This window comes from Lichenostomus cassidix, chromosome 3, assembly GCF_008360975.1.
Source record: "Lichenostomus cassidix isolate B80296 chromosome 3, HeHo_3.0, whole genome shotgun sequence".
NCBI classification, from domain to species: domain Eukaryota; kingdom Metazoa; phylum Chordata; class Aves; order Passeriformes; family Meliphagidae; genus Lichenostomus; species Lichenostomus cassidix.
In genome coordinates, this window is record NC_139483.1 from 18500423 (window position 1) to 18572511 (window position 72089).

At 38.1% G+C, this 72089-nt stretch overlaps 1 protein-coding gene across 1 annotated transcript; it reads right to left on the reverse strand.

Annotated features, from left to right (window-relative positions):
- Nucleotides 1-19204: 19204 nt before the first annotated feature.
- Nucleotides 19205-47054, reverse strand: LYPLAL1 (lysophospholipase like 1). Its single transcript, XM_085054781.1, has 5 exons — nucleotides 46778-47054; nucleotides 42528-42627; nucleotides 31447-31616; nucleotides 21101-21216; nucleotides 19205-20466 (listed from the first exon to the last, which is right to left on the reverse strand). Exons 1-5 carry the CDS (start codon nucleotides 46860-46862, stop codon nucleotides 20227-20229), a joined length of 711 nt encoding a protein of 236 aa, XP_084910907.1. The 5' UTR covers nucleotides 46863-47054; the 3' UTR covers nucleotides 19205-20226.
- Nucleotides 47055-72089: the final 25035 nt, after the last annotated feature.

The following is a 72089-nucleotide window of genomic DNA, read 5'->3' on the forward strand; positions in this document are numbered from 1 at the left end:
CCTCAGGTGCTGTAATCCTTTGCTAACATTCTTCTAATAGCTGTATGATAAAAAAATCCCTAACCCATTAGAAGAAAAAAGAAAAATATCAGACGCCCCCCTGCCCCACCCCAAGTTTTTTATTCGGCTCTCTGGTGTTCATGATCACAGATTTTATGAAAACTGCTTGGTCAGTATGTAAGTCAGGTTTGATTAAGTGTCTGAATGTATAAATGGATTATGAACACACTTTTACACAGGTAGAAATAGAAAATACTCATCGGCAAGACTTGTAATTGCAGTTGTGACTATGCAAAAGAGGTTTAAATCATCTTTATTGGGTTTGGTTTATCTTCATATTTATTCATCTCCATCTCAGAGGAGCCTTAAAAATAGACAGAGTTATATTTCTTGATTTTTATTTTCTATATAAAGACTTTTGCCCTTAGTTCCCTCCTTTCCTAATTTACTGCAACAAAGCCTCAGGAGCCATGGATCTCTACTCTGCTTATACCTCTGTTATTTTTTTGGAGAGAGGCATTTCAACACAGAAAACTTTTCATAAGTTTCAAAACGTCACATTTTCAACCAAGGTATTGAAATACCTGCTAAATATTCCTTTGTGGTCCTCAAGGAAAACACAAAGCGCAGACTTTCGATCACAAACCATAATGCAGAGCAGAATATTACAGATCAAAAATGGAAGAGCAATGAAAATCAAAACCAAATGTAGCTAAGCCCATGTCTAAATTTACCTCTTGATGAAATGCAAGAAAAGGACACATAACAAATTAAAGTTGTCCCTCACCATTTTGAAATGCAGATCCTGATCACCACTAGAATGAGGGGAAGGCAATGAGATGCAAATTCAATATGATGACCAAGACCATAATCATATAGTCTATGGTGATGCTTCTGTGGCTGTCAAGGCTTTCTTTTAAAGGTGTATGTTGCACCATAACTTAATGATAGAAGGGAGTGTGACTAGTTAACCCAAACCAAAAAAGATCCTGTTCCACAGACCTTAATGTTTTGAAGGTTTATTCTAAGAGGATGAGTGTGATTTTGATTTAAAATACTGTTCCACAGTAATCAATAGGTCAAAAATTGGTTTTGATTGAGAAATGAATCATAGAATGGTTTGGTTTTGAAGGGACCTTAAAGAAAGACCCTAAAGAAAAGTCACCCAAGTCTTAGAGTTACCTCACTACATGCTTACTGTTGGTAAAAGATTTCACCTTTGTGTATCTGGTTGGTAACACGGTTATTGCAATTAACTAAAATTCATTTTAATTTCTTTCTTTGCTAGAGAAGTCCTATACTTAAACAATGCCTTTGGCTTACATTTGTGAGACCAATGACAAAGAGAACAAACAATTGTTTCATGCTTACCAAAGCAAATTAAAAAGTGAGATTCCAGCAGGAAGCAAATGATGCAGCTAGTGAGAGCACACAAAAATTCATGTGGTTGCAGTACAGATGGATGCACAACATAGGCGAAAGGGAAATAATATAGAAAACTGGGGCATTTATACTCCCTGCTTTTCTGTAACTTTGCAAAAAATTGTAATGCGTTTTTTTCTCAACTTATCATTAAGATGCAATTTGGTAACTTGCACTGCTTGTGCATAAATCTGTTTCAAAAACAGTGTTTAGCAATCATTATTTTATTTCCTGTACTGTCTCTTTCTAATTCAGATTAATGCTGGTGGTGCCACTGTCAGGTGAAGCCACCCATAGTTTAACAGCTGTGAGCTTATTATACAGTCATTTGCTGAAGCAATGAGCTAGAACCTTTTTTTCTAAATCATACCAAGTAGTTACAGAAGTATGGTAAGCTACAGTGGCAAATCTAATTAACGATTTGGAGGGAACATGTGGATTTTGAAGATATAACCTTTTCAAGTGTTGGAAAGCAATGTGTGCAATCCTCTGGTTCCAAGGGCAACACAAATTTTAGTCAAGAGAAGATATTTCTGATATTTCAGAAAAACAGAAGGAAGGTGACTAATTTCTACCACCAGTAGAGAGATCCACATAGACTGAAAATTCTGTGAGATTCCCAGAATTTTCTTCCTTTGGAGAATTTTTTTTTTGAAGCTGCATTAAGCATACAACAACTGTCTATCACATCCAGGATGAAGTAAAATCTAGTGAATATTAACCTAAGAAGTACTCATAATTAATCAAAGAGATTAAGGAGCTGAGGGACATGCAAGCATCTTCTGAAGCATTGCATGATACCTTACACCCATCAGAGGGCTGAGTTTATCAGTGACTAATGATGAGGATCTATTTCCAGAACTTGTTTTCTGTTTCTCCTCTTGCTTTTTGCTCCCTGTTGTCAAGAATGACTGCTCAAGCTCGGCTGCCACAGTTCTTCTTCACTGGCCTTTGCAGTAAGTCATCCCGGATTTCTTATTTTTCCACTCTGTCAAAGTCCCCCAGTTTTACCTGTACTCAGCCTTTATGCTGTAACTGAGGGCTCCACTGTACCTCAGCCTTGACACCCATATTATTTCCCTTTCTCCTATGTATGTTGCACCTTTATTGCAACAAAATTTGAAATCTGTTCCTTTTTTTTAGATCATAAACTTTGTCCTTCTCTTATCAAACTGTCATTTGGCTGTATGCTACCTGAATTCATTCCTTTCTCAGTGACTGAAATACATACCACTAATTACTGGGAATAACCACAGCTGAAATAATTAAGTGATATCCCAGTCAGAGTTTGGGTCACCAGACTGTGAGATAATAAAATGACAAATCTTGTCTGGTGGAGCTTGAGACTAAGAATTTAGTGGATGACATAAGGTAATAAAAACTGCAGAGAGTAGGTAGAAACAAAAAAGTGTTTAGATTGTGATGCTACATTAGAAGCAGTAATCCCAGAATTAGCATTTCTGGCATGGAAGAACAAATCTTGCTCTTATAGTTACATCCCATCCCAAGATTGATGACCTAAAAAACTATGGAAAAAGGTACTAAAGTGACCCAGACTAAGCTGGGTATATCAGCAGAGAAGCTGCAATTGCCACCAGAGCTGACATGGGAAATTATGACCCCAAACCACATAAAATAAGGAAGATTAGACACAAACCAAGTTTCTTCTGTTTGGTCTGGAATAAATGCAACAAAGGGGATTATTCCAAAGTATCTTGATGCCACCACGTAAATTACTTCAAAGCCACAAAGTCATGCTTTGGAGAGCATAAGGGCAATAAAAAATAGAGAGAAAACTCTGCCAACCTGTCCTCCTGGTGTCTTAAGCTGACAACAGGCTTGCTACAAATCCACACAAATCATACGAATACCATATTTTATAGATCACCTTTCACTGTCTAAGGGAAAAGTGAAATCACAATGAGGATCCCCATCATGAATGAAGGGTATTGAAATAGCATACACGTGCCCTGGTATTGCCAGATGACATCATAGCATAGCTCAAGGTGGATTTCGCATTGATGTAAAGCACTGTTTAATTTCAAAAGCATAGGTATCTAACAGCTCTAAGACTTGCTTCATGGATGTTAAAAGAAATGTTTACTTTTGCTAGCAATTACTTGACTTTCCCAATTATCCAGAAAAATGACCTCATTGTAGCACATAAACGTGCATTGGAGACTCTGTATGTAAGCTATAAAAAATATGGCTTTTAAAAATAGATATACAACAGGATTGAGACATTTGAGCCCTAGACACACTCAGTAGCGAGGATAAAGCAAACTTTTCTACTGTCGTTACCAACCAAACCACAATGAATATTTACAAAAAAAATAAGAATATCTCCCCAAATGTTTATAATGGTATCTGGCTTATTTGCAGATAACCAGCCAGAAGGGAGGAAAAAGAGCAAGTTTTGCACTGTGTGAAAAACAAGTCTTTACTTCCAACTTCCTTCCACAGCCCTTAGAGAGCTCTTACTGTCTGCTTTGTGCTGGCACTTTGCTCTGCTTCACCTTGCCAGTTTATAGATAAGGTCGTGGGATGGAACTTTAATGGATAAAAAAAAATCTGAGCTACTGCCTCTCTCAGGCCCTAAACTCAACATAAAGAAATAGCCGGGGTGTGCTCTCATTAATTCCATTTACATTTAAAACTGTTTGTAGGTGACATTTAGTCACTCCTTAATGCAGCTTTAGTAGGACGACAGCAGCTGGAATATTGTCCTTTGGAAAGATATTCAGTGCCTCATACACAGTTTGAAAGGCTGACAGGGCTTATGTATATACCATCAAGACATGCACTATTTGAAAGTACCTTTCTTGGACAAGAGGCCTGGGGTAGAAACTATTATAAAGCTAAGTAAATGCCTGCCTGGAATAAAATGAATTTACCTGTGTGTGAGCTGCCATAAAATGAAGGAGTTGGCAGACATTTCCTAAAATTTATTTTGTCCTTACTTGCAACCCTCCATCCTCCTCCATTCAGCCATGGCCTGTTTTGTAAATCCTAGAGATTTAATCTGTGCAAATTGGGAAAGAATAGGCAAAGGCTGAAAGACAATCAGCGAGGCCAACTACAAATTACTTCTCACAGTGTTCAGCAGCCTAAGAGAGCCATGTAGGCAGTAGGTGCATGCATGTGCAATACGTGTGTGTGAAAAAAACGGGTCATGAATCAGCTTACTAAATATTTATAGGGTTCAGATCAGTCCTGTAGGTATTCATTCTTGCATGAGACATTGCATATATTTTCCCAAATAAAATAATACGGTGGAGACTGAAGGGATAGACTCATGGGTGGCACTGAAAAGTATGATGCAAACATAAGCTTTCACTACTGTCACCTTCTAATGCCTCTCTGTAAAATATTAAAAGGAAAAATTATCATCAAAAGACGTTTGCATCCAAGGTTTTGACAGAGCTGGTTAATAGGCACAGTTGTCCCAATAAATCATTAAATGTGTTTGCAGTGAATTCATAAATCACTATGTGAGGCATTGAAATAACTGGCACTACTGTTTTGGCTCAGTTACCAGTTTTACATCAGGGACTTATTTTCCAGTTTTTTTCCTCTAAGTCGCTGTAATCATGTGCTGCAGTTGAATCTAAACTGAATGGCATGCACAATAAATACGCTCCCTCACTGAGATCATGCAAGCACTGTAAAATGTAAAAGAAAACAGTGGAAGGCACTGAAGTGGTTCACACTGTGACCTTTTATAAACCAAGAAGAGAAAAACAGCAGAAGAGCAAAATTTGTCAGATTTATCTTCACCTTTTGGCTCAGTAACAGAGACTATGTTTGCTTGTCTTGTGAGGACATCTATGGTACTTCAGGTAAGAAGCCTTACCTGAGCAGAAAAGAAATCCCAGCTTGAAGCCTTCTTTCATTCACTCACAGATGCAACCCTGCTGTGTATTTTTTTACAGAATATTCCATCTAAAGTGATGTTCCTTTATTCAAAATGAGTCACTGGAGAGAGCAGACACTGACTTGCAAAGTAAGGAACATGTCTGGGGCCGAAAGACTCATTCTGTACCTCAGCAGGAATCCTGCCTGTCACAGGTCTGTTACTGCTTGATCTTATGCCATGTAAAACCCACAAATCTTCAGAAAACAAAATAGCCACAAATGCCAGAAGGGACATTAACATCTCTCAGTCTCTTCCAAATGTAAACAGTTACAAATCAAAAGCTGATCTTGCAAAGTGCCCTTATCAGTGTTTAAAAACAATCAGGGTCCTATACTGCAAGGTTATCTGCTTTCGGTTGATTTTGGTTCTTGTGTTAACAACAAATACACCAAGCAGGCCAGAGGAAATTGAGTTGGACCAGCCCAGTGAAGACCTGGTTTCTGATCCCAAATAGGCCTCCTGGCTTCCTGGACAAGAAAGGTTCCACAATGAGCACCATGGAGCAACAGTTATGGTCTCCCTGGTTGTTTATTCATCAGGTCAAGTCTGACTGATTTACAGGACAGGTTATCTCTTTGGAAAGCTTTAGAGTAAAACTAAAGCAAAGGGCCAAGACTGATTGCTATAGTGAAGAGGTATTACCAAAAGCCCAGTTTTTCACATTTCCTGCCCTACACAACTGTCCTTCAGCTGAAGCAAACAAAGAAAGTCAGTTTTAAGTGTAAACCACCTTAGCTTTTCATAATGCCATATAACTTTTTGACAGTGCCATTTTCCAAAACACCCTATTTAATAACTCCATGCTCAGGACTTTTAAAATGCAAAATTATGTACCTTGACTGAAAATGTTTTAATCAGTTTATATACATTTAATAACACACATACACAAAAAAGCTTGCAGAATGTAGCCTTTGTTAGTTTCAATGCTTATTAAGAAACATTCCAATCACTCTCTGCTTTACAATGGAAATATACTGTTCTTAAATAATGGTTTACTTCTGAAAAACAGGAGCTAAAAATATTAAGCTCTTTCGATTCAACTGTATTTCTCACTTTCATACTCTAAACTGTTCCTGATTTTATTTTCCAAAGGAAAACTAAACCACTAAAAGTAAATAGCTGGAAACCTGTTTTTCTCATTTGGTCATATAGATACATGCCTGTTTCTCTAATCCTCAGTTCTGCTACTTTTTCTTCCATATTGATGCCACTTTTAGTAAAATGAATTTAGATTCACAGGAAAAAAATAGGTTGGAGGAGACCTAAGGAGGTCACCTGCTCCAGCTTCCTCAGAGCAGCACCAGCTTCAAAGTGGGGTCTGGTCTGGTTGAGGTTCAAAAACCCCCAAGGAGGGATTGATTTTTCATGGTGCTTCACCAGTCTCTTGATGAAAATACATTTCTTGCATCCAAACACAATTTCCTTTTTTACAAATTGTGATCATTGCCTCTTGTCTGCTTGCCATGTTGTCCTTCAGAGAGTCTGATACCATCTCTGAAGTCTCCTTTAGATATTGGGAGATGGCAACTGGATCCCTTCAAACACCCATAACTAAGCAAACCCCATTCCATCACAAACTCCTAGAACCTCTCACACTCTACCATTCTAACCATTGTAATTGCTCTCCTTGGGACTTGCTGCAGTTTATCACTTTCCTTACTTGGGGCTTGACACTACACACATTTTCAGGTACACCTACTGGAATTCACCTACAAAGTCAGCTGGAATAGCTCAGTTTCTCAGTGAAAACTAAAGAACTTTTCCTGCAGCGGATTATGGAGCTCTCATACACTTCCATCCAGTAAAGAGCTACAGGTACTCTAACTTCTGGCAAGTAGTGGGTATCACCTTCAGCCACATCTGAGAGGGAGTGTTTATCTCCTGATCCAGGTCCTTTTAGAAGGGTCTTCATCTATGACATTAAGGCTAATTTTCAGGCGCCTGTCTCTCATATCTTGTTTTAGAATCATTCCCATTACAGTCCAAGGAAATTTACCTGCTGCCCAAGGAGGACTCCAGAAGTCCCAGTTGCCCCAAAAGCCTGGGGAGTTACAGGGCTGAAGGCAAAACTGCCTGTATAAAACAGCTAAATACAAACCAGCTAGGAATATATCACATCGCTGCGTTGTTCATGCCAGAAAGCACCACAAATCCATTGGGATGCAGTAAAAGCAATAATAATAAACAAAAAATTTCATCTTCAAGGAGGGACCCAAACCAGAAAAGCAAGGCTATGTTATTTGCTTATGCCCTGGCTCCATAATTTGTAACAGGAATACCGTGGGGCCAAACGAGTGGCGTTGCAAGTCTTGCCCTAAGGACTGAAGTAGCTAAACAGATCATTTGCAAATGGCTATAAATAACCCACATGTTGATCTTCAGCTTCCTGCAGCCTGCGCCAGTATGAGAAATGACTCCAGGAATAATTCCAGAAAAAGCCCTGTCCACTTGCTGACTTCCATTCTGCCTTTTGCTTTCATATCCACTTTCAGATAAAATTGCTCCTGTTGGAATACTCTGGCATATTGCAGCGCTATGAAAAATCACATTGCTGCTCTGTTTCTCCTGCCTTGGGAAAGAAAAACAATCCTGATATTCCCATCTTGAAGTGCTTTTGCATCCACTTGGTCAATGGGTTTGGATGGAGTCTGAAAGAACATTTCTATTCTGCAGAACAATATTGTAAGAACCCTTATCATTTCACATGTTTTGTGAGTCCCGTAACACTCATTCTAACCCCATTTGCCGTAAATTTCTTCCATAAATCTTCAGCGTAGCTTTCCTCAAGCCAGCATTGCATTCTCCAACACCCTCTGCCCCAGAAAACAACAGTTTGTTTGAGCATCTCCATTGGTAAACCTACCAATTGAATGAAACCAACTGCAGAGTCAATAGGAAAAAGTCCAATGGCAACATAGGAAGTCAGGAAACACTGGACAGATCCAGCAGAAATTACTGGGGGGAAAATCAAATGCCTGTACGGAAAGTGTTGTAATTTAGTTTTATTCCAGGTCTAAAAGTGGAAAAACTTAAAGCTTCATACTACTTTACAGCAGCGCCGTTCAGTGTCTGCCAATGTTTCCATTATGAACTGCAATTTTCAAGGGTTTATAACTCAGCCATAAAAATTTGCTTTGGTATGAAGCTAGAAATAAAAGCTCTCCACCCAAAAAAATAATTCTCCTCCCTGCCCCCCCCCTTTTTTTTTTGAAGGAGAGAGTTAAATTGAATTTGGTTATTTTTAAGCCAACTCAGTTTAAAAAAGGTAAATTTTTTTGTTACTTTTTGTACTATTACAAAATATAGATGAGCTTGGGGGATTTGCAGTTATAGCATATGAGAATCCACATAAAATTCACTATCATTATGCTGCAAAATGACAAAGTTCTTTTTGGTTTGCATTAAAAATGTGAACAACATTCCTAAGAGATGGGCAGTAGTTATTCCGTGCAACTTTGCTCTTGCAAGGTCTCATCCAGAGGACTCTAAGTTCAACATTGAGCAATAAAATTATATAGACCTACAAAACATGACATCAGGCAAGGCTGAAGAGCTTAGATTTCATCTAGGAACTGAAAATCAAGGAATACGTGACAACCACTTCCTTTAAATGAAAAAAAGAAAAAAAAAAATATAAGGAGGATGATGATCAGATGCTTTCCAGGTTCACTTCAAAAAGAATAAGTTTATCTGCAAGAATGAAGTTTTGCAAGAATGAAGTTTTAAATTACATGTCTAAATTCACATGGCAGTGAAGTCATGCAGTGGAATCACCCTCATATTGACCTGGTCATATTACTTAGCAAATATTCCTCTTGAGTCTGGATAATCACTTTGAAGTTGGTGGTGAAATGTAGCACTCAAATAAGGTTATTCACATATAGCACTCAGATATACACCCTGAGCTATTGTGACCAGCTTAAAAAATCACCACGTTATCTTTTTTACTAAAGATCATTTGTGGTTCTTTTATTTTCTTTGGATTTCTAGAGTTTTTAGAACACATTTTCAATATTCATACAATTCAGGCTATAAACTTGAAATACCGATAAGTGAAAATTCTCACAGAGTCATGACTTTAAATGAGCTACAGCTTTATGAAATACATCACAAAATCATGAAATTTTCAATAGAAAACCAAAAGTTTTTAGCTCTGCATTTAGTCCACTATACAGTTGGTTTATTTTCCACATTTTATTTGGGACAGAGAAACTAGACTGAGCAGTTTCTCCTTTTTACAGTGTGTCTTTTGTTTCACTTTGCTAAACTAACATACTTTCAAGTGTCTTTTGAGTAGCAATCTTCTAACCTTTATCCAAAGAATCATACCTTATATATCCAAAGCAGCAGTTATCTACACCAGTTCGAACTGAATTCAGGAATCAATTTTTTCAGTCTTTTGGGAAAGAACTAAGAACTTCTTCTGAGATTATTAGCTAGAAATATTTGCTGGCTTCTAGTCTTTTATCTGGTGGCTTCTCACAAAGGCTGGGAATTTATGGTCGTTTCAATACTGTGTAAAAACACTGATTTATAATTTAAAAGATTATAAAGCTTTGAAAAGCTTCTGACCATGTTTAACATTTGGCTGAGGGATCAGTTGACAATGCACTTTATTTAATGCACATCACATAAATTTAAATATTTCTGATTCTTTCCTAAAGAGAAGCTTATCTCTAAGTGCTGGCTGGGGAACAGATCATAACCTTCTGGCCCCTTCAAAGGCTTCTGATATTTTCTCTTGCCCCTTTGAGCCCTCTATGTATTACATCTTCTCTGAAATGTGATTATGGCCCCCGAGGTCTTTACTCTGAAGGTTATTCAGCACCTCTGCTATCCTCCCTCACCCTCTCCATGCATGTCTCATTGGGTTGCATCATGCCTGCTGTCTCTGGTATCTGATTCCCAAGTGTTGACTGCCAACTTCAAACTATCCTGGCTCCCCATACTATTCATTGGTTTTGATCCTAAAAAAAATTAAATAAAAAACAAACCCAACCCACAAAACAGAACAGTAGTGCAGGCCATTTTCTTCCTAGAAGGTCAAATCCTCTGGGATCCTGTTTCTCATCCATGCATACTGCTGACAGCTCATCTCTCAGTTCACCTCAGGCCTCAGGCTGAAACACCAGATCCAGTTCAACTCAGTCCAAAACACTGCTTGCACAAAGCAGGCATGCAGTGAGTTGGGCTCCAAGCTGAAAACACTTTGGGAAGGGACTGGATAACTGTCCCCAGATAAGACCAAAAGGAACCTAGAGTAAGCAGCTGCATATTTTAGTTTAAGTGATCTTTGACCATGCAGACTACACAGTCTGCAAACCCAAAGATTGGGTTTGCCTTGAAACATTTCAGGAGTCAACTGGTCTGAGACAAGAGCCAAAGTTCTCTTGCAAAAACACGGGTTTAAGCATAAGGTGGCAGACAGACTTGGTGCACTTACCTGGTAAAAACAGTGCACAAAGTTCATGTGCCAGCAAATATGTGATGACTGAGCTTGGATTTACACAGTGAAGTCCCAGAGCTTCACAGATTCCTCTGTTGTGGGTCCTGCTCTGGACAGTGCCCCACAGAGCCCAGGGCTGCAGTACAGACACTGCTCCACACTGCACACAGGGCTCAGTGCCCCCCAGCTGCTTCCACCCCACATTATCCCCTTCTCACCAAGATTTTAACAAAACAGACAGCAGGCTGTAGTAGCAGCACAAAGCTCTAATTTTCCAGTCTAACACTGGAGGTTCCCTAGACCACATCTCACCTTCAGCTACGGAATTTTCAAGAGAAGTAACAAAATGAAGCAATACTATTATAAGCAGCCTTTGGGTGGGTTAAAAGTCATGCTGCTGATGACTGAGTAACTTTAATCACCTTCAGAGCCCTGCAACTTCCCTGAAATAACGCAAAACGTTATTATGAAATGGAATTTGTACGCAGAAAGCAAGAAAAACAGACTTTTTAATTTACCAGACTTACAACTATGATTAGGACTATAATGGTGGGTCAGAATGTTCCCATTACATCAGTGGGTCTATAATTAGCTCCTAACTTTGTTTTTGAGGGAGTAAGAACATCTTTCAGCTTGCCAGTGGTGGCTGTATCAATTCCAACAGAAGTGTAACCTCTCCAGCTGTCAGCATTATGCCACCACTTCACCTACATTTTCTTGAGGCTTCTAAGAAAATAATAATTAAAAATTATAATAATAATAAAATAAAAAAAAAATACTACTGAACTGCCTCTTTGACATCCTCTCCTTGATGTACTATCCAGGAGAAGCACATCCTCAGATGGCATGGGGTCAAGCCCCCAGTAACTCAACTCATGTAAGGACGTTGTCAGATGTGTTTTGGCACAGTTCAACTGGTCCTAAATAAGCTCCACCAGTTCACAGAAGGAACTGGCACAGACAACTCTGCTCTACTCTGTATAGCATTAACAGGTCCTCCTAATTATTTACTGAAAGAACATTTTATTTTCCTGCTGCTCTCCTAAAGCCAAATCCCTCCGGGGTGGTCTCCATCCAGTGCCTGGAGCTGGATTTTAAGCTGTTTTTGAATGCCTGAAAGTTCCGTGTGCCACCATCAGGCAACCTGACCAGGTCTGGCCAGCCAGCCAGAAGCTAAATGTGTTCAAAGCTCTGGAGATGATGTTGGGCACAAATCTAAGAACACAATTTGTGCCATTTAGTTTTCTCAGTAAGCCAAAACACAGTTTTGACTACAAGAGACATCAGCACAGGCAGATGTACAAGTAAATCATAATAACACACTCACTTGTGGTTGTAGCACTGGAGGGAATTGGACAAAGTAAAATGAGGCCCATCCTTTTTAGCACCACTTCAGCATTTGATTAAGTACAAAGGGAAGGTTTTAAAGAAACTGCAGAGAGTTAAATTTAAATGACTTGAGGTAATTACAGTAAATTTTAAGGCCTACTTTAATAGTGACTGCTATAGAGGAACACTGTGTTAAGCTTTGACACTTGTGTTTCACTCCAAGAAGGGAATGACACTGATTTCAAATACTACATCCAGCAAGCAAAGCAAGTCCACACAGAAGGAACATCATAGACAAGGATCTATGCTATTCTGCTGCAAATGTAATGTAACCTGTTGTGGCAGCCCGTTAAAGTTCTGCAGTTAAAAACATGATGGCTGAAGTAGCTTTGTCAGTAATGCTTCCTCTCAAAGAACACAGACCATCACAACTACAAAAAAAGTTGGCAGTATTTTCTGAAAAAATAATTTTTCAGAAATATATATATTCCTATAGTAATAATTTTAACATTGTAAAAAGGCAAAGACAAGAATGTTTACCTGTATTATCCTGTCTTCCATTTATCTCCCTTTTTATCAATTTTCCCTGGTAAAAGGAAAGAGCTAGAAGAGAAACGGAGACAAAAATCCCCAAAGGAACTAAGAATCTTTGTGGCTTTTGAAGATAAAATAAAATTCTTTTCCAGGGTGGAAGGAAGGTTGTGGCAGGGGGAGTGAGAGAAGAAAAGCTTTAGTGAAGCAAATTAAAAAAAACCCCAAACTAACAAAACAGAAATTGTTGCACCATTAGTTGCATTTCAAACCTCATACAATAAGGGCAGCCAGCCTGCAAATCTGGAAGGCAGTTCGGCCCATGTTATTGGTGGATGATTTCAACATAGCCCCAAGGGGAATGCATTTAAAGATCCATATGTTTGCTTGGCACCAAACCAAGTTCCATTAAATAACACTGTATTCAGCTACACAACAAATTTACTTACCATACATTTCATAGGAGAACTAATTTGTTTGATAGCAATATTGCTGATGTTTATATTGGTTTACTGTAATGAAAACAGTATTTTCCAAACTATGAACAAATGCATACCAGTAGTTTTACAGTGGCTTAACCAAAGTGCTGGTAGTACTTCAAGAAGGGAATTTATACAATACATACATTTCTCAGGGCTGCTCATGCCAAACATAGTAAGGGGGTTCCACTGAGAAGATGGAACTTGCTTTTACCATTGGGAGAGCTGACCTAAGTCCTTTCATGGGCCATGGGAAGAGATGCCAGGGCCAGCAGGACTACAGGCAATTCCAGGCTTGACAGCTTGCTGAGTCCAAAAATGCCTTCAGGAAAACCAAATACTCAGGGCTGGTGGAATGGAGAATGACACAAGGCTCTCCCTTTTCATGACATTACAGAAATTATGAAGGCAATCTTTTAACCACTGTTTCAACTGAATGTTAAGCCCCTAATTGCAGACATGAAACCAAGGGCCTTTATATAAAATGTGAAATTGACATGCCATCGCCTATCTGGTCAACAAAGCTGCCAAATATTTTCATATACACAAAAACACTGACGCCCGAGTTGTGCTATAAAAACACTAAAACATCTTGAGGATTTCACTCAGTAATTCCATGAGGTCTGGCATTAATCAATTGGACATCTTCAGAAAAAATATATTTCCTTAGTGAGGAAAAAATCCAGCTCTTCCAAGAAAGTCACCTTCAGTGTTTTACATATTTATATTTTTGCTTAGAGAAGCATCATTTGAAAAAAAAAAAAAACAACTGAGAAGGAGCCAAGGATGATTTAATGATGCGCTTACTGAAACCTCTGCAAATTGTCTTTTTTGTCAGCTTTTGATATACAAAATCTGCCCTGGCATTTTTAATATTAATATCCATTCTTTTTACCAGCACAATTTCTGATTTCTGGTTATACATCATGCTAAATTATAAAGACAAACAGAAGCAGGGGCCACATTGTTTCCAAAAAAAGGTATCAACATATTATTATAGATACTGGCAGCACCATCCTGCATTTGCAATCCAGTTAATTTCTTAGGAAATTATTTTAAATTAGCACATGGTACTCCACATCACCTCTGTACATGCTGCAGGTGGCCATAGCAGAAAAATCTGTGTGGTTCCAAGTGTAAATCTGATGTGATGTGTCACAGGATGAAATGTTTCTCCACAGGCTGAATGTCCAAAAGAAGAGGGAACCTACTTCTAAACAAGCTTCCTCTCCCTTCCCAAAACAGTGGGGAGGGTGGCAGTCAGACAGGCACCTGTAAGCCCTAACTGAAAAATACTCTGTTGCAAACTAAAGAAAGGGTTAATTTCATTTCTGAACCCCAAGCTCCTCACTGGGCATTTATTTAGCCAATTCAGAGTGTAATCTGTTCAGTAGAAACAATGAAAAACATTAATTTCTCTGAAAGGTGCAGAATCAAGGTTTAAGTCAAAATGGGTCTATGGGTAAACCTGATTTAATTATCATGTGTTTGGAAAAATCCTAGTAATGAAAATGCCATAGTTCTTGCCCAGAAGGTCATCAGTCAGCCATTACTATTTCTGCAGCAAAGAGAAGGAAGGGAAGCTTCATTTTTAAGTATAGATTAAGTTTGTTGCCTGAATCATGCACCGCATTAACCTGCAAATTATTCCAACTTCCACTTCATAAAAAAGTAAACACAAAAGAGAGACTCTCCTCTGATATATAAGCATACTTTAAGTGGGCTAGAGATTAGCAATGGAAGCTATGGAAGGGGAGCATTGTTGAGCACTCAACCATTCTTACTGCTCTGGAAGTATTAAATCACTGCCTTTGCAATTTTGGCATAGTAGTGTGACTAAGATTCATAATTATTTTGGCTGCCCCTCACAAGACCTTGGCTACATTAAGAACTTCACCCCAAACCCTCCAAACTTAAACAAAACAAACTCCATCTTTGAAGCCAGCGTTTTTACATAGATACATCAGTGGGAACCATAGGCTCTAAGGCAGCAGAGGTTGTTCACATGCTTGAATATCAGTATTTGACTGAAATGTGCCCCAGAAAGCATTTTTTCCACTAAGGTCAACTATGACAGCAGGTAATGCTTGCAGTCTCATTCATTTCTGCATGTTTTAAAGGTCAAGAAGCAGCAAAGCCATATTGTTACAAATTTTCTACTGTGTACATCATATAACATCTTGATAGCTTCTTTGATTCAAACTATGATGTGATGTACTTGATGTCTACCACTGCACATTCTTTGTGGTGACAAATACTTCTAGCTACACCAAGAGAGCACCAGCAAACAATTCATTCTTCTATGCTTTTATATGGAGTTGCAGACTATTAGATTATTGCTCCTTCATGTTGGATTTAATTTAAAATAGTAACTATTTTTAAGAAGCCAAGGTAAAATATTCACCAAGCACAAAGTACTGGCTCTATGAAGTGGTGGAAAAGTTGTAAGTACACCCTCTGGTCTATTTTGACAATTTTCACTGTGTATTAAGGCACAGGTTACAAAGTCTCATTGGCTTTGTTCTCAGAAATCATGACAAATTACAATTTCCTTGTCACTACCAATTAATGATCCAAGAATAACGTTTAACACTCACTACACAACTGTTTTTAAGCACTTAATAAAAATAAACCAACCATTCCTTGCATTTTTAAATGATCCTACAGATTCACACACTGAATCCACAGCTTTTAGGTGCCTCCTTACCAAAGCAGTGCCTACAGCCCTCACATGCTTAACACAAGAGTGGAATTTCTGTACTTCTGACTCACAACTTATCTTGGTGACAGCAGGTCAGCTCAGATAGTGAGGCTCAACGCTGTGCCATGAGGAATAAGAGGCCTTTCTGGATCCACACCACTGGCTCTCCTAAATTGTTTTGTTAATCTAACTATTCAGCAAGCACAGAATGCACCCAAGGCACAACCAGGTGCTAAGTCCCAGCGCAGTTTACAGAGAAACATTTGAACAGACAACCTGAAACTGAAAATAGAGTTGCTAGTTGCTTTCTTGTGAGTAGTGATATTGGGTTCCCGCAGTGGAAGAGGATTTGGAAAGGAAACAGAAGTAGGAAACTGAATTGGTAATTGTTATTTCCTTTCTCTAGTGCACCCTTAACTGGCTGCATCACAAATGAATTTTGAGTCAAGGTGGAAAACTTAAAGGTTTCTAAGATCTCCCATATAATCTTCTCAGCTGTCCTAGAACATGTGTCGACTGCAAAGGAAACTCACATCCACTTTCCTCCATCCATGTCTTAAGAAATTTTGATCTAACATTGTCCACTAGGTTCCCATTTCTGTGTTTTGCCATCTGGATCTCATCTTTATAAATACAAGTTACTTTCACCCACTTGGCTCGCTTCATCTGTAGAGACTTGTTAAATGGCTTTAAAGATGATTTACTAAAAAAGCAGTGAAAGATCTAACATGAGAAGAGATTAATTTAAGTAGAGAAGTTCTTGCTTTAATGTCAAAATTATGTTACCAATGACTTCTGGCTTCCCACATTGCTCAGCCAACTTCTGCCTTATTCATATTTGTTCTCTGGCTTTATATATCTGTACAAGCACATTAATTACTCAGAAGGCACTCACGTTCACAACAATGATCTAGCCACAAATTTCAAACATCTGAAATACAAGTGTGTAGCGTCAGAAAAGTAGAAAGAAAAAAGGAAGTCCAAACACTTGTGCTTTGTTTCTGAAGCAGTATGGAACACACTAACTGAGCCCAAGAGTTAAAGATTTTATTAAACTAATTCTCTTTTGGTTACTGAATTGTGTTTTGCCAAAAGAATACCAAGCTCTAAGAAAATAGTATCAACCTGAATGGATTTACTCAGTCAGTGATTTCAGTTATATTTTTTAATGGTATTAAAAGTTTGTACTTTAAAGCCAAACTCTTATCTAACTTTGAAAGGAAAGACAAAAATACCTCTAAACAGTTGCAGTAAAAACATAAACCAGCATTGCCAACTAATTGCTTCTGCCTCTTTCGGAGCAGGACGGAGCTGCCCTCCTTTTACTTTATGGTCTCATATCTTCAAAAGCTCAAGTGGTACAGACCCAGGCTTGGCACTTAAACTTTGCACTCCCTTCCTCAAAATGCTGTTCAGGACAGTATCCTTAAACATGAACAGAAACAGCACAAAACTCATGTACAAAAGGAAAAATAAAAACCAAAAAAAAAAAACGGAAAGCAGCTCAAATTTGTTCCTCCTAAGACTGAAGGGGATCTTTCTCCTTAATGTTTTTGTATGATCAGGATTGAAACATTAGGGATGAGTGAGAAAAGTTGCATTCTTCATTCTCTTTATCCAAATCTAAACTCAGTTGATAAGACATACCAGTTCAGGGTTCTGTATGCCCTAGCACCTGCTGCAGGAACTCTGTCCCAACAACATGCAACCATTTCATCAAAAGGGAAGACTCCATTCTTTAAGATTCTAAGAAGAATTTTACTCGGAAATCAACAGGAAGATCCTGGAGCTGCAGAGACATAAGCATTGCAGAGATGCCCTTTTGGTAACTAAACCCTTACCCTATTTCCAGTATCAAATTAAAAAACGAATTTTTTAAAGTGTGGTAAAAAAGGGCCAGGTCAGAAAAAGAAGCTAATCAGTCAAAAGCAGTCTGAATTACTTCTGAAACATGCTGTCAAGCATCTGAGCTAATTTTGACTGTTAAGGTTTTCATTTGACTAAAGATCTAACAGCAGGCCCACTGTCTTCAAGGACTAATATTGCCTCTGGCTGCATCTCAATACCAACCAGCAACCCAAATTTTTCTGGGCTAAACTTCAATCTGTTTGTCCAGTAAGAGCTTGGCACCATCTGGGACACAGAGCCACAACATCCTCAGCTAAAGGGACAGGCAAGTCACACTGTCCTCACTACCTGCAGAGTGAAGGAAAACTATTGAGTTCTGCAACATTCCAAAAGTGACCTCAAAACCTCTGAGATTTAGGACTCCATTGCTGCACATACCTAATGGATTTCCAGTCTTATGTCCCAATGCATCTCCAGATTAGCTGGCATTTCACTTACAAGCCAAGAAGATGGAAGAAAATAAGTACAAACTGGGGACTTACTGTTTTCTAAGGATGTCATGACATTTGTTATTGCTTCTCAACCTATATCAAGGGAACTAAGCCAAACTCTGTATCCACTGTATTTGCAATTACTGACACTGCAAAAACAACCAAAATAACTGGGTTTGGCTTGGTAATATTTTCTATTCCCTCGATGATATTCCTTCAACTGTTTTATGCTATTCTCTGACCTTGTTAAAAGCCACCTTGCCAAAAGCCTGCCACTTTCCCATCTCAGTGCACTTGTCACCAAAATGAATTGCCACCTTGCGTTAGTGGTTCAAAGAGCCTCCTGATAGGAGCTCAGGAAGAGCAGAAAATGGGGCAAAACTCGAAGCGATGCATTATCTCTAAAATGCTGCTACTTCACTTGTCCAGGACTGCAATTAGAGTTGGGCCAAGGCAATGTTAGCTCAGCTGCCTCTGAACACACCTGTTTCAATTTAATTTGCAGTAATTAGGAAGCCTAGGGCACCAGGAAAAACTGCTGTTCACTCACTGTTTCAAATAGCTGAGTTTTCATGTGCCATTTAAAATGCTGTTTTTCAGAACAGACTGCTGACTTGCTAATGCTAGGAAAATGAAATAAAGCAAAATATTTTTAGCAGCAGGAAGTTGTTACTTGCTACTGCCAATTACATGCCTTGTACTTGAACAGTGACATTTTTTTCCCTTTGCTTACTCTTCAAGATAGGTAAAAGCTGGCTGAGGTCTCAGGGCATGAGGATTCAAATAAAACTTAGTCCCTGGGAGCTGGCTGATACTTCTGGAGTCATAGTCAGTACTGGCAGCAATCTGCTGTGACAGAGCAAACAACAGTGTCCCAGATCCACTCCTCAAAAACGGGAAAAGGAGAGGATTAAGCAAGAGACTTGGAGCTATTGGCTTTGGCAAAAGGCTGAATACCTTGTCATGCTAAAAAAATTACTGAAATTGGGGAGTAGAAAATGGGGCAGAGGGGGGAGAAATAAAAAAAGCATTACAATTACATAATAATAGATATTTATACTCTGAGTTAATTTATCAAACTGACAGAGAGATGAATCATCCACCACTAAAATAATGGGATACAAGTTTTCTTTATATCACAATCATTATTTACAACTTTTAAATATTCACGGAGGAGTCAAGTGTCCTCATCTTTAATTTAAAATGTGATCTTGCAGGCCAAAAGAAAACTCTTGGCAAAAATAAGTTTCTACAGGAACAGGGCCCAAAGAATGATTTCTTCAAAAACAGGATAGATCTTAGCAATCATGATGGCACTTTTTAAAAAAAAAATCTACACTGTAAACCACAGAGGGCTCAATAAACTCACACAAAGCTAGATTTCTGAGTAACAAAACAATGAGAAAGGGCAATAACAAGAGCCTGTGGTATAGCTAGACACAGCTACTTAGGACTTTTTAAAATATAACACAAACCTGACTTAATTTGAGGTGACATATAACTCTGCTTTGAGGCAGGTTCATTCTCACATGCTGAGAATCCAACTGAAGCCAACACAGTTCCTCTCACTGAACTAACTGGAAGATACATGCATGCATTTCTGCAAGTAAGACTGCATTATTTTAAGAACTGTCCTTTTTGCTGCTGTAATGCCATTAGAAATAACCATGCCACTGTGTATTTTTTCATCTTAGAACATTTCCTTGCCCACCCTCCCTCACCCCCCAAAAAAATCTGTGAGATTCAGAGCAATGTCTCCTGAATGCTGCTTTGATTATTTTGGAATAGTTTTAATATTATGATATTATCAGTCACTATTTTTGTAGACTAATGTGGATGTGTGGTTAAAATCTGAACAAGAAAAAAGAGAAAGAAACCTATACAATAAAGTGAGATTTAGTGGTTAGCACCATCTTTTCACCACTTAGGTGAACTTTATGGAATATAAGAGCATCGACCTGAAGCTGTGCTTATATAAGGGATGTGGGATACCCATATATACGTCACACGTGATTTTAAAACTACAAAAATCAGAAAGTATGAGGCTGGACTTCTTTCTTCTTTTATTCGTTTGCTTTTGATGCTTCAACAGGCAATTTCTTTACAATCCAGGATTTTAGTTTTTCTATTTCAGTTCTGTTCAGCTCATGATTGAGGTTTGGAAAAGTATGAAGTGATGCTGATACTCCCAGTGACTTTAACATCTTGTTGGTCTCTTCACCCCATGAGTAGAGAACTAGTTCATCAGCAGTTCCATGGCACTGAAATAATTCTGGAAGAGCACTTTCATTTCTTTTCAAAGCCTAGATGAAAAGAAGACACTGTCAGACACACTGCCAAAAATTTTTAATGACTATTTACAATTGCATGGTGACAACTTATATAGCATTACACTTACTAATCTACATTTTGTGTGTCATATTGTACTATGTCTATAGAAGTAAACAACAAAATACTGGAAAGAAGTAAATAATAAAATACTGGAAAAAACTGCCCCTCAAATTCCAAAATGGTAACTCTTGACAAATCATAGGGTTTACTTTAAGGTCTATAACCCTCTCCAAATAAGAGAAATGGAAAAACACCATGTCAGCAAATAGAGTTCATGAGTATTATGATGCATCACAAATTTTCAAAGAATAGTTATGCTTATACAGACTCTTTAACAACTAAGGACAACTAGTAAGGCAATTCATTTGCTAATCTTCTACACTTTAGAAATTGTACTGTCTGCGGAAAAAAGTACAACAAAACATCATTTAAGGACAGCTTTAAAGCCTCACTTCTCTAGTATTCTGACCACCTATTACCAGGAAATGGCATAAGTTTAGAATATTATTCAATTGCCTCAGATGAAAAGACATGCATACTGGATTTTCATTACCACATTTTCTATGTAGCTAAGCAGGTTTTCTACAACATCTACTACACACTCACCTGGTAAACAGCAGAGTCTTTATTGAGAAAACTAGACAAGGCAAAGACTCCTGCTAGATCCTGATGAAACCTGTATGCCAAATGCATTGCCATTCCACCTCCCATCGAAAAGCCTCCTAGGATGCAACAAAGGAAACAAAGATTGGAATTTTCTGTAAGTCTTTGTAACCCAGTGTTTAATTTTAATCTTCAGACTTGTTTCTTCTGTACGTAATACAATTAAAAAACCCATCTTGAGTAACATAAAGGTTACAATGATCTTAGAATCACAGAATCATTCAGGCTGGAAAAGACCTCTAAGATCATCAAGCCCAATCTATGACCCAATGCCACCTTGTCAATTAGAACACAGCATTGAGTTCCACATTCAGTTGTTTCTTGAACACCACCAGGGACAGAGACTCCACCACCTCCCTGGACAGCCCATTCCAAACTTTAGCAACCTTTCTGTGAAGAAATTCCTTCTGATGTCCAAACCAAACTTTGTGTGGCATGGCTTGAGGTTTAAATCAAAGCATGATGCAATTAAGACATTGGATAGCTAAAGTAGTGCTGAAGATTCATTATTGAGAGGGAGAAAAAGAAACACCCAAAATGCCATTACTTCAGAAGCCATTTGTGCATGGTGCCTACCAGGTAGCCAAATACTGTGGCCATATATATTCTGACATTAACGAAGTAAAACTCTATGAACAGGTATTTCTCACTGATTTTTGTATTCAAGTTATTTCTCCCCTAGGCTAGCAGCATTCACACATGAGAGATCTCGATCACTACTGTACATTTTAAACTAGCATTGAGGAGATTTCTGATGTTACACCTTTCGATATATAATAAATAGGGAACAAATGCAATGTACTCCCCCTGAGCTCTAACAGGATCTCTGAATTAATGGCCTTCTGTGATCCATATGTCTCTTCAACTGCACTAATTCCTTACATAAGATAATTCCTCAGGGATGATTTTTATATGACAAATGTTTATTCATTAGGAAAGAAATCCAGACTACCATATTACTTCACAAGGACACAGTACACAGGCCATTATACTGATTGTATCCAGATAATGACTAGAGTGAAGTTTCCTTTATTTTCTTATGTGGAATCTGATCATTTTTTCATTTCCTTTTGATCATTCTGAAGAATGCTGTAATTCCCAAACTCCAAAAGAAGCGCTTGCAGTCTAAAAGACCATTTTGCATTTACTTACAAATAAATACAGACAACACTTTGTCAACATATAAAATGAAGTCCATTTTAAGTGCTTTAGATTACAGGAAGAAAAGTTGCATTGAAAAGTCATTACTAGTTTGTAAATGATTTAATCTTAAAATTTTGTACCCAGTTAGTCACAGTCTGGCACACTGTCTGCAATTACTCACCAGCAGTCTTTGACAATGCAGTCACCTTCTGTTTGGAAGAATATTAGGTAATGGTTCTTTTATGTGGCTCATACTACTACAAGGAAATACAAAGGGCTAGCTCTTTGAATTTGATTTGTGTGGGTATACCTGAAGTTTATCACCTGACAACAATCTCAAGTAAATGCTGTATGGTAAATGCTTCAAAAACAACAATTTGAATAAGCATTTATAGCTGCAGACTATTTTTTTTCAATTACAAGAAGCATTTCAATATAAGTGTATGTTTGACATAACACACAAAAGATAAGATCTGTCAACAACTTCTACAAGAATTCAAATATTGGATGAAGGAAAAATAAGAGGCAGGTACAGATATTACATAAAACAAATGCATGAACTGACAGAACGTAAGCAAAACACAAAAGAAAAGTACATGTATACAGATGAGCTTAGCATGAAGAATACAGAAACTGTACAGCATTGGCAAGCAGATTGTGTCAGGAGTGTTAGACAAAATCAAAATGACACAGCAACATTTCGTCCTTAGATGGGCAGAACACTGCAAGCTCTTCACCAATCTACTCCTCTACTTGCGACCAATCTACTTCCAAGACACACAAAGACTGCACAGAAATTCAGAGTGTGCCAGTAGGTTTTAAATAAAAAAGTGTGTTCACTTTCAGTTTTGCCCTCATACCTATTTTAATGAGAACTGTGATTAATGCTTCAAAACAGTTAAACAGTGTCAGCACTGCAATGTTCAGGACGCCAGTTCAGGAAAGCACCTAACTCTTTGTGTTAACTTTTCTGACTCACAAAGGAGGTTTATGTGTAGGCTATAAGGGAGTACATAAAAAACACAGTCAATTATGTAAAACACTTTCAGTTGCAGAGAAAATTCACTCAAGGATGCATTTATGACCTCAGATCTGCTTCAGTGATGTGCTGATTTTTAGGTGAGGCCCCTTTGCAATAAGAAGAAAGCTGCATGCAACTTGCTTTGATAGTTGAGAAAGATCTGCTGAAATTCCACAATTGTCACACTCCCAAATTAAAGGATTTGAATCAGAAGGAAACTCCCATGCAGTATTTTACTAAAACCAAAACATTCTTTGCTAGAATATAATCTGTAACTATATTAAGGTAATCTCTGCTGCGCGATGACGTAACACAGAGTGACCAGAGACTGAATTTCTCATATGTAATTTATTGTTGATTGAATAAAACAGAAACCCTCATCACAGTTGACATTTTTCAGTGATACAAAAGTCCTTTCAGAGCTTGTAAATGTCCTTAGGAGCCTTTTAAACAAAACTCCAGCTCACTTTTGCTAAAGGTCTTAATTTGTATTAATTTGCTTCATATTTGTATTTGTCTGAAATGATAATCTGGTACATGATGACACTTGAACATTAGATGGGGTTCAGGAAACCAAATATTCACCTAATGTCAAACCTCAGCTCTATTAATTTCTTCGTATTTCATCTAACAATGTCTGCATTTGCATCTCAGAAAATAACTAACTATATTATCCAGCACCAAGGTTTCTTTATTTAGTCTCTACCATCCTGTATACATAACAGAATGCTAAAAACTGCCTTCTCCCCCATGTTTCACTTTAGTGGCTGCAATGAGCTACTCCTGAATTCAGAAAGTTCTTTAGCTTTGCAGTCTTCTTAACACAAAAAACAGCTCTCTAACACACACAGATTTGACATTGCTAATTGCTTCCGGAACCATACAGATCTGACTGTAAAATGCTTCAGTTGATTTGGTATAATGATTATGGAATTAGGAAACAACAAATATCATTTTCTTGTTCTTTCCAGTAAAATTTTAAAATGTACTCAGAGCTGTTTGTCACACTAGAAATCACAGCCATGAGGGCAAAAAGTAGTTATGAATCATATCTAGTGCACAAGTTTTGAAGAAAAAAAGAAGAGAAGAAATTAAAGCCCAGACTTTCATGAGATTAGGATTTGGTCTTGGGTGTAGGGGTGTAGTTTGGGGTGTTTAAGCAATATTTCTTCCCTTGTTTCTCTCTTGTAGCTCTTCATCTTCCCTGATTTTTTTCAAATATGTCAGTACAGCTTTGGTAACTAAGTGGCAAAAAATGAATCCTGCAGCATACAGTGCCTGTGCCAGCACAGCAGAAGACAAACACTATTCTGTTGTATAAGGCTACACCAGCACAGTTACAAACTGTCTTGGCCTGTTCTGTTATTATCACAATACATTACATACTCTTGCCTCCTTTTCATTCCATTCTCACAGCATTTTTCATTCTCAATTTCTCCTTTTTTAGTATTTCAACCTAGAGTTACTTTAATCAGTTCATTATCAGGAATTTCTCCCCAAAGCTACATTTCAGTTTACTTTCCCCTCACCCTAGGGACTTTGTGATTTACCTTCTATTAATGGTAACAGCAAAAACCTTGTTCTACACATCATCTGCAAAGAAGCTGGCTTTCTGTTTTGACCTTCCCTTCTCATCAATGAATAGAAGTATTATATACATTTAACAGTGTTCACAATGAATATCAGCAAAGAGTACAAATGCCAGTGGAACAGCAAATTCCCTTCTCCACAAAACTCCCTGAACAGTGCTCCTGTGTTAGGTACTCAAACATGTACTTTGTCTCAAGTGAAATTTCCTCATGGCAGTGATTTTCTCCTTTTAATCTCTTCATGGAACTTGACCAAATACTAACGTTGCACACCAGCAGAACTGCAGTGAACTGTTTCCACCTTTGATAGCCTTGTTATTCTGTTTGTTACTCACTCTTTACAACAGGAACAAACTTGAAAGTCTTTACAAGAACAAGGGCAACTTCCCTTGAGTGGCTCAGCCACTTGCTCTTGTTAGGAACATGAATTAATTTGCTTCCCAACTTTCTCACCAGTCAAAACACATTTTGAAATGTGTGTTTAAGTGGTATGAGTTTTACCACTTTGTAGTAAAAACAAGTGTAGAATTGTTTCTAACATATCAACTTGCAGTAAAACCAGAACCAGTTACAGTTTTATTTTCAACTGTTATGGGTTATAGAGGGAAACCCAACATGTGTACCTAAGGAGTCATAATTTTTAGCACTGGAAGGAAAATAAAATCCATGAGAAGTCTCAAATCAATTTTTATTAAGATGTTACTCTGCCAGTCTGTGGTTTGCTTCATTTACCCAGTGTGTTTCCTTGGTTGTTTCTAGAGAGGATGACAGCACTGCCCTGCTGCAAGACTTACCTGTCATTTTACAGTCAGCATAACTGCACAATGTGGGAAAAAGGAGGAGAACAACCTATTGTTTAGGCTCACAGTATTTGAGATTCTAAACTGAAGCACTGAAAGAAAAGTAGAAAATAGCTCTCTAAATCAAAGAATAGTGAAGCACAGAAACAGGTTTTTTTGCAGAGCTGTGAACCTTCTGTTAACAGAGATCCTTTGGAAATCAGAAAAGCAATGGTAAGGATTTGCCTAAATAGAGCTGAACCTGCACTGACACACGACTGGATTAGAAAATGTTGTTAAGTCTCATTCTTCTATGATTCTGTTGGCATAACTGTGAAGAAAGTACAGGTTAATTTGTACTCTGGGGCATGTCTACACAACTCTCAAGCATTCTAAAAGCCCATCCATCCATTTAATTTTGCACTGAATTCAGGCATCTATTAAAGATGAGTAAGGACATGTTTTCAATAGAGTTCTTACTAAGGCTGAAAAGATCAGAACTTGATTCATTTAATAATTATTTTCTTACCAAAGTAATTATCTTATATGTGATGACAATATCATGATTAAATTATTTTTGTGTTTACTGTTGTGAGTCTTATTTACTCCTAACCCTCACTATCATTTGCTGAGCTTGCCATTCACCACACTGAGAATGTGCCACCTATCAGAGTCTTTAGACACATCAATACTGACACCATCAAATGCTGGGAAACAAAGTAACAAGTAAAACATCCTACTCTTGGTTAAAATTAACATTGTACCTCCTACTGAGAGATGTACGAAGGAAATGGAAAGATTCATTTGTTAAAGTCTCTTTTTTACTTCTTGATGTGTAAGCTGGAGCAGTAGAGATTCGAAAGAAAAACACATGGTCAATTGAGATACAAAAGAACCCCCAAAAACCAAGAGGAACAAACATTTTCCCCAAAGTATATATACAATGCAAATTGACACTGATGCACTAAAAAATAATGAAATGTTGCAGGTATTATGGGGAAGATGGACTAACAGTACTGCTTTGAGCCCAGCATGTTAGGCACAATTTAGATAAACCACAAAGCCACGTAATGGGAAGTACAGAAAGAGAAATCTCATTTGAATTGTAGTGACAAACAGCAAAATAAACACATGAATTTACTCCTTGAGAAGAAGGCACTACCTCTAAATGGAAGATGATATTCTTCTAATAAAGACAGAAGATAAAAGGTAGGATGAGTGACAGCAAAAGGCATAGAAGCCAAAACCATAAAATGCCAAGACTGTAGGTGAAATAGTTTGCTCAACACTTTAACGATTTATTGTTGGATGTTTTTATCTTCACATATTTACAGAATCCTCTCTCTGGGATGTCAAAGCCAAGATATTCCACCCCCCACCCCATTCTCACACACACTGAGAGAGATGGAAATGCTAATATTTACAAGAAGCACAGAGCTTTCATGTTACTTCCACCATGGTTCAGTAGCTATGTAAGAAGTCTAGCAATAAACAAAAAGTGGTTGTGTGTCTCCTGTTATTGTTACAGTACAAGGGGTCAGGAATCATGCATGTGGTTTTTGGCATTTAGTCAAATCTACAGGACTGTTATGGAAAGTTTATTTTCACTGGCTGCTTACACGAGTGACTACAGGTGGCAGCGACCAACATGCTTGGATCAGCACTTCTGTGCTGTACAAAAAGTGATCTGTAAAAGTAAGAAAGTAGTGCTAAATTAAGAACAAAACAGGAACAAAAAGACTGCCTTTCACTGAAGTGTAGTTGACTAAAGTAAGCCCTACCAAAATGCTCAGAAAAATGAGAGGGCCATTTCTTTTAAGAGCTTCTAACATACTCTTGAATAAGATTGTTGAAATCTTTGACAATTTTCACCCAAGTGGAGTTATTTTACAGTGCACTATCACTATGGAAGCAGTTAAAAAAAACCCCAAAACAACAGAAGAACTAACACAAGAAAAGAAAAAGCAAAATACCACCACCTGAAAAACCAACTTAGTTTTAAATAGAAAAAGAAAATATTGTCCCACATTTTAAACTGTGGCTTGTTTGGCCAATTTAGCAATGAATTCAGGCATTTATAAAGAAGAAATACATCCAGTTTTTAAGAAAGGATACTATCAAAGCTCCAAGTGTCAAAATTTGACTAAATTTATAACACTCTTTTATCTCCAAAGTCAATATAAAACTACTTACAGGATTATTTGCAAGGAGTGCTTCAGCCAGGACAACCAGTAAGAGTAACTCAATAAGAATGTCTGGCTAAGAACTAAGTACTATTATCAAATTCTGCGGATGATATAATTATTTTTTGAATAATTATGTATTGCTGTTAGTCTCCCTTCCTTCCTTCTGCAAGGTCAGGGGAAATAAAGAATTATCAGGAGTCTAGTTCCTTCAAAAGACCTGTATTAAAAGGAAAGCAACTCATGAAACTGTCAAGAAATAGGAATGGGTAGATGAGCCATGTCACAAAACTGATTATTTAAAACAGATGTTTAAAAATAAGACTTCATTTACATCCAGTAAACTAAGTAATTTAATTCTTTAGAAGTAGATTCATAGAGCAGCTGTTAAAAGCAAGGCTGCACCAGCATTTTTCTTGATAAAGAAGAGAGGAGTGGCACTGTACAACCTGGACTCCATGCTCAGCTTTAGAGCTCTGCTCTACATGAAGACACTCCTGGATTTCAAAGCTATCGAAGCAAATAATGCAGGCTGTAATTTCTTTCAGAGAAAATGCTCATACTGTCTGTTCCACTATCCTGAGCCTTGTGGAAAGTCTGAATGGCTCAAGAAGGGGAATCATCCCCCAACACCAGGTGTTGGGCTTCTCATTTTCCATGTCTGAGAGCCCACTGCTGCTTCCCGTCTCTTCCCACTCGCTCACCTTTGCACAGTGCTCCCTCAGATCTTGCCTTCTTATCCCACACCTCTGAGCTGTCAGCAGCTGCCCACCTTCCTGCTTGCCTAACACCTCTCTCACCCTCACCCAACAATATCTGACACTCACCCTCAGCCTGTAATTTCTAGTCCTCTATTCCATATAAAACTATAACCTTCAATCTTGTCACCCTCCTCATAGTAATTTTGTTTTCTTTCCAGTCATTAAGACTCCCACTTACTACAAAATGGTCACTCAACCCAATTCTCCTTAACCCTTTAAGGAGCATTTCATTCCCTGTAAGTACCTTCATACAACTGCTCTGCTCTTTGACTTCTGTGATCTTCCTGAAAACGCCCCCACTGCTCTTCACAGACTCCCATGTTCTCCAGTTGCTTCTCTTAACTATTTTGTCTCTATTTTCCGTAAAATAAGTAGAGTATTCTCATTAGGGATCTCCAACATTACTCAACAGCACTGAATGCACCATGGATTGCCAGAAAAATTTCACCATGGTTTTCCCTGCTACAAAAGTCTTATTTTTCCCTTTACCTCACAAAGGCTGCCTCCTTCAACTCTGTGGTACCAGTAGTTACAAATCCACTGTCTGCAGCCCATCTGTTGTTGCCTTAAGCCCCATCTTCTTGCACCAAATGGATATTCCCAACTTTTTCAAAAAGAAATCTAAAAAGATCTGACAGGACTTAGTTTTCTGACATGCTAAGCAAGTAAACATACGTTCCATTATCTCCGGCACACCAGTCTCCTAAACTCAGAAAAATTTCAGGCCACACATTTCTCCTTTTCCAGTGGCCATTACAGTTTGGTGCAGAAATACTGACTTGGCCTCATATTTTCTTTAAATAAAAAAATCACGGAATGGTTTAGGTTGGAAGAAACTCTGAAGATCATTTGGTTCCAGCACCCTGCCATGGGCAGAAGTTCTTCCACTAGACCAGGTTCCTCAGGGCCCCATTCAACCTGGCCTTGAACACTTCCAGGGATGGAAGATGTCCAACTTCTCTGGGCAATCTATTCCAGTGTCTCACCACCCTCAAAGTAAAGAATTTCTTTTTAATATCTAATCTAAACCTACACTCTTTCAGTCTTAACGCCATTCCACCTTGGCCTATCATTACATGGCCTTGTTAAAAGTCCCTCCCCAGCTTTCTTGTAGGCTTCTTTAGGAATTGGAAAGTGCTCTAAGATCCTCCCAGAGCCTTCTCTTCTCCAGGCTGAATATTATAAAGCTGCAGAGCGCCTTTACAGAATTCCTAACTCCCTGTAAGAAACAATGCCAGAAGAGGGGAATTATTTGCACAAAGTCCCACCTAAGACAATAAATATCACCTTTATGCACAGAGACCTTACAGGATCTCTAAGCTTCCATCTTCACTGCATCACTGGTTAATCATCAAAACCAGTGCAGAAAAGGTTTTTGTGGAAGAACACTTAATCTTGTACAGCCACAAGCGACACAATTTTCCACTACCAAATTTCTTATGCATTCACATGAGTCCCCTTCTGTACTTTGGACAAAGTAATTCAGGGCTGCCTTATTTTGCGTCTTGCATAAATATTGGACTGAACCACGAGGATGTGTACTTGTAGTCTCTGTCAGGTGGGGAAACAGAGCTCTTAAGAGTGACAAAACTAGTACAGTTATTTCTGATTTATATGTGAGGAATGCAAACACACAGAGATGGGGACTTCCAAAGAATCTACAGGATGAAACACTCAGTGCATGCCAACTTCCTTACTCTGCTTATGACTTGGAAAACAACCTTCATACTTTGCAGTCTGACTATTTCTAATTTTGAAGGCTACAGAGAAAGGAAAAAAGCCTAGTAGCACATTGGATCTATACACAGAGCATCTCCCACCTCTGCAGCAAAGCACCTGCAGTTCTTCAGCTGCTTTCAAGCCAGCAGGTATAACACAGGAAAGAGAGAGCAAAGAGAGTGTGTTGACAGCCATCCAAAACAATGCATTTTGCAGCCAGGGCAATGAGCCAGAAAGGGAGAGCAAGCACAGACCTTTACAGAGCAACGTGGGGCTGGACCAAGAAAACACACCAGGCTGAATGGCAGTGGCTCCACCATGCAAGATTTTGATGGTATGACTCAGCTGGACATAAATTTATAAGATCCCACATTAAGAGTTTTTTCCCCAACCTGAAATAGTTTGTGGTCTAGAAATGGGACAGGCAGCCAAGGACTTGTGAATTCTCATTCCCTTTCTGCCATAGGCTATTTCATCACCCTCAGCTCCTGTGCCTCAATATCCCACTATCTATTTCACTGAAGTACTGTGAAAGTTACTGGAAATTTGTGGAAAGACAAATAAAGATAGACACATATGAACTGTGACAGCTAATACTTCATTTGTTATCAAGTGTTAAACTTTAGTGCTATGTAACATGCACATTTTTCCTGCATGAATTAATTTAACCCAAAATGACTAGAACAGTAAGGAAAAGTTCATGATTATTTATATGCTACATCTCCATTCTCCAAAATGCACGTCATTTTTGGAAACTATACTTTTCCATCCTTGAAAAGGGCTTAAAGGAAATAGTAAAATTATGTAGTTCTTAAAGTAAATCACTCCCTGCTCTATTTTAAATAATGCTTACAAATGACTGCTGACAATAAAAAGTTTTACATTTTGAGGATACTGCTTACAGTTAGCCACATTCCTCACATGATATGGGATTAAATAAGGATTCAATATTGTTGAGGATTGGCTACTGAAAAGGTTGTACAGCAGTTTCAAGCCACGCTCATGAGCCTTCAGGACAGAGTAAATTCAAAGGCGATGATCTCTTAACCATTAAAACCCCATTAGAATAAACACATTATAAGTAAATCTCTTACCTATGAGTATCCTACTCTTCGCAATGCCGCTCTTAACCTCATCGTCGATCAGGTCTGTAAGGCCTCGGCACATAGAATCAATGCTTTCAATGTGCTCAGGACAGTCATTACAGATCTTATACCTGTCAAACCACACATTGGAAAAGGCTCCTTTCATAGGTGTATACGGCCTGGAGTGGTGGAAGGAAAGAAAACAAATGATTAATAAAGCATAAGATCAAAAGCTTTGAGCATATGTAATAAACAAAAAAAAAATCAGTATCTCTCCAACAAAGAAGAGAATAAAGCTCTTTGAGGTCTAATTCCATTTACATCCAGTCACAATGCATTTCATTGTATTCAAAGTATGGTCCTTTCAAGAATGAAGCCAACATTTGGAAACTATGTAAAATGCAATTTTCAGTCAGTTCCATGTTAAGGTTGATTAGGCCAGATAAACAGTTCAAATCTTAAGTCTGTTGAGAGGTTCTTAATCCTAATCAAATTAGGGTTGAAATCCACACTGGAATATGCAAAACTGAAGTAACTTCTAAACAAGATAGCTTTGCAGGAGCTAACTTTAAATTCAATTGTCTAATTCTTGACAAAATTGACAGGGGGTGGGTACTATAAATCTCTAGGTATTAAAAAATGCCAATTTTTCTTTTTGCCAAAAAAATACAGCCATCCTCATCTGAATGGGGCAGGTATCTCATAAAAATAACTGAAAGAAATGCCATGTGCTTACTGGACTGGTGCACAAAAAAGAGACATGATACTCCCCACCATAATCCTGTGTTGTCAGAATATTATTTTAAGTGCTTCATCAGGCTGCCCAAACCTTAGATAATCAAGAAACTTTCAATTCAAATAAGCCTTTTCTTTGTTTTTAAATAAAGATGATTAGTAGAGCACTGAAATCCCAAGAAAGGTGATTTAATTGCATTTCAATGGCTCTACAATATATTAAAAACATACAGCTATGAGATTGATCATCTCAAAGCCCCTTGAAACCCTTATTTGCTATGTTCAACCAGGGCAAATTCTTCATTTTTACTTAAGCTTAGATCAGATTACAATCATCATCCACAAACAGACAGCTTTTGATACATTTCTGGATGGGAAGACACTGAAAACACTGAAGTTGACTTCTGTGCTGTCTCTGGAAATTTTTCAATACTAGGATTAAACAAAACCACAAGTAACCTAAAATGAGAAAGCCACTAATTCAGCTATTCTTAATGAAGGAACAAATCTGTCTTTATTAACACCAGAGAGGCTTCACATAATGTAAACAGCTTGTTCTAAATCAGTACTGCCACTAGGATGAGTGTTCAAGATAATACTATTTGCACTATTCAGTCATAAAAGTGAAAAATGAGAGAACATAGGTTTTCTTCTGCCTGTTGCCATGAACATGAAAAAAAAGTCCATTACTTAAAAGTTGGTGCAAAAAATATACTGAAAGAGGCAACAAACAGCAACAGATAGGTACAGACACACTACAGGTTCATCTTTTTCAGCAGAGATTCAGAGTACCTAAAATGTACTGTTATTGAAAGTGCCATACAATACATGGTCAAGGGCCTTAAGTAACCCCTCATTTCGTTAATTCAAAACAAACTATATACTTGAGCACCAGAACTTTAAAATTCGAGCTATTTTTTTCCCAAGGTAGCCTTTACTTATCTATTAAATGTTAACCCCTAAATTAAAGGAAATTCAGTGGAAATATCTTGTATACTCAGCAACCTAAAGCTACATTTAAAAACTGTTATGAAAAAGCTTTTGCCCTTTTCATTATCTTCTCTCTAGAATCCTGTCTCCATGATTCTTCCCAAATAAACTGATCAATACCTAAGAAATAAGATTACAAATATCTAACTCACTAAAGTCAATGTCTAAGAGGAGACATTCCAGTCAAATCTATCATGACCAGAATCAGTGGAGCTTCTGGAAGTCAGTTGGACAATGTGATGTACAACAGACTAAATGCCTGGGCAAACAGCATTTAATCCATGATTTTAGCTTCTCTCAAATACTTTTACATCAATCCTGGTTAAAATGCTTAGCAGCCAGAGTGCTTCATTTTCTAGTAAAGTCAGAGTACCTAATATTTGTGTAAGAAAAGATGTGAAAGGTTTTAATACTATTACAGCAGGTTGACCCAGGATTTATATAGAACAGATACATACATATAGCACATTACATATAGCAATTTATTTTTACATTACATAACCATTAAAACAGGTTTCCCCACAACTGACAAAATCATGCCATTTATAAACAGGTCAAAATGCATGATGAGATTATAATACTTGATCAGACGTTGAGACTCAGGTCCTCATTGAAATTCTACTTCTACCTGTTGTCTTTGCAAATTCTTCATAAGAGAAATGAAAGACCAATGTGTTTTAAGCCCACAGGAAAAGACCCCTGTTTTCAAGCAAGACGAGTGGCTTTCAGCTCCCTCAAAAACATCCTTGCAAGCACTCTTGATTTCTCAGAAATGCATTAAAAATAAAGTTTACATAAAGCTGAGAAGTAAGATTCTTTTAATGGTTCACCCAACTGGCACATCTGTTTTAGTCATTCACCTTTTTCCTTAAATAATCCCTTTATTAGCTGGCACACTACAACTCAGACATTACCACGGTAAACAAATATGTTTGGCATGGAACCATCTGTACAGCTCCAAGAATACAGCACCAAATTTTTTCATATAATTAAACCACAAAAAAAAAAATACCCTATGTTACAATGACATGAGAAGCTGGACTGAAATATGCAAAAGCAAAAAAAAAAATACAGAGTGGAGTGGAAACTCCATCCAACAAGATCAACATGGTCAATTAAGGACAATGTCAGACCAAATAATCAGCTTTAAGCTTGGATATTTTTTTGCTTTCTTAAGTTTAATCAAAACTCATACCATTAGTCCATTTGTGCCCCACTTTCTTTATTCACTTTTAAAAATGATACTAGAAATAAAGCTCTGTGTCTCTAATACCATGTGCTGTTGAAACTGGGAATGAAAATATATAGTCGCCCAAGTTGTGTGGGCATTTTTTCTGAGTTTTAAAGGGTATGGATGCTTATGTTTTGCCTGTTCTGGAGCACACAAAAGATTCAAATCCATATAAGAAAGCAAGAATCAAGAACCCTCTCTCTGGGTAGATCCAGCTTCCAAATTTGTATCCATTTTTAAGAGACAATTGAAAGAAAGTTCTATTTGCACAAATTTCTCTCAACACTTTAAAGTTAGGAGAACAGGCAGCAAAGGAGACATAGCTAATATCAAACTACATTTAAGAAACTGCAGGCATTAGGAAGATTAGAATATTTGAAATGCTTCTCAAGGTCCCCCAATCACTCTAAATCTGATTACTTTATAGCTCCTATTTGTAAAGGTGTCATTGTAGATCAATACCACTCTTACAGGAGAGTGCAGTCTCAAGAAGATTCTACACAATAGTTCAATGTTTTTAAAGGAAAATATATCCTGTAATATCTTTGCAATTACTTATCATCCATTCAATCTTTTAAAAATGTGTACTCAAATAGAAGTAATTTTCATTGTTGATTTCACTGTGAAGTTTCAAAGCAATACACATCATTCCAGATTTTACAAACTCAAGATAGATTAGCTTCTGCTAACCTGAGTTCTGTAATAATGAAGAAAACATGATGAAAGTAGGTACCAGTAACACCATCTATTTCCACCTTTCTGCAGCATGAATTATATCCTCCAGACCATCTTAATTACGTTTAGAATTGTGCTAGCTAGTTTGAAATTATCTTAACAGAAGTGGAGAGCAACCAAATGATGCTATGCAAGGCTGAAATTCAGATCTCAAACCACAGCAAATTCCATCTCCAAAATGATGTTATTAGCATAGTGATTCACATAAAACTACAGGTGGTTTTGTTCACTATACAATAAATAACTGTCCCTATTCAGCATTCTAAGTTAGAAGACAAGCCAGTACTTCTAGCTGCTTTAAACAAGAGTAGAAGACATCACATTGATAAATGGTAAATATTCTTCCCAACCCTTTCTCCTGATGCACAGTTCTATCACTGCCTTCACACTCAGCACTATAATCACCCTGCATTAGCAGTCACATAAACCCAGACCACTGGTGCTGGCTTCCAGGCTTCCAGACAGAACTTCCCGAAATGTCAGACAGAACTGAAATTTATAGTGAAGTTGGGCTTCAAGAATTAAGACAAAGAAAGATCAAAAATTACTGAAGTCCTCAATTTTTCTTCCTTCCCAAGCCTATCTCCTCTGAGTTAGGAGACACAGAGTCTCAAATTTTAATGTTTTTTGGAAGACTGTGCACCTCTTCAAGAAAACCTACAGAGGACACTACCACAGTAGCTCTACTTTGCAAGACTCCACCTGGAGTACTACATCCAGTTCTGGAATCCTCAGAACAGGAAAGACATGGACCTGTTGGAGCAGGTCCAGAGAAGGGCCACAAAAATTGAACAGAACACTTCTGCCACAGAGAAAGGCTGAAAGAGTTGGGTTTGGTCAGCCTGGAGGAGACAAGGCTCCAGGGATACCTTATTGCAGCCTTCCAGTACTTGAAGGAAACTATAAGAAAGATGGGAAAAAAACTTTTTAGTGGGACCTGTTGCAATAGGACAAGGGGGATGACTTTCAACTTAAAATGAGTGGATTCAGACAAGATAGAAGGAAGAGATTTTTTACAAATAAGGGTACTGAAACACCAGCACACGTTGCACAGAGGTGGTAGATGCCCCATCTCTAGAAACACTTACGGTTAGGCTGGATAGGATTCCAAGGAAAATGATCTAGTTGAAAATGTCCCTGCTCTTTGCAGTGACAATTAGGGACAAAACCTTGACAACAGGTAAAGTAGATGATCTTGAAATGTCCTTTCCAACCCAAAATATTGAGTGATTCTAGAAGCAAGTCTTGACTCTCCTAAAGCTGATGGCAGGTTTTTTGAATGAAAGCAAAATTTTTCCCTAATTCTAAATTCTTTCACAGCATAATGTCACGGCTGAATTTCAGTACTACATTTCAATAGAAAATTTAGTTAAAAACTCTGCTTTTTAATTCCCACTGTCTGCTTGAGGCAGAAAGCAAATTAAAAAAAAAAAATGGGTAGCAAAGCAGAGAATCCAGCTAGTCAAGAAGTATAAATCAAAACTCTAGTCCAAGGTATATCTCATGTTAAAATTAGGGGTCAACATATCTTAACAATGAAGCTTTGTGGTATGGTAACAGAGCATATGATGTATCCAAAATTCAAACAGCTTTAACTTAGAACTATACTTAAAAAATTTTTAAAATTACAAAAAGGAAGGCAAGAGTCATCTCCATGAGGAGCAATTTTGGCTGTTCTCCAGAAAAGGCTGTGCCTGTTCACTGAACCACATGCAAACGCTTTTGATAGAGTTGTTCTGGAGGCACATTGTCTGAAATGAGAGCTGACTGAGCCGCTACAGAATGGTTACCTGAAGAAATACTATGCTGACAGCTTTTGTTACTTGAGACAAATCTTATTCATTCAAGACAAAGAGAGCTGCAATAGAATCTGGCATAAAACTCAGTGGGAGAAATTGAGTTTGTTTCTGTTTCTTTGTTTCTGTTGGTTTGCTGGGTTGGTTTTGTTGTTTGGGGTTTGGTTTTTTTTTTGGAGCGGGTGGTGCAAATTTTGGGGATTGGTACTAATCAGAGAACAGCAATAATGTTATGGTTGAAAAGACCATAAAAGACCTTTAACACACATTGCCAGTTCCTCAGCAACCAATTAATAGTGGCTGCTTTATAGATTCACTGAAAGAAAGTGGCAAGAGGCAAACCAGGGTCCAATCTGCATCAGTTTTCCATTATGGGGTCTGAAAGGCACTCTGGGATTCAGAGTGGCATCTTTCACAAGCTGGTGGCAAACAACACTGCGGATGGATGAATGACACTAGCTAAGCACAGAAACCCTTGAAAAGACTAAAGCAAGAGCACAGAATGGCACAAAACTTTGAAACCCACAACTGCTTGCTGGAAGGGCGATATAAAAACCATTGTACCCAATTCTTCTGTACTGGAAAAGAGTGGAGAGAAAAAAACCAAGAGGGAGCACAACGTAGTAAAAGGGATTAGAAATCCAAGATTATTTCCCTCATGTTCTAATTTGTTTTCTCCAAGCATGACTACAGTTATCTCTGACAAGTGTTTACTGCATTCCACGTGCTGTTTAGTACCTGATGTAAGCATTAGATATATGCATATTGGTAAAGTTTTCCTCACCCAATTCCAGAGCAGAAATAAAAGGAAAATACAAAGTTTATCCAAGCATGCTTCGAGCATTATTATGCAGAACACGTTAAATTTCTACTTAAAGGAGATAAAAGAACCACCCCATGATACCAACCCAAACCTTTTCCATTTCTCCCTCAGGCTCCCACCTCTAAAAAAGACTCCTTTGTGTTAAATTTATGAATGAGGTTAGGGCTTACAAAAGTCAAGGATTAATAACATTTGCTTGAGCCAAAAACAGTATGATAGGCACTGTGCACGCTCCCCTCCAATCCATCTCAAGTCCGACCTGCAGTACCCCTGCTGCTTTTCCAATCCAAGGCCTCTCACAGGCAGAGGCTGCCAGTGGAGCTGAGTGGTGCCAAACTGTCTGGTGGTTTTGCAATAGAGCCAAACAGGGAGTATGGTGAGATGAAGCTCATTTCCACCCATGAGCTGAGCAAAGAAGTGAATTTAGGTGAAAAGATGGAGTACTAGGCCTTTTAATGCTGAGCAGTCCTTACCAGCCACATAAAGATAATGGAAATCACAATAAATTGGGAAAAAAACCCAACTAGAACAACAAGTTCTGCAGAGACTTATGTCCCACAGAAAGGTTTGTGGAGTGAATGTCAAAAAAGATCCATAAAATAGCCAAAGTAGTATTTATAGTTCATTTTCTGACTTGCAAAAGAGAAGGACTGTCAGAATGGAATGCAAGACGACGCAAAGAATCTTTGGCCTAGATTTTTTCAGGGAATTATGGAAGGCAAGGTATATGTATTAAAACAAGCAGAGCCTAAATGGTTTTAAATTTACCACGTTAGCTCCTGCAACGCCAATTTAAACTATCACTTTCTATTAAAAAAAAAAAAAACAACCAAGGTTAAATTGGGTGGTATTCAGTTCTGATTTAGAAACTCAATAGAAACCTAATGTTTAAGTCACAGCTGTAGCAGCTGAAACAGTATTTAAAGTTGTAGCCATCCTGACCCAAATAAAAAAGGGAAAAAGGAAACCCTTTCCTTTAAAACTATTACTGTAGACGTGGCTTTAGGGATTGCGTCAGCTACTAGGGCTCCAATTTGAGCTTTTTTTTTAAAGATATATATTAGCATTACAATGAAGAGAAAACAGAATTCTCTTCTGTTCTGTTTAACAAGTTTCATCTATGAGCAGAGGCACTAATCTTGAAAGAAAGCTAGATACAGTTAAAACAAGTTCTCTAGTCATTTTCAAGCATTCAAGTAGACTACAGAGAAAAAAAAAACCTCCAAGCAATGTGTAAAACTTTTAATTTGTAAAGCAAAATTTGCATGCCCCAGGGACATGCATTTAATTTCCAAACGTTCCAAATTCAGGTGTCACTACCCACTACATCACACCGAGACTTCAAATCCACAAATTTTTTCCATTTTTATATAAGCATGTTTTTTGCCATAGGTACTCAGTATTTTTTTTGCAAGTTTTGCTTTTTTAATTGTAAATTTCACTATCTACATTCTGTTATTTTTGCTCATGAAACAAACAAATATGAGATTCATTGCACTTTCCAATGAGATGGGGGATGAGTGAGACAAAATGCTGCAAACACTGCCTGTCCAGGGGACATCAGGTGATTGCTCTCTGTATAAACCCTGAATATTACAAAAACAATTAAAGAAAAGCAATTATCTTTAAAAAAAGAAGTGTGACTTTTTACAGAGACCTATAGAGAACAGTAAAAAACAGTTTTATAAAGCATAATTCAGTAACATTCCATTGCTTTTACCCATAATCCCTCTCTGCTGTTTGCTGAAATCAATGCTAGGGAAGCCAAAGAACATATTTCAGAATTCTTCCTGATTATATGCTAGACTGGTATTCCAAAATAATTTTCAAATACACTGACTGTTAAATCAAAACATGTCTGAAACTCTGATGCTGTACATATTAAAAATATGCATGTTTCAGCACCTGGGATAAAATCTTAACAAAACATATATATAACCCAAATCCATTAAAAAAAAAAAGAAAAAATATATATATATTCCATGTTTTGTTGAAAAACGTGAATTCCATTGCTTTTCAAAACTCTGTTGAATTCACACAAGACCATCTCTATGGATCTATCAGCAGAGAAATATCCATCAAAAATGTGAAGAGGTATTCCTGACCTGCAGCTTATCCTGACAAAGCCCCCAGCTTTAGAGTTATATCATCAAACCTGCTTTTACTGGCATAACTACTTTGACAGAGAATGTTCAATGTGCATGTGCAAAGTTCTCCTGGAAAAGACAGGAGTTCAGAGTATGAAGTACATCCACATTAAGAGTATTTTGCCAGCAGAGCACATTAGCCAATCCTAGGAGGGCTTTGCCAAACTTCAAGCTTTTCCTTGATTTCATCATCAGCACAAGAACCTGCAGGCAAGTTTTGCACTGACAGTGCAGTGGCAGGTTAGAGACCCAGAAAGGCTATCTCAGAGTAGCCTAACTTTCAGCCAGCACATTATTCTGCCTCTACATGAGCAAAGAACCTGGTTTCAGAATCTTTTCAGCAGATCTGCATACTCATAACCACCTAGCTACAGGTCTCATTTACAAGGATGCTGAATGCCTCCCCCGGTGCCAGAAAAATAGGAATTCTTATCAAAACATTTACGCATATATATATATATACCCATACATAAAACCACCATATATATTCAAGTTCATAACATCTTTCATGTCTGCAATTCAGGTTTGGAAGTTCTAGGCCTTACTTTTCTTTTATGTGAAAGAAAGGAAAGCAACTGTTAACAAATGGTACAAAACCATTTCAAAAAAACATAGTGTGGTTTGCTTTTGAATACTAAAGCAACATGGAACAGGTCTGTAAATGCTTCTGTTATTTTGATTTCACCCACTGACATGTATCATCACAAACTTCCCTTCAGCATTGCTGCAAACAGTGACAAACACTGCTGTACTTAGGAGCATCTGTTTTATTTTACTATGTCAGCTAAAGCTGTTTATCAGCAACAGAGGGCTGTACACAAGAGTACTTTGCCAGTCAAAGACAAACAGTGTGGGTGTTTTATATTCTTTGAATATACAACTTTTCTGTTTTGCTAAAAGCCACTTCTGAATCAACTCATGCATGACTCTACTTGCTCTAGAAAAGAACAAGAGTAACCTCAACTTAAAAATAAAGAGAGTGAAATAAACTGTTTATTCACATCTTTTAATTACAACAGGATCTTTCTTCCCATCTGTTTACCAAAGTACTGAAATTCAAAGTCTTAAGATAAAAACAAATTCCTTCATTTGAGTCAGGAGATCTTGCTGGTTAATCATTCATACATAGTTTACATCTGCAGTTACCCAAAGAAACCAGAACACGTGAGAAAAGGACTGGACCTCAGAAGTGCAGCGAGGTGGAAAAGTGAAGCACTGGCCCAGCAGATGTGGTCTGAGGTGCCCTGGCTGCATGTAACATAGGGAGAAAAATCATTTCAGTGGGAAAAAATCCTCCTGCATTTTCCCAGTTCCTGCTGCATTGATAGGGAAGCAGTGGAGCCCATCAGCATGTGTGATGTGCTACTGATAGCTCTAGCATCACTTTAGCCTGTCATCAGTGAAGCCACAAACACATTATTTACAGAAAATGGTATTCACTACTCCCTGCTAACCCAGAACACACAGCTTCAAAGGCTTCCACTCACAGGTTTGATTTTTCTGTAACACACTGAGTACATTCACACTGAAATCTCTCAGTTACTTTTCCTGCCTAAGTAGACCATAAAAAATACATAGTCAAGGAAAAGGGTTTTTTTCTCATGTGCTAGTGAGTGCCAGACAAAATCTGCTACTATACTTGTTTGTACCCTCCAAGAATTCTTTTTCTGACTTTGAAACTTCTGTACCTCAAAAGTCTGTGTCACAATTTCCTTTCCCGTTCAGCACTCATCCACACTTAGGCACAAATTCAGAAAGAAACTCAACCCCATACCTTTTAAGGAAACATTTTCCTAACCGAGAGCCACAGACACCTTAAAAAAATTATATTAAGAAAAATTAAACACCTCTGAAATTTAATATTATGTATTTTATATATGTTACATACATAATACATGTACTTAATTATATATTATATATTTAATATTATCTGTGTATAGCTAAGTATGGGAGTAGGTGTCCAACTTTTAGCCTCTCAGTTTAAAACCTGCAAATTCCTACAGGAAAATTTTTTTTACCTGTATTGCCATCTCCTACTGAACACACAGTGCCATTTAATAAGAAGACTTGAACTTACAGCAAATGTTGAACTCAATTCTCTTTGAAATAGTTGGGCCAGGATTCAAACAAGAAAAAATAATGTGAACTTTTAAATTCCCAGTTCTTTCTCCAGCAGCTGAGGATCTTTGACATCCTACTTGCCAAAAAAGACCGACCACCCTCAGAACTGAACCTGGCATTAAATACAACACAGTATTTTAATGGCTAATATATGGGAGTTATTATAGGTAGGAATGTGATCCAGATCATGACTCCATAATGCCACTCCAACACACACTGCACTATCATCTTCCATTTATATGAAGGAGATACAAAGCTACTATGAGGACTATACCACTATGCCCAGATTTTAACTAGATGCTGTGACTTCTGTGAACCATTTAGAATCTTAACCACTTAAAATCACAGTTCCTGGACAACAATGCACTGCTGAGCTTCGGTTTTGTCAAAAGGCTTATACAGGAGAAAGAAGAAAGAATGGTTATGACAGTCTGTACCAATATTCAGAACTGTATTTTATAGCACTGGAACAAAGTAACTTAATCCTACAGTTACAATGTATTAAATGGTACCTGGCAGGAGCTGTTGGGTAAATTACTTTTATATGTTGGAAAGCCATGTCTTGATTCAAAATTTGTTTTATCCATGCTCTTGCTCCTTGGCCAGTATCACCTGTATCACAAAGAAGAGTGTAACAAGAATTATTCTGTGCATTTAGCAACAAAATTAGACAATGTCAAATATAATTCAGATTAATTTCAAATTACAAAGTTAATACACCAAAATGCTAAGAAAGAACTATCTAGAACAACTTTAGTCTCCTTTCTAATGAAGACGGCCACAAAATTTCCTAGAAAAAGACTACTTAGGAGATCCCATAGTGTAAGTTTAATAAATACTTCACTACATTCAGTGATTGAAGTATCTTCCAAGCAGACACAAGGCCTTACCTCTAATTTACACTTTTCCTTATTTGCTGGTAAGTGATAAACAAAAACCTTGATAAACATCTTAAAAAGTGAGATAAAACAACTGTTGCTCTCCTTAGAAAAGAGAATTACTTTTACTAGAGAATTTTATGCTAACCTATTTCATAACCTAGTAAAAAAGATCTTTACATTTAACTATGCTAACATTGCACATAGGCTTTAAGGGAGAAAGAGAATTTGTAAAGAAATAGGTTCAGCTAAAATATCTAGCAGACTCTTAAAGAAACCTTAATCACAGAGTTCTGTTTGAAAACTAGTTGAGATCCATTACCAATCTGTTTATTTCCTAGTCTTAATCAACTCAGCCTATGGCCAAAATCCCTGCAGACTGCTATGAACAGATACACAGGATGAATTCTTACGGAGACAGCGTAAGCACCTGTCAAACAATTATATACACCAGACAGTTCCCCCAGCCTGTCTTTTCATCACTGGTATCTTCAACCGTAACTTCACTGCCACCCCTCTGAAGAGCAGGCACATATAAGCCCTCAGTGTTATACTTCAAGCTTGAGGACACTGGTCCATCAAGGAATATACTTTACACTAGGAAGGATGTTCAACCTAAAAATTCAGTGGGGGCTCAGCAAACTGGAATTTCACCACTGCCACTCATGCTGTAGGACTTCAATCTCGCTTGAAGTTGAGGTTCCCACATACTATCGACTCAAATTGCTAATATTTTCTATTACTGTAGCTCAAGTTCTTTGGTTTGACTTCAGAACTCACCCCATTCTTTTCAATAAAATGGTCAAACCAAAAGAAAAAAAATACCACTGTCCTAAGCCAGGCTTACTGCCACATAACATGGGCTCATCTGAACAATGTCACATGAATATACCAATTAATTGTTAAAATTATGATAATTTCCCAATGGAGAAAATGTGGCCTTGCTTTAGCACTCTAACAAAATACAGTGGTTTTTATTTACACACACAATTAATGTATCTTCAAAATTAAAACAGAAGGCAAGAAGGATTCAAACCCAGATATTTCTTCTCCTGTTAAGCACAACTAACATAACTAGAACTAACTGTTCTCTATTTGACCTAAACACTCCATGTGACAAATAAGCAATATGGTTGCAAAACTGACACAAATCTTATTGTGTGCCAAGTTAAACAGTAAAACCAAAGTTACATCCTTAACTGGATGGTTCAGAACACACTCCCACAAGCACTTTGCTTATGCAAGTATGGTCTGAACTCCAAACATAACTCTGATTCTTCACAGACACTCCTGAACGCAAAGGTTTCCTCCAGGTTGTTGTCACCTCACTTGTAAGCAACATCTCTTAGGGAGGCTTGAACTAACAATTTTTTTCCTAGACATGCCTTTTTTTTTTCAGTTAGAAAGCCAAGATCTAGGCATTGCAAATACTTGCACAGAAAGAACCCTCAGGTAAGTCAACCAATTATCTGAATGACTACAGAATTGGGACTTAGGTCTTTACAAACTCCTTAATGATGAAGGATAAATCATTATTCTATTATTTATTCCCACCTCTTAAACTCTGCAAAGATCTGCAGAAATATTTACTGTTATTGAAGACAATTTGTCCATGAAAAGGTCAAAGAAAACTCAGTAGAAAACTTAACTATGACCTTCTGTGTGTCCGGAACTGTCATAGTCCAAATGCTACTCAAATATGTGAGTATTTATATGCTCAGATGATGTATTTTGATTTCCTAAGAACAGAACATGGAGGAGAGGGAGAGAGAGGAGATTGTGCCATCAAACAGAAGCCAACAAACCTCCTGGAAAGTTAGTCTTTCAGCCTCTTCTGGTACTTTAGCATTGTATGTTCTTCTGAACACTACAATGAGAAGCAAATTATGGGTAATTCTGCTTTAAGTCAGTTTACAAACTGAAAAAGACTGATGGCAGCAATATTATCTTTTTTACCCCTCCTCGAGAAAAAGATGGATTTCTTTCCTTTCAAATATTGCTTAAATGTCCAAATTTTCTTTCTGTGCAAAGTTCCAATTTAACAGCATTAAACATGTAGATTGGACACTAGGAAAAATTTATTCACCAAAAGGGCTTTCAAGCACTGGAACAGGCTGCCCAGGAAAGTCACTGAGTCACCATCCCTGGAGGTATTTAAAAGATGTGTAGATGTGGCACTTAAGGACACGGTTTAATGGTGGACTTGGCAGCTTTAAAGGTTGGACTTGATGTTCTAAAAGGTCTTTTCCAGCCTATGATTCTGTGCTTATTACAACATGCAAAGTTGTAATCCTCAGCCTAAAAAGCTATTACATACTTGCTGTGTCCATTTGCCTTCCCTGCCAAGCTACCAAATGGAACCTCTACGTAAATCTGATGTAAGGCACCAGAAGTTTTCTAATATTTTTCTATACCATTTTTTATTTACATTCTGCACTTGTTATAGTTTGTCTAGAGCAAGCATTATGAACAAAATGGATTCATGCCATTTGATGGCCACTGTCCATCACAAATGCTGTACAACGGTTTACAACTCAGGTTTACAGGCCAGCCCACAGTAACAGCACTGTGGCTACTTCTGTTTTAAACTCGATTCTGTGGAACTGTTAGAAACCAAATAAACCCACCCCATTACAAACATTATGAACAAAATCATATAAAAAAATGAAAAATTGTAGAGTACTTTAACCACATGTGGAATCAACCTCTAACCATAATCTTCCCTTACTCCTCCAACATTACAGAAAATTATTTCCTCAAGCATTAAAGCATTAGCATTAAAAAGAGAGCTGAACACAGAAACTCTTTCATTCTTTAACTCACAGAATTTTTTAAAAGCAAAATTAAACTAGATTACAAAAATGAAACTAATTTAGTAAGGACACACATTTTTGTTAGGCTAAACAGAAGCATCAGCTAAAAGCAAAAGTAAGCAAAAAACAGGGAAAATGTTGAGCATGTTGACATATGCACATGGGCAGCTCAATAGTATTAATATCCAAGACCTTGATCTAACACACACCTATGATTACTGGGTTTTTGCTTTTTTTTCAAAGTCATGTGGACTGTTGTTATTTATCTCGAGAGAAATAATTCTGAAGGGAGAAACCCAACAAAACAGGCACTCCCCTCCTGCCCTGAGCCCTGTCACTGATGTAGGCAACTCCCCTCTGCAGAGGGTGGCCATGAAGGCAGTCTGGACATGGACAGCGTCCTTCTGAACTGTCAGAAGCCGGTAAATCAACAATGCTTTTACAAGGTGACAACAACACTCTCATGCCGATCCTAAAACAGCAAGAGCCACCTTAACTGTGAAAGTCACCCTTTGCGTGCGGCTACCCTCTGAGTGGGGCAATTAAGCTGAGTGTGAGATGGGGTGTCAGGAAAAGGTTCTTCCCCCAGAGGGAGGCTGGGCGCTGAACTGCTCCCCAAGGAAATGGACACAGCATCAGCCTGACAGAGTGCAAGAAGCGTTTGGACAATGCTCTCAGGCACATGGTGTGACTCTTGGGGTGTCCTGTGCAGAGCCAGGAGCTGGACTGTGATGATCCTGATCGGCCCTTCGAGCTCCAGCACGTTCTGTGATCTCCTGGAAGCCGCGCGTTCTCCTGGAAGCCAGGCTGGTGTGAAGCCGCGCCGTCCCTACAGGACCCTCTCCGGGCACCCGCACTGGCTCTGCCGCCCACCGCGGCCTCGTCCTTCCAGAGCCGGGGGGACAGGGTCACCTCACAGCCCTTCCCCATGCCTGGCGGCTCCCGCGGCCACCCCGTCCCGCCGCCCCTTCCCGCCGCACCGGAGGGGCCGACCCTGCCCGCTCCGCGGAGCGCCCCACGCCCTTCTCCCGCCGCGGGACAGCGGGGAGACAAGGGAGAGAAAGCAGGCACCTGAGCCGTGCAGGAAGATGAGGGAGGCGGTGTGCTTGCCCGCGGGGGACACCACGCTCCGCTGCAGGGCTGCGGGCGCCGCCATGCCCAGCGCTCTCCTCCTCCTCCGGGCCGGCCCTGCCGGTTCCGGCCCTGCCGGCGCCCTGTCTCCGCCCCCCGCGTCTCTCCCGCGGCGGCCGCAGCTCTCCGGGCACCGAGCTAGGAAAGCTGTCCCTGTAAACGCGGTGCTCGGCCAGTAGAGCTTGTTCACAGGCACGCCGTGTTGAGCAGTGCGCTGTGACAGGAGCGGCTCCTTGCAGGCCCTTGGCTGCTGGCACTCGTGTCGGGCTGCGGTGACCGGGAGCAGCCCAAGGGCAAGGCCTGGCTGAGGAGAGCCCAGCGCAGCCGAGTGGCACTGCTGGCTCCTTCGAGCCACGGCAGAAAGCGAAGGGCCTGCAAGGAGCACCATCAGGAAGGTCCCGTAGACACTTGAGAGCTTGTCTGACATTAATCCGCCTCTAAGCACAACTATTCTGATGCTCTTGCTGGTTTCTGCTGCACTGCCACGAGGGGATAAGGAGTAGGAGCTCACTTTTGCACTTTTAGGTAAACTATACGCGTTCAAGGTCATAATTTATTTGTTTTCTCTCTTGTGCTGTGCAGATTAGCCACCTGCCCTGGCGCTTTGAGGTCTGCCACAGTGGGCCGAGGATGGGCGGCCATAAAGTGCGCTGCTGCCATGTCCCTGGCCAGGTGCAGCGCGACCCGGGCTGAGCGGCGAGGGGAAGGATTAGTTCTGCAGTTCATCACAAAGCCTTTTGGCAAGGCACAGGGCCGCACCTGTTAGTTCTGAGAAATGTAATGAAACCTTAGCCTCCTGAGGTAGCGCGTTATTACCTTCAGAATGGCCTGTGGGTTAAGTAGATGAAACATCAGCGTGTGTGTAGTATGAGGAGCATGCTGGGCTTGTATTTCTGTTCAAATTACTGTCCTGACTACTCTATTCCTATTTATTTAGGTCGTAAAGTCTCAGGGTACTGACTAACAAACAGCATGTTATTATGGCCCTTTAGAATGCATGCAGCTGTATTTTTAATATATCTGAAAGCATTCTGCAGTGAGCCCAAGATGAGAAGGAAAAAATCTGATAGTAGTGGAAATGAATAAATTGCATGGTGGGAAGGGATTAAAGGTATAGCTAAAATTTTCTATCGTGTCAGTTGCCCAATTGAAGAATACAAAATCTCAGCAAAATAGTGCTGAAATAAGTCACTGTTGATGGTGTTTAGTAGCTGAGACACACCTTCCTTTTCCTTTGACTTTCAGTATGCAAAAATAATTGTATTTGAGCCATTAAGGCTCATTTTTAAAATCATATTAGAAGAAAAATTTTATTTAAAGGATGTAGTCACTCATTTAATTCTGCTTATTTGCAATATTTTTATTTTTCTTACCATCTTTCATGAGGATTATCATTTTTTGAGGGTTATTAAATATGAAGAGTTATTAAACAAAGGTACATCAGTCATTTGTGGCTTTTGACTTAACTCTTCTGCACAGTTATGGAAAGAAACCATGACCAAGTTTTTTTAAAGCTTATGAATTGCCATTCCCTACCTCTGAGTTACAAGCTTGGAGGTACAAGATTTCTTTGTGCCAACAAATAAAGCTTGGTGCCAGGAACAAAACAAAGAACAAACTATCACACCATGCAAAAACAGTACTCCAGGTTTGGAGGATTTTGTGTGGTTTTTTTTTTTTTTAAGAGAAACAGTCAAGGCACGAGATTTATTCTTTTTTTTTCTTTCAGGAAACAAACGAAGGGCTAACTTTATCTTCCCCTGAACAGAGAGGACTACACGGCTGGCTTCAGGGGAAAGACTAATATTTAAGAAAAAAAAAAAGGACAAAATAGCAGCATAGAAACTTGTGAGAGAATAGGAGCTCCAAACAAATAGAAATGGAAAAGCGCTGTGCTACAATTCAAATGACAATTTTACTGCCATAATTTTTATTTATGCCCAAAGAAAATGTTTTCTTGGGCTGTTTTTGAAGTGTATTTATTGTACTGAATATTAATGATATTAAATTACATTTAATGATTAATGAAATTGAATTACATTTTAAAAAATAGCCCAACCCCACAGCAAAAGACCCTTCATACTGTAACAGGTCTGAATAAAATTCTCAGACTTGCCCTGTAGATGACTCTATTGTTTCTGGGAGTTTTCTGTTAGAGGGATAGGACTCCCCTTCCCTGCTAGTTTTGCCTTTTACCTTAAGGACAGGAAGGAGGAAACATGCCTGGAGTAAGAACTAGAAGCAGTTATAGCTGTTTTCCTGGGCCAGATCTGTAAAGCCTGTGAAGCAGAGAGATGTAACCCAAGAAAATCATGGCTCCTCCTAAAACCAGCCTTACTAACTGAAAGGACTCTTCTGAATGAATTAACACTATGTTAATAATCATAGAAAATTATAGGCAGTATGGAAATACCTTGCAAATTTTGTTAAACTAACATATGCTTAAGTTCTAATGCTTATGGTGTTTTACAGGCCTTTCACTGCTGACACGTAACATCTCCAAAAGGAATTTATTACATTTCACAGCGTTAATAAAATGTGATCCCACACCCTTAAAAATGTATTCTGTTGCAATTGCTTATCTTTTTTTTCTTTTTTTCCTCTGGGCTTAATGAAATGAATGGATTACTTTATGACTTAAATGTGAAATAAATATTGAAATGTAAATATGTGGCCATATTTAAATTTTCCAAAGTAATTTTCAAAAGTAAGTAAATGTGAAGTGTGAGCTTAGTTTTGTTCCTTAGGATAGGCCCTTGCTCAAAGTGCTTGCTGATTGGATTCTGTTCTTTCACACTGGCTCTACTCAAAAAAAAACCAGAACACTTTCATTTACTTGCAACCATTTTGATACTTTTTCTCATTTAAAATGGCTTTGCACTTTAAAATTGACTTTAGCTGAGAGCCGTATGTTACAGAGTGATTTTTATGTTCAGCATGTGTACCTATATAACATCCAGCAACACTGGTACAGCTGTACATGCAGAGCTAAGGCTCCTGCACCTGATATTGAAAAATGGTTTTCAGGTATTGTACAATTATTGTTGTTTTTTTTTTAGTAGGTGAGTTAATCCACAATGCTTCATTGGTGATTACAAATAATTATATTTTTTTTCTAATTGATTATATTATTGTATGATCATTATTATTATATTACTATGTTATTATTATATATCTAGGTGATTTTGACAGAAGCAGAGATTTTGGTGTGGAAATAAAAATATCAAGTATTTGCAACTTTCCACATCCCCCCTTCATTTCTTTCCCAGTATCATTTAGTGACAGTGACATCACCATATCAGAAGATGGCATAACAGTGAAGCTGTCCTGTACTTGTTTTCTTCATTATTGAGCATTAAAATTAAATGCTGAATTTGGCTCTTTTATACATTTCTTCCCTCTCCTACCTTTCTTCCAGGGCTTGAGAGTCTGTCCCCAGTTTTTTAGACCTTCATGCCATTCACTGTGGTCTGAGAAAACTAAGAAACTGTCCTCTAAATTGCAGGTGGTTTCATGTATTGGAACTCAATGGCAGGGCCTTGACAAAGAATTTTTATGGCATGGGGTTTTTTTACATTTCCTTTTTCAATATACATCTTGGCATAGTTTCTTCTGAAAAGTTCTTGTCATGAGCTCTGCACAACTGCCACAGTAGAGGTAGGAAGTGCCACAGAAATTATTATTCAGGCACACAACCTAGTGGTCCATTTATCATGCAAAATTAGTCATACTCTCACCAAGCCAAACAAAAAAAGGTATTTCCATTCATACTTTTTAGTTGAACAGTTGAGTCTCTAGCAAATGACCAACTTTCAAAATACATAGATTTTGAAAATTTATTTTCCTGTCCAGTCAGAAATATGTTTTGGTGCTGCATTTTCCTGTTCCTTAGTAGAAAAAAAAAAGTCTCCTGGCTAGGTTACATCAATAATATTGTGAATCATAGGTATGATTTAGTGTGAAGTTGGGTAAGGGAAATCAGTCCACAAGAGAAAAGCAAGTATGAATATTGTCTGGCAACATGGGATCTTGACCCAATGTTTCTAGTTACCAGAACAAGGTAAACAAGTAATAAATAAACAGATTGTATTCTTTTTGGCCCAAGAAACAATCAGTATTTAGGGTCTTCTGACATAATTTTGCTATCAGGAGCCAGATATTTACTGCATGCCATCCAATTTGTTTGAAAACAAATGAGGGCTCTATCCCAGGGACAACAGGAGGCAGTTCCCTTCAGGAATCTGAGCCTGCACCTAGCCAACAAGCTGCCAAAACTAATCCAGGCTTGGCTATGTTTCTGGTGCCTGTGTGTTTCTTCTGCTTGTTCTTTGCAGCAGGTTTGCTGTTTCTGAGTCATTTGGATGTTCACTCAGCTGCTGCATCTGCAGGCACCTTCCAGGCAAGTTCCTTGGCCCATCCTGTTCAGCTTATAGTCTGCTGGAGCCTGGAGGGCTGTTCCTCAATCAGAACTCCCCGAAGAATTTCACAGACATGCTCAGGGCTTACCAAAATCATACTCACAGTATTCTCAGCAAATAGTGAAGCTGCTTTCTATTAATGTGTGGACTAGTGGTGTCTGCCTTTTATTTAATACGTTGGTGTGACTTGTATTACATGGGTTTGACACTTGCTAGCAGAGCTGCTTTATGGATCAGACAGTATTTCAAACATTCTCTTCCTGGGTACTGAACCCACCTGAACATGGGAGATCTGCAGAAGATTAAAAGTGTTGTGGAAGGATTTGGCTCCATTGAGAATGATAGATTCTTCATCGGTTTAATCTGTTTATCTGGCACGTTTGTTGCACCTCATAATTTTGTTGTGTTTTGGTATTTCTCTTGAGGATCAGTGCTCTTGCATATATGTTACTTAATTCAATCTCAGGTTCTTGTTGCTTTAAAAGGACAGAGGCACTATAAATGGAGAAAAAAGCTGTGAAAAACATGAACCTTAAAATCCAGACATGCGTGAAAAACCTCCCAAGATTGTTATTTTAAAACTCTTATAATTTTGATTCAACTTTTAAAGTTCTGATTTATGAAATAGAAATTATTGAAATTCATAGGAGCACTCTAGTGAGGTGACCACACTGGAGTTTGTAAATGAGCATGCCCAGAGCTGTGCTGCCCCATTCTGCCTTCAAGTGTACGTGAATTGAGCATATTAAACGAGCCACACTCTCAAATAACATAGCTGTGCTAGCAAGCTCTCTCGTTTTCTCCATAGAAATGCAATCTATCCAGCTAAAGCATCTTGTGCCAATGTGGAGTACTTTTGCCAGTATAAATTGGAAGTCTGAAAGAGAGCTTTGCTCGTATAAATATATTGGCAAGACTTAATACAGTCTCAACAAAATCTACATTTGCTTTCTTAATGCTAAAATCTGGTTTTGGTTATATTACTGTCAGTCTAGAGTAACTCTGTGGTTGACCCAAAGGTAGGTTGAATGCAACAAAAGAGGCTTTTGGACTCACAGTCTTGTAATGCCACTGGAACATGGAAATTGCAGAAGATCCTTTTTTAATGTGCAAGTAGAAAGTATCCATGTTCACACTAGTTTTGGTTAATTTACCTCTTCTGAGCCTGAGCAGGTGAAATGTAGAAATTTATATGAACACTGGAAACATAATAAAAGAGCTCCCTGACGGAGCCGTTTGTTGCTTTCTTCCTGCTTTCATAGCAGTGGGACTTTGTATGGCTTCCACATTTTGGCTGTTATTTTTCAAGATTGGGGCATAGGTGCAAGCAATTTTTGGTGCCAATTTACATGATGCCATAAAGCAGCATTTTCCTTTTTTTCAGCACTTATTAGCTCAGCTCCTCAGCTGTGTAGCACCACACCCTGGGGTGAAACTTATAGAGGGATAATTCTGAAAGGTTTATATTTGCTTAAATTTATAGCATTTCATTTGGGAAAATTGATATTTTGTTCACATTTCCAGTAGTTGTGACTATTTGACAAGCTCAACCACCAAGACCTTTGGAAGGCTAGAAATCAGAGGGTTTCCTAAAGATATGGTTCCACTTTCAGACAGTGCATTAATGGAAACCCCATTTCTTTAAGCTGAATGTACTATGTTTTAAATTACTGTAGTGTCACTGCACCAAGTTCTTCCAAAACAATGTGCAGCTTGTTTTTACATAAATATGTATATAATACTAAGTTAGGGTGAAAAGTGCAATATTGTACTCTACATTTTTAAAGTAATGTTTATTGTTCCTTAGAGTAAAACACGGTGGTGTATCTTTTTTCATCATAGACCAAGGGGCTGAAGGACATGCACTATGCATCAATACATTTTTCTTACATATTAATTTTATGCTTGAATATAAAACAGTGTGCAGAATGATTATCATATATACATTTGTTATGTTTTATTTATTTTTGTAAAATTAAATATGTCCCAAAAGAATAGTTCTGTAACCTCTGATAAGTTCTGGAGGTACAGGGTTTTTTTGTGTGCTGAGGATAAAATCCATGGCTGTATGGTTTAGTTGGACTTCAAGGACTCATATATCTTTTTATGAGTCTGTAACATTGTCCCTTTTCTGTAGTCATCAGAGACAGTGGGTCTTCTCTGTGGCCTGTAAAGGATGCTGATTTCAGCTATGGCCATGAGCTCAGCTAAATCCATCTGAAATCTGGACATCTCAGGTGAGATTAAGCACATCCTAAGCTTCTGCTTTGGTTTTGTATTGTTGGATTCCAGGTCATAGGCATAGCATTATTGGCAGGCCACTGAAAATTACATCACCCAAAAGTCTAATTGGGTCCCAGTTGGGTTCTGTAAACTCTCATAGTTGGAGTGTGGTGGCTGAGTGGGCACAAAATAGTTAAGACCCAATTCTGTCATATCTGAAATATACCTACATTTTTAAAATCAGCACCATCAAGCTAGCAATAACAAGGATTTGTTTTGTTTCCTGCAGTGGAGGAACTATGGAATTGGAGTAGGAAAAATATGAACAGGTCACTGTGGAAAGGTTATCCACCAGGTATTTGATCTGCTCTAAGCACATCTAGCTATAGGGCAGATTTTTCCATTACTTATCTGAATGAATTCTCACACATGTGAAATCCGCAAAATCAGCCACCTCTGAATAGCTGGATGACTCCATTTTGAGTCAATTAACACAAAGAGAATTATGTAGAAACTGAAATAATTAGATTTTCAGACAATGGGATACATTATAGGTTATGTTTGCATAACATAATCAGTGTTTTCAGAAATAATTGCAAAGAGACCTAGGCATGCAGTATGTGAACAAATCTGGCACAAAGTGTTATGTGTTACATGGGTGCAGATTGCTTACTGTTGTCTTGAAATGTGGACTGTATGAGATACCTGTGAATTACAATAAAATTTGATATATTCATGACATTAGAACCACATTGGTTTATAAGAACTGACTCAGAAATAATGAAATGTTCTCATTAAGAAGTTCCTTGTTTGGTTTTCTGTGTTTTCCATTCTGCAAAATTCAGCCAATATTTTCAAATTAATTGTGTATTTTTTCAGATTCAAAGGGAATTACTCAGTTGAATAACTCGTGCTGGAAGTAGGTCCTGTCCAAATGAAAGCCAGTATTACGTGAGAACAATTACTTTTCATAGTCCTTTGCCTAAACCACGGGATGTTGGGAGGTTCTGAGTGTTTGAATATGCTAATTATTCTCCCCTTAGCTCTGTGGTAGATGCTGTTTTGCTATACAAATTGGCTCAGGAATCTGCATGTTTTTGTGATGTGCTAGTTGCCATCTGCTTTGGAGATATTCCCATGTATTTTTGTTGATGCAACAGCTATAGTGTTTTCGAATGTTGATACTATGAAAATGTAATGTGATTGGGTTTGGACAGGTGCCTTAAACAGACCACACATCATACTCACTTTGTTGCCAATCAGAGCAGGAAAACTCTTGGGTAAAATGTTAAAATTCTTTGAACTTTCCTGATAGCTAGTGAATAATTTTTGAGTCATATTCAAAGACATTCTGACAGTCCTGAAGAAAGTCCTGCTTGAGTAAATCCACCATTAGGATCCAAATTTTCAAAGCTTATGATTTGATTTGATTTGATTCTTCAGTTTTGTAACTATTTTAACAAAACAGTTCAGCTCAGATACCTTATTTTGGGTGGTAGAGAAAAAAAAATCGTGAAAGAGTAAGATGGAACAGTATAAATTTATTAATATTATTACTCTAAGTCAAATGCAGAGCAAGCAGCTCTGTTTATACAATGGCTGGATTTGGTGTACAAGGTGGATCAAAGATTCTGTATATATGTGTATATATATATAAATATAAAAATATAAACAAGAATGTTGAATGTGGACACAGATGCTTAGATATGGTGTGGACAGCGAAGCTTAGATATTTTTGTGTCACAAACATAGTTGAAAATCACTGGGTTTAAATCCAGTAAGAACATTTTATCACTGCCAGTTCTATAAAAATAACAAAATCAGGGTTCAAACCACTACTACAAACTACATACACAATAATAAACACCTGTGCATGTGTTAACCTATTTCATATCTTAGTTTTACCTTAATGGTAAACAGAAGCAAAAACTTTGACTTGAAATCTTAACTTTTCAAATATTAGTGACTGGAGGTGTCTGATGGAAAATTCCAGTGGAAATCCAGGGTAGAAAATGGGTGGTTAAAGTAGAATGAAATATAAGAGATCACAGTGAAACTGTGTGTTATCATGGCAGATCCGAAAAATAATCTAATATTGGATAAAAAAAAAAAAAAAGTATTTCAGAACTGGAATGTTTCTTGTGGTAACTGATATTGCAGTTACCAGAAACAGAATGACACACAGGGAGAAAAAAAATGATTGAGTGAAAACTAACATAGCAGACAGACAGGATCTTGTTCTCTGAAAGGTTAGATGCAATTAAAATTAATTCACTTAAATTATGGCACAGGAAGATTGGCATAAATGAGAAGAGAATTTGTGCATGGTCACTCCGGCAAAAATAGGAGACTTGGAGTTTAATTTTGAGGTGACCTTTAAAAAAAAGTGTGTTTCTTATCACATAAATGTTCAACAATCATTCTTAAAAAGAAAAAAGTGCACTGTAGAAAAGGGATTGTCTATGAAGATTCTCATAAGGAACAAGTGAATCTTTAAGGAGCCTCAGAACTGTAGCCACGTTTTGAAATTAATATTGGCTGGTGGTGTGCCAGACAGGAAGAGAAGGCTTAGGTGTGGTTGTTTATTTTCTGAAAAAGAGATAGTGTTGACAATTATTAATAGGAAAAATTAAGTCTCAAGAGAGGATGGCCTAATGGCAGAGCTATTAGCTACATCCAAAAAGATGGTCTCACATCCTTGCTGAAATGTTCAAATTACATGAGAACACAGTGTGCTTTCCCAGATGGGTGAAAGAGAAACATAATCATCTCTGCCTTTAAAAATGATGACAGAAATAGCTGAGAAAATTATACCTCAATTATCTTGATCGATCTCGTAATAAACTCTGCACACAATCTATCTGTCTTTTCCAGGAAAAAGGTCAGGAAGAAAAAATAAGCCTTTTTTTTTAAGAAGAGGACCAAGATGAACTTGGGGTGAAGTTTTTTCACGAGTGTATCTATTTATTAAAGATACTGTGGAAGCAGAAGTGGCTGCTATAACATTTCAAGCTGAGGAAAAGTTCAGTACAGGATCAAGTAAGACATTTTTGTAATCATCTTGTTTCATAATGAATAAAATCAGTATTTTGTGTTGAAGAGTCTCCTCCAAAATATTGCAATAACATCTTGCACAGGCAAATACTAATTTACAATTGCTCAAACATTGGTTTGAAAGTGTAAGGATTTCAATTTAGTTTTGGTTACTTATCATTGCGTGGCTTTTCTATTACATGTTTTTCTATTCAAATACAAAGAATGAAAAGGTACTGAGGCCCATAAGATGGTTCAAGCATTCATTATCTATACACATTGGTACAATTGTGTAGGCAGGACTGGTGACACTCAGATTCTGGTGTGTTTTATATACACAGTGTACACACAGTGACTGTAAGTGCAAATTTTTCTTGTTCTTTCACTTAAAGAAACACTGTAGGTTTTGAACTCTGTAATTTTATCATAGGTAGTTGGTGGTAATTAGTTTATGAGTAGAGAAGTGGTCTAAAGACTTGTGGTGTGAAGAAAATGCTTTTCTCATTGAGGAGAATTGAAAAAATACTTCAGAAAAGTAAATAAGGAATTTTAAGTACTGAAAGGCACAAAAATTGGGTAGAAGCTGAAGAGTGAGAATGTCTTGTTATATTGAATTTAAATTGATATTATAGGCAGTGAGCTTGAGAAGGTGGGATTTCATGGCAATGAAAAGTGGAAAAAAATACCTTTCTCACATCATCCCTTTTGCTTACTTTTGTTCCATGAGATTGTGTGTGAACTTAACTCTACTGACTGAATACAGAAATTAAAGATTTAAATGTAATAATTTTTTTTTCATTAGAATGGGCTGTGAGACATTTCCACAGAAAAGTACTGGAAACACTTGTCTCTGTCACCCTGATTCAATTATCTGGAAATGCTGAAATTAGATTGTATTGTCCTCAGATGGGTAACTGAGGGACACATTGTAGGGATCTCAGAGTACATGCAATCATTGTGTGTTATTCTTTTTAATTGAAACATAAAGTCCTGTTGGATTGATTTTGCAGTGAAATTCTTTTCTCTCTGTCCTGGTCACTGCCTTTCCATATGGGAAATATTCTAAATGCTAAATTGGACTATTTGGCAAAGGGTTTGTGCTGATTCTTGCATTGGATGACTCTTTATAATTCTGAACTGGTTTAGAAAGGCTCCAAAAATCTGGGCCATTATTACACTATTACACATTTGAATCAGCTGAAGTGTTTAATATTAGAGCCTTTGTGATAATGATGTAGGAGAGTTACTGTTTTAGTCACCCTGATTTCCAAGTTTTGCCAGCACCTATCAGCCTTTTGATATACGAAGATGGGTGTGTAGGTTTACTAAAGCTTTCAATTTTACTATGTTTTATGAAGGGAAAAGCAAGAAAACAGAGTGATGCTCAAATTCTCTGCTGCTGTCTGTATTTAAAAAGATGGGGGAGGAAGGAGGAAAGAAACATACTGGACTGAGTCAAAATTGTAGATTTTGATCTACTTTATGGGGAATTCAAATACAACATTTTGATAAGGTTTTGTTTCATAGTGGCATAGAAAACACCTATCAATATTTTTAATATTAAAGCAAAGCCTTTAGTTAATGAAGTTCAGCCCTAATATTTTAGCAGAGCAGGGAACCTGCAGTTTGCATGTCACCATGTATCAGAACATTTGATAATGCTACAATGGGATCTGTTTTACCAAGCTGGTTCTGATCCATAAAATCTCTGACTGCAAATTATTTCCCCCTTTTAAAATTCCTAGTGATTATTTTTTCTCAGTACTGGTGTTGTTATATTTATTTCCTAAGGGTATCCAGGTGTTTTTGCTGGAATAATGCAATTTTGAGAGATTTCTTTTCTGCATGCCAAATTCACTGAATTAATCACTGCGGGTGAACGTGGCCCAGCACTGTCCAGCGGCAGTAACGAGTTGCAGCTTCCCAGTGGATGGTTTCCAAGCTGGCAGAGGGCAATGGGGAGTGACAGCCATCACCATCTTCTACTGGTTTGGCTGCTGGACATGTGGCCAGATCTGCAGCACACTTGGGCCAAAACACAGCCCAAACCCCCACATCCACAGTGGGCGGTAATCAGCATCTTCCAAGCAAAGCACTAATGAAACCCTGTTGCTTCTTGCCCCGAGACACAGGCTGTTGAGAACAACGTGCAAACATCTTCTGAAGACTGGGAAGAAACACTTGGGCCGAGCATTGTCCTGTGTGTAAACAGAGGGCTGTCATCCAGCGGGCTTGGGCAGTATCTCAACATGTGAGCACTATGCCTCAGGGCAGGAATTAGGAGAACTGAGAGAGCGTAGAGCTGTTGAAGAAAAAAAAATATAATATACTTCCATAGTTTTAGTGATATTAAAGATTTAGCCCTCCTTTCAAAGGCTCTGTCAAAATGTATGTGTATTGGCACAGGGTACATGCACTTTTTCAGCTCATCTTTAGAGAACCACATGCTCAACAAGTGCAAATCAATGTGGCTCCAATAAAGCAATTAAAAACCAGGCTCAGGGAAGGGGCTAAGTTTCAAAACTCAGAAAAGAACCATTCCTTTAAGGTTTTGGATTTGGGGTTCAGAGCTAAGTTTAAATAGAGAAAATCAGTTTTGAGAGGTCAGGCAGGTTTTTCAAACTCGGAAATATTCTTGACAACAGTGATCTTATTTCTGAAAGGTTATTATCCTGAGTGATCAGGCATAAAAAGTCAGTGCCACCATCTTCAACAGTGATAGCTCATAGTAAGAAATCAGGACTTGTTCCTGCAGACCACATAAGTGTGTATGCTCTTAATTCCAGTGTAAGTAGCTGGCTTTGGCTTCATATACTTTTTTGTCTTGGGAGAATGAATAAAGTAGTGATAACTAAAAATAATGGGAAGTTGCATTTTCACAGTTTCTTTTAATACATATGCAGCTTACTCATGGATGTGTCCAAGTGTTTTCTTTATTTGCTTGTTATATTTATCTCATTCCTGCTTTTCAGTGGTTGATATTTTGATTTGCAATACAAAAATATGTAGAACACTGTTGCAATTTGTTTTTGTTGTTCAGTGCCACCATTTATTCCAGGTGTTAGTTTATCTCTGTGAATTAGGTTCTTACTGGATTTTATTTGTGTTTATGTTTAGAGTGTTTCTGCCACATTTCATGGCTGTTTGGCTTCTTGGATGGGAGGATGTTTTCCATACGAACCATTATCACTTCTTTCATTATTTTGTATACATCCATTAGGTCATCCTAAATGTTTTTAGTCTTCACTGAAAATATACTTAACGCATAACAGGTGTGGAGCCAGATGGGGAGAGAAAGCTTGAAGGAAAAATACTACTTTATCCACTTCAGTGCAGGGTCTGTCTCCATCAAACAGCACAAGTTTATATTGATGCAAAGGGGGGCAATCACCTTCAGAGCCCACTGCCTCTGTAAATCCTCTGCAGAAGTGCTTTGAATGTCCATATGACAGGAGAATCATGTAAAACAAGAAAGTCTTCCAGGTCCAAAAATTCTGTCACTGACTATCTGTCTGTCATTCATAGCTCTTCAGAGCCTATTATGTTATACTGATATTTAATATTTTCTTTATGCTTAGGTTCATTATTCTCCTTTCATGGACACAAGGTGTAAACAAAATAAGTAGGGAGTTACTTAAGTGTTCATGAGCTGCCCTGGGATTTCTCTGGAGTATGGGTTTTTAAATCATGTTACAATGGCTTTATAGTGAGTGCCCTGCTATCTGGCATCAAGCTGGGCTGAACTTAGTACATAATCAGAAAAGAGCTGAGTCCAGTGATTCACAAATACCAGAAAGGCACCTTTAGGATCACTGTGGCCAGGTGAACTTTGATGGTGTTTCATGCCTTCTCTTACAAGCATAGGAGCCTGAGGCAATCCCATACTCACAATTGGGAGAAAAGGTGGATAAATTGGTGTGCTTTGTCTTGCCTTTTCTGTCTTGTCCTCTACCTCTGTCTTGTCCTGGTGCATACGACAATCTTCCCATAAAAGTGTAAAGAGTTGCATTTCAATTCCTGTAGGACTGGCTCTGAATCAGGAACAGTAATATAATTCTTGTTTTTTCCCTTCCTCCTCTATATTATTATTAGACCATTTCCTTTGTCCCTGTTTCTCATTTTTTGTGCATTTTTAGAAGACCACTATTATATTTTCCTTTTTCTTTAATGTGAGCATGTCGAAAGAGCCCATTGTTGTCAGTTGAAATATTTATGTAGTTTAGCATTCAGTAATTCCATTTGCTCCTTTAATTTGATCCTTTAACTTACTTCTGCTTATTTTTACATACAGTGCCTCCAAATCCTCTGCACCAGATTTGTTTATCTTTTTTAAAAGCTTTCAGCTTTCTGCTTGTAAAACTCTTTGCATTTCATTCCTTACCTAACCACAATGGCCTATGTTGCACTTTTCCCTGTTTAGATTGAAGTGGGAAGAATTTCAACTGCACTCTTTCCAACAGTTGCTTAAACATTTCCCGCTTTTCCCCTAGTAGCTTTCCCACAGTTAGTAGAACTCCAATCAAAAGTACTTTCCACTCTTTTCAAAGTCAGCTACTTTATTTCCCTTATGCTTTCTGGTAATATTTTGTGCTCACCCTTGAAATTTCTCAGCCATCATACATGTTTGGAAAAAAATGTTATGTTTGTATGTGTCTGAGTAAATATGCACCTGAATGCACACAGGCAACTATATTTAACCTCTCTTTTTTCCTTTCTTTCTTCACCTCAGCTTCCAAACTGCTTCTGTCCCACTGTTGTGTTTTGGGGTGGATTATCTTTTTTTATAAACCACTGCACTATTTTTTTAGTGTAGCAAGAGCTATTAGTGGGATGGAGAGACATCTGATATAAGGCATTTGTCCAATCCCTGGGGATATCTGACTAATTGGACAACTTGGTGTGAGTTCTGGCACAGGCCACCACCCCAGATGTTTTGGTGGTATGTAGGACAGTGAGAAAGGAGTGATGTTGAGCTAAGGAGTGAGAGACTGTAAACAGAAAACATTGGATTTGTTTTTCCTAAACAGATGAGTGCAGATCTGAAGCTGCCTTTTAAGAGCAGAAGTCAGAGAGTTGCAGAAGGCTGCCTGGGGGATAGAATGTCTCAAAACCCATTCCCTGAGTTACCTGTCACTGTCACACTGCCTCCATCCCACAGCTCCATGTCCCACATTTCTGGAAGTCAAAGAAGTCTCTGCAAGATAAACACATTTGGTGCTTTATATTAACAGGAACTATAAAAGCTTTAGCTAATCAACCCTTTCAAAATCCTTGGGCTTAATTGAGCTCTGCATGGCTCCAGTTTTATGCTGGTTCAGATCCAACAATTTCACTGGCATAAAAGAGGATGAATCAGGCACTTGAAGTATTGTTTAATGGACTGGTTGTATAGAAAGGCCAACTAGAGCAGAGGTATGAGGTGGCTCGAGTGAAAATTTTCTGCTCTTGTGCTCATTCTTCACGGCCATGCTTCCACATCAAGGGCGTGTAGTGGGTGGGATGTGCAGTTTGGTCAAAGCCAAAAGCTGTGGGCTGTGGGCTAGCTCTTCAGCTGGTTTGAACTGGCACAGCTCCCGTGAAACCAAGTTTTAATTCATGGAGCAATTCCAGTTTTATACTCGTTGGGGGAAATCTGGCCACTGGTTGTAGTTCCCAAACTCATATAATATTTGTTTATTTTCTCCACCCAGCTAGTGTCTCCAACGTAGCTTTATTTCCACATGACTGCTATGCTGCACATTTCCCTTTGAAAATCAGCCTCCAACAATACTTCTCTGCAATAAGTTCTTTCTTGCTAATTTTGAAGTGTTGACCTGAGAACTAGCTGGTTGTAAGTGCAGCACTTCCAAACACCCCTTAAAACCTGAACAAAACTGCAGCAAGTAAATATATCTGCAATATAAACAGGAAGGAAACACATTATTAAAAGAGGAATAGAAAGATGCTATGACCAAGTAAATAGCAGAACATGTCCCAGAAAAATTTATAATCAGAAATATCAAGTATATGAACTTGGTATGAGGGGCAGAGTGAGGATTCACTGGGTGTGGATGGATTCAGCTGCTGGCAAAAAACCAAATCATGCATAGTATATTTGGGGACCTTTTTATCATAAAAGCAGCTGATCAAAATACAGTTTTGAAATAGTGTATGGCTAAACATACATGTGTCACATTTTGTTTCTCATGTAACATTTATTGCTATGTGTTAAATGAGTTTTCCTGCAACTGGATAAGGACTAGAGATTTCTGAGCAAGACACATTTTAAAAGAGCTACTTTGTGAAATGTACAGTAATAACTGCAGCATCCAGGGTTCTCTTGCAATATTATCAGATTTTCAGCAGGTGTTTAAAAACCCCAATGATTTGTTTCTTTATTTGAAGTTCTGGGGTTTATTTTTCTTTTTTTTAAAAAAGGCAATATGGCAGTGACACTTCTTTTATTGGAGAAATAACGTCAACAGAAGGCTAAACAGCACGTGCCTGTAGAACATCTGCTCTGAGAAGCCACTTGAAGAATAACCACTCAGTAGCATGATAAGAAAACATCTGTGAAGCACTGGGAGGAATATTAGCAATGGGAGGAGGCAAGGAAGGACAAGTGTGGTTGGACTTAGATCAGGGACAGACATCTACCAGCTGGCAGTGCCTCTGTTACTTCTTGCATGACTTCATCTGTATGTAACATTATGATTTTGTTAGAAGCAGGAGGGATACAGTGAGGGCAAAACTGAACAGGGTGGCCATGGTGTTACCAGGTGTGGTGCTGAAGGCTCAGCTCCCCAGCCTCATCCAGTGGTGCTGTTGGGATGGGAGGGAGCTCCGGGCAGGCAGCACAGCACTAGGCGTAACCAAAACGTTGTGATGTGTGTGCATGTAGCCCACTCCTTGTTTGCCTTTGTTGTGCTGTACATGTTGGATAAATCACACACCATTTTATTAGAAAAACACTGTTCTTATTAAAATTGTATATAAACAAGCCATCTGCCTGCGCAAATCTATTTGAAGGTTTTTTTCCTTAACACTGGCAATTAGATTTCGAGGCACTTATGGAACACTTCTTTGATGAATACTGGGAGGATGAGACATATCAGTGTCTTAACCATTAAACAGACATTTGGCTTTAATTGATGTGCAGATTATGCTCCCTTTTAAAAGTGAGATAGTTAGTGTTTGTTCAATTACACCAACACAGTTCCTCTGCAATTTTTAACAAAGAACACGTACTACTGAGACGTTTCCCACAACATACCATGGCCTCAAAATCCCATTGGTTCACTATAGAATAAACAGTCAGGAATTCCTGGAAATTAAAAAACAAAAACCACATGGACGGTAGGAGAAAATTAAATTAGTGACCCTAGGTAGAAGCAAGTAAGATTTTCAGGCATCCACTCTGTTTCCAATCTTATTTATTCCTTTTCTGGTATTAATCAACCTCTTAGATTTCCCTTTGGATCTGGCTTTTTCCATTACAAATCTAAGGATACTGGAGAATGACAACTTCAATATACTACAGGCTGTGTATTATTCTTCTGACTAACACATGCAGAAATAGATACGTGGGTGAAGAATACATGTAAAGGACTGAGTATAGATAGATGGGACTGTATGGCTGTGTTTAGAGAGTAGGTCAGATACTGGAAAACTGGTGGATCAGTTCATTATGAAATCCTTGGCCTACAGGAAGAAAAAAAACCCCAAACAATCTTCTACTGCTGGTCCCAGTTCCTATTTCATGTAATAAATGATGAAAAAGAAGAAAGGAGGAACTACGACTAAGAGCCAGGCATTTGTGTCAGGTTGTTTTGTTTGCCCTGAACAAATAAAATTTGCTCATTTTCCAAAAAATAATGGAGCAAATAATTCCAGTTTATTCAAGGTGCTCTAACACTATCTGGTCAGGAATTCCCCCAGGAAAACATTGAACACGTCTTAGTCAGTATGTTGTTTGAACATCTCCTTATTTCAGTGGGCCTAACCATGGACCAGCCTAACAAGGCACAGTTCTGTGAATAGCTACCTGAGTTCTGAAAAAAATTAAAAGCATCTGAGCATCTGAAAAAAAAATAAAAGGACAGGTACTTATCATTTCTTAAATATCAGTCCTTTTTCAGTTATCTCCTGCAGGAGAGCAAGTCGTAAGGCAATAAAACAAGATTCTCTGGGAAAGAAAACCCTTGTCTTTCTGTAGAAAGCAAGTTGTATTGATCCTTTGTTTTCATAGGTTCAATTTCAGAATTTTTTTCCCAGATTTTCTGTCTCTGACATGCACAACACACCAAGTACATGTTTTAACATACAGTTTGCTACCTGATCTGCACAGGCAGACCTGTTCCTGGGAATGACTGATTCATTTGGCCATATAGTGGGATGGAGACTGCCAGCAAGGAGGAGAACGAACATTCATCTAAACTGAAGATGTAAACTCACATCATCTTCTAGGTAAAGAGATTTCTCATCTTCCAGTGCTTTCATTTTCTGCCTCCAGATGCTTCCATCTCTCTGATTTGCTGGTGACTGGGGAAGGTGGTGTTTTGGAGGTGATGTTTTGGTGTTTTGGAGCATTTAACTGTTCTGAAGGTACAATGTGGCTGGAATAATATGTACTTCTACAGTCTTTAAGTGATGTCAGTTTAACTAAAGTTTCAAATTGACAAAATTGACCCCTTACAAAGGTCTGTTTAAACTCTTACCTTGTTTCATACCTTTTTGTCAATTCAGTCTCTTGTTCAAGTTAAATAAGGTTTAGGTATGTCCAAACAATAATCTATGCCAGTTTAAATAAGTTTTTAAATATATATATATATATATATGTATATATAGCTCAGCTGAGTAAGATTTTGTTTAGAGTTAGGAACACAAATAGTAAAATATAATGAGGATTGCATGACCTTCTACCTACTTTCAACATTTCTGTGCTTCTTTCCATTGATTCATCTAAAATGTTGAGTGTACAGGAGTGTGTACAGCTCCTGACACATTAAGGAACAGATGCTCCTTCAGCTTCTTGGTATGACCAGAATGTATATATATTTTAGGTAATAAAGGGGTGAAAAGAAAATTTGACCTTAACTGTTAGAAATTAGTTATTTGAGAACTATACCAAAGTTTACTAAACTTTTTGAAATCTAAAAAACACCACTTGTTCAAGTTTGATTTTCTCCAGACTTGTTGCCTTGTCCTATATTGATGACAAAAATTGTCTTCATCATGTGTAATGTTACTTATTCTTCACAGGGATACAGAGGGAAGAAAAAAGGCCCTAGTGCTAATAAACACCCAAGCCATTTATTTCAATAGTTAGTAATCGCTGTATAACGATTTACAAAAATTGCACATCCTCTGTTTAACTAAGGTTTTGCCTGTGATCATCATAATCAGTTCTGCCTGTTTGAAGAAACGCATGCTTGCACAGCTTGAAACATTTAAAACCTTTCAAGTCAGGCTTTGGCACCTCTGATGGTATGTACTGTGCTTATGACAGTTAATCATGTGAACTGAACTTTTTTCTCTTCCCTTTAAACTTGGTAGTTTTAAGATTATCTTTTTTTTTTTTTTCCCCCTCGTATTATTTCTTCAAAGTTAAGTTTCCAGTGCATGAAACTACTTGACCTGGAAAATAAACACAGCACTGTATATAGCACTGTGGGATAGCAAAAGAAATCTGACCTAACTAACAAAAGAGACACATCAAACAATGAGGGCCTGATTTTCCATGGTGTTTTTAGGGACAGTTTTAGAATACCTAAACACATAGATGTGTCTGCAATTGTCTTCAATGTCCAGTACTCTCTATAAAGGAGTTCTAAAAATCTGGTACTTGAATCTTGAGTGACCTAACTTTAATTTCCTCAGAGTAATAAAGGTTGACATATATTACAGACTTCAGTGGAAACAGCTGATATTTACTCCCTCTGAGAAAATCAGGCCCTACAGAGCAGAATCGGCTTGTGAACCGTGACTGGGCTCCTTTCACAACAGTGAAGGTATATAATTTTATACCTGTGGACTCTTCCAGTGATGCACTACCTTCTCTATGATTTTTATATTCTTAATATTCAGGGACAGTTTTTTTCCTATAACCTGTAACTATTGCCTCTTTTCCTTTGGCTGTGTGGCTTGAGAAGTGTCTGGCTCTGTCTCTTCTATGATAAGCCTTTCACAAAGAGTAGCAGGCAGGAGTTAAATTCCACTTTTAGACTCTTTTTTCTCCTGACCCTTTTGGTTTCTTCTTTTACCTCTGTGTTCCAGGCCATGGCGTCTCTCTCTAGCATTCACACCAGTTTGTTGATATCTTTCTTGAATGGAGTAAGGGACGAAAAGAATACTCCAAAATCACCCTCAAGAAAGCCAGATAGAGATGCACAATTACCAAAACTATGTTTATTTTGTGTTATGATACTTACAAAATAATTTCACGTTTCTTAGACTGGATGGTTTGATGATGTTCTCAAGCCACTCTAGACATCCTCCCTGGATGCAGGGGAATCTAGCAGGGATGCAAATTGTAGCCTGACTGATAAACCCTGTGGCCATGTTTGAGCAGGTTATGATCCATGGACACAGCTGTCCTGAAGTAACAGAACTACCTTGTAGCCAATGTTCCATTTGTGAGCAATACTGCTGTTATCACTCCTATGGAGATCTTGTGTCAGACCTTCTGTTGTCATTAGGCTTTCAAAAATCAATCAGGATCTGTCTGGACCAGATTTGAACTGGGAAGTGACCTCAAAGAGGAAGTTTGCATGAACTCTGAATCATATGATCCAGGTCAGTTCTCAATGACATAAAATAACCATTTCAGTGAAGGAGTAGCCATTAGCCAAATTAAGATATTAGAAAAATAATAGATTCTGATGCTTTCACATTAAAGATGGCTGAAGAGTATAACAGAAGCTAAAGAGCAATTGTTGACTTTGTAAGTACTTGAGTGAAATTTGCATATGACTTCTCATGGCAGGTGCAGGGCATAGGTGCATGGAGTAATTGCAGTTCTATGGACCAGGTAAGTTATGGAAGAGATGGTGAGTCATGTTTCCAGGTGATCAGAGCAATGTTTTTTGGAGCCAGGATTGCAAAAGTCCTTACTAGTAGTTCTCCAGCAGAATTATCATAAAGCAGACTTGCCATTAAGAGAAGTTTTCTTTACATTTTCTTTTGAAAAATGAAAGGGAGCAGGAAGATCATGACAACTGCTTTGCAATGAGATGTCATCCTGGACAAATATTTGGAAGAGAAACGTGAGTGTGCTTTCAGAAGGGTTCTTACAGAACAGTGTTTCCCAGTCTGTACACTGAGATAGGGACTAAGTACTGTGGCATATCAAGGACATTTGTGATTTTCTAAAGGTAAATTAACATGATTTATTGGAATTTATAAGGAACTGGATAAATAAAAATATTTTCATTTTGTCTCGTACCAACCTTTTAATTTTACCTCATTTAGCTTTCCATTTTGTTAAATATGTGACACAATGTTTCCAATATAAATCTTTTTAGAAGATTTATTGTTTCTTGAGAGGAGCTGGAGAACAGCAGTGTGTCCTTTATCATACTTTTACAGTATTGCCTGATACCCAACTTCATTTATTGCATTATTCCATATTATCACATATACTTGGACACAAATAGACTACTTTCATTAAAGAAAGATTAATGATAGACCTAACTTGCTGATTTAATAATCTCTGGGTCCTAATAGGGTGTATTTCAGGGACCAAATTTCCCTCTTTAATTTTGTTTACAGTTTCAGTTGTTGACACATATTAAGTAACTTCTAGAAGGTTTGCCTGAAAATTTACTTAAGAGGCTGAACTCATATGCAGTCAGCATTTCTTCATCACACAGACATGCACTATTCATAATGTGACATTTGACTCACATTTAACAACCTAATTATTTTCTTGCAAGGATATGTGTTAAACCAGACCCAGGGTCTGAAGATGTTTTCAGCCTGTGCACATCAAAACAAGGCCTCCTTTTTTTTTCCTGTGATCCCCATTAGCCTGCATTTTGAAGGGAAGTCTTTCACTTACAGTGCTTTACAAACCTGTGAACTCAAGTTTTTAGCATTTTTTTTTAATGCATGCCTGTAAGTAAATAATGGGCTACCCCAGTGCTAGCTAGCTGTGGCTTTGAGAGCTGAGCTGGCTTCTCCTCTGAAAAATGGATATTCTTCACGGATGAAAGTCCCACTCATTCAGGAGGCTAAGATGTACTCTGAGGTGAAGCACCCACTCGTGCAGCATTTGTTTCTCCCAGTCTCTCCAAGGAGTCACAGTTGGAGTCTTGGTCAGTATCTATGATCACAGATAACTAGTGATTCCAATAATCTCAAATTTACCCCAGCCCAGGGGATATTGTCCAAGTGCAAATGTCCTCAAACCACTCTTCCTCTTAAACAGCTTTTTACCAGTAGCTAGAGATGAGTAATTGGCCAGGCTGTTTAGTTTTCAGTCTTCTCCAAGGGATCTTCTTGGTGATGGGATTTTTCCTAGTGAGTGATGCACAGTCTTTCTGCATGTAAGAATCTGTAGCAGTGTTTTATACCTAAAAATATTTCAGCTGGGAAATATCCTTAAACATTCTGCTTTTGGCTAAATGTGGTTTTAATCCTCAGTTTGGATACACAGCAATGATAGCTGGCCATTGTCAGGATTTTCTTGGCTAATGCAGCTTCAGAAATAAAGAAAACATTAAGGCATATCTGGAAGGGGAAAGTCTCAGCCCAAGAAAGGTAATTGATATTTTTTGTACATGCTATTGGTAAACACAATGGAATGGTATTTGTGTATGAACTGGATTCCTCCTTTTCAAAGTCTGGCACATCTCACTTCCATAGTTCACATACAGTTTAGATTTAGTGATAACTGGTAATATATGCAGCAACTGGTTACTCTGTAAGCAATATTTTATGGATATAAATCTGAGTGATCACCCTGGAAGGTGATCTGAGACTCTGGGCCATTGAGGATGAAGGATTCTGTTCTGTTACCTATGAGTGTGTAAATGACACCATCTTAAAGCTACTCAAAATACCAAAGTATTACCAAGATACTTGTCCCCTCATGACTCCTCAGTCCTTAGCAATCATTTTGGCTTCTTGGCAGAGTCCTAGGTCATGTTTGCCATTGGCACTTGCCCATCACAGTCAATCCATGGGTTCCTCTGTTGTGTGGACTCACTGCAGTTGTATCACCTGTGGGTGTGCTGGTTTTGCCATGGTTTTGGGAGATCAGCATTGCCATTGCCTGCTTTTCCTGACGGAAATTTCTCTTTCAAGCTTCTCAGTGCCCATCCTGAATCTTGTCTCTTTTCCTTGTTCTGTGCTTTAATTCTCAGAAGGCTCTCCTGGGAGGAAGGCTTTTGGATAGCTGAGGCTTGACTCAGTCCCCACTGGTTACTCAGATTATTTACCAGCAGTGGAGGCACTTTGCTGCATCTTCTCTTCTCTGATACACCAAGAAAAAAGACCTCATATTGTTCCACGACTTTCAGACAAGAGGATAAGGTAATAATATTAAAACTATTGTAGATAATGATTATTTCTTTTTTTTTTTCCTCCTAAAATTAAATCTTAGAAATTGGAGGGACATCCTGGAATACACAGTGCTGTTTCCTGTTGTTTCTGCAGATTCCTTTTGTCCCTTTTATTTGCTAATATGTACATTATATGTGATGTGTCGGCCTGAGTCAGTAGCCTGGATTCTCATTCAGCAATGTTTGCAATTGGTCCCTTACTTTTCAGGCTGTGTCTTCCCTAGGGTTTGGGTAAAGACTTCATATTCCTTGTGAGCATTAATATATGTCAGGGTACATACATAACAGGAGAAAAGTCTAGTGTTAAATAAGGGACTAGGCTGAAATTACAGAGCACCACCCTGCAATTTCACAGAGGACATCTGAGGAAGGGAGGTTTGACTGAGTGATTTCTATGAGGAAAACCATATTTACTCAAGAATTGTTATTGTACATGTGGAAGTGAAAAATGTTCCTTCACTATTGATTCAACTTTTCATTTCCTGCATTATAGTTAGGTTATAACTTCACTGGACAATGGTTATTGCCTTATTTTGTGCTGTACAAGTCTCCTGCTGTGGCAATAACACTGAAACAAAGAGAAGACAATACTTGCATTGGGACATGTGTTAATAACTTGGACAAGGAGATCAGAGCTTCTGTCTGATTGCTACTTGTATTAGCATTGGTTTGTCTTGTCTTTTCCTTTCTGAATGGTAGCATTTTATCCTTTTGTTTTTTTCAACAGTGACATTTACTACTTTTTGCTGCCTGAGCTTTGACCAAAGACTAATTTTCTGCTTCTTTTCATATGTAGAAATTGCCGTGTAGAGTTTTGGAACTCTACATAAATTCTCTCAGGAATTCTGAGATCCTTAAAGAAAAAGCAGTTCTGAAGTGAGATATTCCCACATGATTTTTTCCCTCTCCCCATAACATCATCTATCATCAGAAATATATTATGTGTTCCTATCACTAAAATTCTGTACTGGAAAGACTAATAGCAGTGAAATTAAAAAAGAAAGAAGTTGAAAATGAACTGCATTCCCTACCAACTCTGACATCAACTTTTGAATTTTCTCATCTCTTTGAAAAGATATCAAAATCTGAAAATGAGAATTAAAAGCAGTTTTGGCTGAGCACCATCCATGTATCCTAGAAGCTCTGCAATTTTCTTGGAAAATTAAGGAGATTTAAAGCTAAGATTCAACCACCTAACTTTTGACCCCTGACTAATGCCTAGAGAGAAGCCTAGTCACTCTGAGCTTCATTTCCAAGCAGTCAGAAGAGATGTAGCATGGATTTGGCTGAAGGGAGAAGAGTGTAGTTTCCTTTTAGATATGCTTCAGCGTTTCGTAAAGGGCCAGCTGGGATATTTGGAACTGAACCCGTCAGCGCTACCGTAATAGGAGTTTAGCCAGACTGAGCACTGCATCTTCAGGCCCTTCTAGGTTATAATCTCCTGCTTCATAACACTGGTTCTTCAGAAAAATAGCCTGGAATGCTGTCTAAAACACAGGACTGGATCCCAGCAGTGGTCTCCATCCCATTTATATTTGTGTGTCTCTTCTCAAAATACCTCTAACCTCATCTCCATTGCTCATCAGCTCTGGATTGTGTTTATGAAAATATGTCTGGAATATAACTCCTTCTTAAAGTATTTTGTGCAAAAGCTACTTGGAGGTCTCTCTTCCAAGGATCAAATTCAGAGGTTTTCCAAACTGTGACCACAGATTGTGTCAGTTTTCTGTAAGAAATACAGTACTTCATTATTGCCACAGGGGGTACTGTTGGCTTAATTTTGTACTTGAGTCACTGCTGCTGAAATTATTAAGTTAATGATTTATGCTCCTATGATACAACAATCTCTAGTGTTTAAATTGGTTACTATGTTTTGTTTACTGTTTATAACTACCACAGTTGTTTTAAATGCCACTAAAACTACTTGCCAGCTTGTATGGTTTATTTTTCCCTGCAGATTTTTACAAACCACTTATTGATATAGTGGGGGAGAAAAAAAACTATAGTGATTTATGCTTGAAAAAAATCCCAAGAGCT

Bases quoted from the DNA above. Each gene is read 5' to 3' on its own strand.
- LYPLAL1 (XM_085054781.1), bottom strand. From the start codon at position 46,862: ATGGCGGCGCCCGCAGCCCTGCAGCGGAGCGTGGTGTCCCCCGCGGGC. The intron at 21,217-31,446 runs GTAAGAGATTTA...GTTGCATCCTAG, and splicing joins GAAGAGTAGGATACTCATAG to GAGGCTTTTCGATGGGAGGT. The intron at 20,467-21,100 runs GTGAGTGTGTAG...CTTTTCATCTAG, and splicing joins AAGACTCTGCTGTTTACCAG to GCTTTGAAAAGAAATGAAAG.